General features: G+C 45.9%; 1 protein-coding gene across 1 annotated transcript; it reads right to left on the reverse strand.

The window, feature by feature from the left end:
• Window positions 1-203: 203 nt before the first annotated feature.
• Window positions 204-29,186, reverse strand: HMGXB4 (HMG-box containing 4; the record flags this gene model as incomplete). Its single annotated transcript, XM_080705298.1, has 10 exons — window positions 204-248; window positions 743-865; window positions 10,588-10,757; window positions 11,188-11,293; window positions 12,653-12,717; window positions 13,829-13,910; window positions 26,088-27,085; window positions 28,055-28,133; window positions 28,374-28,522; window positions 29,156-29,186. The coding sequence occupies 10 exons, from the start codon at window positions 29,184-29,186 to the stop codon at window positions 204-206; spliced, it is 1,848 nt and encodes a 615-aa protein (XP_080561424.1).
• Between the last annotated feature and the right edge of the window lie 42,903 nt (window positions 29,187-72,089).

The raw sequence follows: 72,089 nt of genomic DNA on the forward strand, positions 1-72,089 counted from the left end.
AACCTTTGCCATTTCATAAAATTATTAAAAGCAAAGTAGTTACAGTCCTATGTATATATTATACATCACATATACACATATATATTTATAGATATAAAAAATTCAAAACCTACACCCAGAGGCCAGCGAAGAGATCTGGAACAGTCATATATACACAACCAGCGAAGGGGCAGGAAAAGTTTCAGTCCCAGGATCCTTTGCTGTCACAGTCCAGGCATGATGTAAGCAATGTTGTCTAGTGTGTTTGACTGCAAAGGAAGGAAAAAGGGGTTTGTTGAATAGTACTCTACCGTGGTTTCTGAGATATGTTTCTTTGTCCACGGGAGAGAAATGGGAAAAGTGGTTAGAGAAAATGATGAGGAAGATGACATACTCTTTTCTCTTATGCTAGGAGTTTTCTGGATGATTCCCCATTAATCCCAACAAAAAAAGAGGAGGAAAATTCCTGCACATTCTCTGCATTAGAAGAGCACATGGGAAACGCAGGAGTTACAGTGCTGCAAGGACTACATATTGCTTCTCTCCAAAGCACTATTTTGGGAAACGGTATATTTTTTAGTTTCACAGAAAGCATAGCATGCTTTTAATAATATAGTACCACATTGCGTGGGCCAAATACGAAGGGAGTACCACATGCCACCAAACCCTAGGAGCCTGTACCTGACGGTGCTCATTAAGGAAGGGCCTCTGTGATTTCCAAGGGGGTGGTCCTAAGAACTCAAGAGAAATAAGGAAAACTCACCAACACCTGTTTGGGACAGCCGTTCAATTCAGGCAGTTGTGTGGTGAGACATGCCAAAGGGCCGAGAGCACAGATAATGGAATCCAGAAGCACCGACAGACTGCCAGACACTGCCACCATGCCCTGAAAGGAAGCGACTGTGAGCAAGTCACGGTCCCGATGCGCTCTCCGTTTTCTGGTGAACTTCCTCTAATGATCTTTTAAAATTCTCGACACTTCCCATCAAACAGTATGATACTTACAGCAGAAATGGAAGGTAATTCCTTTTATTACTTTGTAAGTTGCTTAAAAGGGAAACTCTTCCTATACATACCCAGGATTCCTGCCTATTCCTAATCCATTTCATTTTCTATGTCTTTGGAAAGTCACTGGACTCCTTTCTCCTTAACAGCAATACTGGAAAATGCCTTACCTAACTCCAGAGAGCAGCTGGGGAGATTTGTAAGATCATACATGCAAAAGCATATCTTTGATCAACTCTACAAATACAGCTAAAATAGAATGACCGAAAATCCTACCACCCCACGGGACGCTACCATTTCAATCAACATATCCGTGTTTCGCCAGGCACTGCCTTTCACTTTCTAGCTGGGCACCGCCACTGTGCGGACAGCGGGACCACGGAGCACGGCACAGACTGCGCAGAACAGTCGGGCCCACCCCTGCGCTCCCCCACTCCACGGTCTCCTATTGTCACGAGGATTTTTTTTCTTTCCTTTTCTCTAGCTGCCACATGAAAGAAAACATACACCCTTAACTCTGCATGTGTCTTCTCTCACTTTCTTTTCGTTTTTGGTGTTAGGGATTAAACCCAGGGGCATTCTACCTCTGTGCTACACTCCCAGCTTTATTTCTTATTTTGAAACAGGATCTTACTCAGCTGAGACCTTCACTAAGTTGCTGAGACTGACTGCGTTTGTGATCCTCCTGACTCAGTCTCTCCAAAGTGCTGGGATTACAGGCGTGCACCACCATGCCTGGCTTCTCTCTCACTTATTCTGATGTTCTCCATTTCCATCCATTTTCCTGCAAATGACATATTTTGTTCTTTATGGCTTAGTAACACAGGTAGCTTTCTTTTCTTTTCTTTTTTGTGGGTCTGGGGATGGAACCCAGAGGCATTTGAATTTGACTTCTGACCTACAACCCCTACCCAATGTTTTATTCTTTCTTTCTTTCTTTCTTTTTCTTTCTTTCTTTTTTGGTGGTACTGGGGTTCCTGGAAGCCCTTCTACCTCTGGGATATACTCCCATGGGCTACACACCCAGACCTATTTTTTAACTTTTTTTTTTTTTTAATGTGGAAACAGGGTCTCTTAAACCAGCAAGGCTGGCTCCGAACCAGCGCAATCCTCCTGGTCTCCGCCTCCTAAGTGCAGGGATTACAAGCATGCGCCACCACGCCTGGCTTAAACATGGAGCTTTTGATAGCAGATATAATTTTTCTAGGGTGAGTGTTCACTTTCAAAAATTATTTGGTTTGTTTCAAAACTTAATCTTGTATAATTCATATTGTCTATGTATCTGTGATCAGAAGACATAAGAAATAAGACTGCTGGTTGCAAATGCCACCCCCAGCTCTTGCACAACCTGATTCCCTCGAGAGGCAGCACAGCAGAGGCCGTAGGGAATAGTGCAGGCCTTGGGCTGCCTGCTCCATCCTGCCCCACCACCCCCGGCTCCTGAGCCTGGCCCAGTTGCTCACTATGCTGCACCGAAAGAATACAGCGCTACACCAGATGGGGTTGAGATAATGGACATAAGGTACTTGGGATAGTGCCTGGTGGCCAGTAAGTACTCAACAACTATTAGCAGTTATTATTATTACTATCAAGAGCCGGGCGTGGTGGCGCACGCTTGTAATCCCAGAGCTTGGGAGGCTGAGACAGGAGGATCACGCAGGTTCGAAGCCAGCCTCAGCTACTTAGTGAGGCTCTCAGCAACTTAGCGAGACCCTGTTTCCAAATAAAATATAAAATAGGTCTGGGAGTAGAGCCCCGAGGTAGAAAAAAAGCCCCTGGGTTCCACCCCCAGTACCACCAAAAAAAAAAAAAAAAACCCACCCCAAAACTATTATTACTATCAATACCTTCACCTCCAGAATTATACTTCTTGATGTCTGCTGAGTCTCTTCTCTTAGCTATTTATTAATTTCTTTCTTTTATTTGGTACTGGGGATTGAACCCAGAAGCATTCCACCTCTGAGCTACATCCATAATCCTATTTTTATTTGAAAACAGGGGCATTGGGCATGGTGGTGCACGCTTGTAATCCCTGTGCCTTGGAGGCAGAGACAGGAGGATTGCGCAGGTTTGAAGCCGGCCTCACTGGCTTAAGAGACCCTGTTTCCAAATAAAAAAAATATAAAAATAGGTCTGGGAGTGTAGCCCTGTGGTAGAAGGTTTTCCAGGAACCCCAGTACCACCAAAAAAAAAAAAAAAAAAAAAAAAAGAAAACAGGGTCTTTGCTGAGACTAGCTCTGAACCTACCGATCCTCCTGTCTCGGCCTCCCAAGTACTGGGATTACAGGCGTGTACAACCACACCAACCCTTTCTTGATTTCGACACAGCATAAAGAGGAATAACCTTCTCACTGGAATTCACCCTCCTCTCGCTCCCACTTCTCTGTCAAAGCCACCAGCACTCCCAAGGCCTCACCATGGCCAACTCCTCCTTTCCTTGGCCCCTTCCCTGGCTTTCCTCTTCACTCTCTGTGGGGGTGGGGGGTTACCAGCCCAGCAGGAGGTTAAGAGCTTGCACCTGAGGCCACACCTCTAATGGCTCAGCACTTCAGGGCTGAACTCCAGAGCAAGTGACTCAACCAAAGTTTCTGCCTTTTCTTTAATAAAACTGGAGGAACAAAAGTGCTACCTTCTAAAGCTGCAGTGAGTGAAGTGGACTGATTTTCATAAGCACTTTGAATGAACACTGGTGAGTGAGCATTCAGTAAATGTTAGCAGCTAGTCACCCTACAGTTAATAATCGTTCCTATTTTGTGTCTGAATCTCCAAGTGGATTTAAGTCTCTCAAGAGCAGGAACCCCCGATCCTTTTCTATGTCCTCTCAACAATTCCTGGTATCCCAGAGAGTAACCCTGGGAGTGACAGGGATGGGGACGCTGTGAAATAGTGGTCTCCCCATGAGCAACTGGGTTAGTTCCTGAGAAGCATTTGTTGAATTAAATTCAAATCTTTGTCATGTATAGACTACTGTTATTCATTTTTTTCTTTTTTGCAGGGTGTGGGGAAGGAACCCAGGGGCATTTGACCTCCGAGCTATACCCCCAGCCCTATTTTTTATTCTTTATTTTGAAACAGGGTCTCACTAAGTTACCGAGGGCCTAAGTAGCTGAGGCTGGCCGTGAACCCAGATCCTCCTGTCTCAGCCTCCCAAATGCTGGGATTACAAGCGTGCGCCACCACACTCAGCTCAACAACTGTTATTAAAGTAAAAACAACAGTTTCTTTTTTGTGGTACTGGGGATTGAACTCAAGGGCATTTTACCTCTCAGCTACATCCCCAGCCCTATTTTATTTTACTTTTTCTTGGGGAACAGGCCTAAGTTGTGGAGGGCCTCACTAAATTGCGGAGGCTGGTCTCCAGCCTGTGATTCTCCCGTTGTCTCTGGCTCCCAAGTACTGGCATAAGTGTAAGCCGCCACCCTTGCTAGACTAATGTCCCTCCAGTTCTTCTTCTTCTTTTTTTTTTTTTTTGTGATAATGGGGGTTGAACCCAGGGGCATTCTACCTCTGAGCTACACCCCCATCCCTATTTTATTCTTTATTTTGAAACAGGGTTTCACTAAGTTGTAGAGGGCCTCACAAAGTGCTGAGGCGGGTCACGAACTTGTGATCCTCCTGTCTCAGACTCCCAAGTACTGGGATTACAAGTGTGTGCCACTCACACACAATTTAAAATAGAAAATATTCTCAGAGAAAGCCCAATGGGAGTTCTGATCATACCCTCCCAAATAATAAATATTTTCTCATTTTTGGTACTGGGGACAGACCCAGGGGCATTCTAATTCTGAGCTGTACCTCCAGCCCTTTTTTATTTTGAAAGAGGGTCCCAGCCAGGCATGGTGGCACAAGCTTGTAATCCCAGCATTTGGGAGGCTGAGACAGGAGGATTGCAGTTTGTGGACAGCCTCAGCTACTTAGTGAGACCCTTTGCAATTCAGTGAAACCCTGTTTAAAAATAAAGAATAAAAAATAGGACTGTGGGTATAGCTTGGAGGTAGAATGCCCCTGGGTTCCATCCCCAGCACCATCAAAAAAAAGAAGGTCTCAATATCTCAATATGGCGCTCAAAGTCTTGCTAAGTTGTTACTGGCCTTAAATCTGTTGATCCTCCTGTTTCAGTCTCCCAAGTACTAGGATCACAGCCCTGCACCACCATGCTTGGCTGAAATAAAAATTTGCATGGAACTCCAATATATAAATCAGCTAAAAAATGTGGAGAAAGTGGGGGTGGGAATCTAGAGCCTCAATCGGCCTTCTTTTATTCGTCTCTGCAAAAGATGGCGTGCCTGAGAAGTGGACGGAGGCTGCTTTCTTAGACTGGGATATCTCTCCTCAACATCTCTGTAGGGCACAATCCTGCTTACTCATTAGTCTAGTGTGAATATCACCTCCCCTTCCTTCGCAAGGCCTCCCTTGACTCTCAGAGTCTGATCACCAGCAGTCTCCTGAATGCTCCAGCTCCATCCACAGGATGGCAGGATGAGAAGGGGCTGGAAGTGAGGCCAGCTGTGCTCTAGCTCTCTGGGAGTTTCAACTTGAGATACTCACTAATCTCATCAAACTCTAAACTAACACACTGTATAAGTCAATGTTCCTTAAGGAGTGGTATATAATTTCTGGTGACATGTAGATGAGTATTAATTATTATAATTATTATTTAGGTGGTACTGGGGATTGAACCTTAGGGTATCCTACATTTCCAGCCCTTTTTATTTTTATTGTGGTGGTGGGGATGGAACCCAGGGGCATTCTTCTTCCAAGCTACACCCCCAGCCCTATTTTGTATTATTTATTTGGGAACAGGGTCTCACTGAGTTGCAAAGGACCCCACTAAGTAGTGGCTGAGGCTGTCCGCGAACCGCAATCCTCCTGTCTCAGCTTCCCAAATGCTAGGATTACAAGCATGAGCCACCACACCTGGCTAGACCTTTTTATTTTTTATTTTGAGGCAGGTCTGGCTAACCTACCTACGCTGGCCTCAAACTTAAAATCCTGTCTCAGCCTCTCAAGTCCCTAGGTTTAAAGGCATGTGCCACTGTGCCCAGAGAACATTAATAATTTTGATAGCTACATATCCATTATGTGCATTAGGAAAAAATTGGAATATCACTCTTTGTATGTCAAAATATATCAATGTAAAAACACAGATATATTTGATTAAATAAAACTATAAAGCCGGGAACCGGGCGTGGTGGCACATGCTTGTAATCTCAGCATTTGGGAGGCTGAGACCAGAGGATTGAGGTTCGCAGACAGCCTCAGCTACTTAGTGAGGCCCTCTGCAATGTAGTGAAACCCTGTTTCAAAATAAAGAATAAAAAATAGGGCAAGGGATGTAGCTCGGAGGTCAAATGCCCCTGAGTTCCATCCCCAACCCCCACCCCCCAAAAAAAGTTCAGAGGTAGAATGCTCCTGGGTTCAATCCCCAGTACTACCACCACAACAAAAAAATAATAAAGAACTAGACAGTAGTGACAACCTATAATACTGAGAATATACTGAAAGCTACTAAATTGTGGACTTTAAAAGGTAAACTTTAGAGCTGGGTGTGGTGGCGCACACACTTGTAATCCCAGCATTCGGGAGGCAGAGACCAGAGGATCATGTTTCACGGACACCCTCAGCTACTTAGTGAGGCCCTTTGCAACTCAGTGGGACCCTGTTTCAAATAAAGAATAAAAAAATAGGGCTGGGGGTATAGCTTGGCGGTAGAATGCTCCTGGTTCCATCCTCAGTACTGGGAAAAAAAAAAAAAAAGGTAAAACTTTAGCTGGAGATGGTGGTACACACTTGTAATCCCAGCATTTGGGAGGCTGAGACAGGAGGATGTGGTTCACGGACAGCCTCAGCTACTTGTGAGACTCTGTTTCAAAATAAAATATAAAATAGGTTGGGGGTGTAGCCTGGAGGTAGAGGACCCTGGGTTCCATCCATAGGACCACACACACAACAAAAAGAATAAAAAATAGTGTTGGGGGTGCAGCTCGGAGACAGAATGCCCCTGGGTTCTCAAACCCAGTACCGCAAGTAAATAAATAAGTAAATAAATAAATAATACAATAAAATAGGACTAGATATAGCTCAGAGGTAGAATGCTTGCTCCTAGGTTCAGCCCCTAGTACCACAAACAAACAAAAAGCAAGACAAATAAAACAAAAACCCAAAAAAACAAAAGTAGACTGGAGAATCTGCAAAGTTTTTCCTTTTCTTGTTACAGTAGTTGCCCCATATCTGTGGTTTCCCTTTCACAGTTTCAGTTATCCATGGTCAACCTCAGTCAGAAAAAATTTTTTTTTGGGTACTGGAGATTGAACCCAGGGACAGCCTACCTCCAAATTATACCCCCAGACCTATTTTATTTTGTGGTGCTGAGGATTGAACCCAAGGACATTCTACCTCTGAGCTATACTGCCAGCCAGATTTTTTTATTCCTTCTTTCCTTCCTTTCTTTTTTGTGGTACTGGGGTGGAACCCAGGGGCTTTTCTACCTATGAGCTATACTCCCAGACCTATTTTATACTTTATTTGGAAACTGGGTCTCGCTAAGTTGCTGAGAGCCTCACTAAGCAGCTGAGGCTGGCTTCGAACTTGTGTGATAACTCCTGTCTCAGCCTCCCAAGTGAGGGGATTACAAGCGTGTGCCATCACACCCAGATCTATTCTTTATTTTGAAACAGGGTCTCACTAAGTTGCAGAGGGCTTCACCAAGTAGCTGAGGCTGGATGCAAACCTGCCATCCTCCTGTCTCGGCCTCTCAAGTACTGGGATTACAAGTGTGTGACACCATACCCTGCTCCCCAGACCTATTTTATTTTGAAACAGGGTCTCATTAAGTTACTGAGGCTGGCCTTGAACCTGCAATCCTCCTGTCTCAGAATCCCAAGTACAGGTATTACAGGTGTGCACTATCACACCTGTAGCCAAAAAGAATAAACGAAAAATTCCATCTACCTCGTATGCATGAGGCTCTGGATTCAATTCCCGTTACTGGAGAAAACCAAACCAAACACCACCCACTTAGTTTTTGTTGTTGTTGCTGGGGATTGAACCAGGAGCTTTCTAACTCTGAGCTACACTCCCAGCCATATATATGTATATGTATGTATGTATATATGTATATATATTTTAAATATGAAACAGGGTCTCACCAACTTGTGGAGAGCCTTACTAAGTTGTTGAGACTGGCCAGTGATCCTCCTGTTTTGGCATCCCAATTACTGGGACTAAAAGCATGTGCCACCACACCTGGATCCACTAAGTTTTAAATTGCATGTTGTTCTGAATAGCATGATGAAATTTCTGTCCTGCTCTGTCCTTCCCAGGAAGTGAATCACCCCTTTGTTCAGTGTATCTATCCTGTATACTCCACCCACTTATTAGTCTACTCAGTAGCGATCTTAACTATCGGGTCTAATGGTATGGTATCATCATGCTTGTGATAGGATTCAGTACCCTATGTGGTTTCAGGATCTGCTGGACACTTGAACATATCTTGCACGCACCAGGAGGGACGACTGTCCTATGTATATGTAACTTTCATAGTAACTCTTCATGGAAACTGGTTGGTTTCATTTTGTTAATTATGTAAATGTTCTATCTTACCAATTAGACTGTAAGTTTTCTGATAGTATAGAGGCATACTATGCTGTTCAGATTTTCTACTCCCCAAGGTCTTGGATTAATGCCTACGTATTCAACAAATATTTGCTAAACTAATGGAAATATATGGGGGAAATGTGAAATATGGAAGCTGCTTATAACAAACCATTATTACTTCTAAGTAATCCTAACTTCTAAGTAATCTAAGTAATATAATACTTCCAAATACTTCTAACTTTTAAGAAAAGAGAATACCTAAATATGAAAAACCAAAATAAAAATCACAGAATATTTTATTCTAGAAATACAATTATCCATTCAGATATATGAATCTACATGAGTGCTTAAATTCTCTTGACACCTGCTGAATTTTTAGAAATTAGCCAAAGCTGAGTGTGGTGGCACACACCTCTAATCCCGGGATTTAGAAAGCCGAGACAGGAGAATCTCAGGTTTGAGGTCAATCTCAACAACTTAGCAAGACCCTGTTTCAAAATTAAAATAAAAGCCAGGTGTGGTGTCCCATGCTTGCAATTCCAGTACTTGGGAGGCTGGGACATGAAGATTGCAGGCATTAAGCCAGCCTCAGTAGCTTAGTGAGACCCTGTTTCCAAATAAAATATACAATAGGTCTGGTGTAGCCGGGCGTGGTGGCGCACGCTTGTAATCCCCACACTTGGGAGGCTGAGTCAGGAGGATCACACAGGTCCGAAGCCAGCCTCAGCTACTAAGTGAGGCTCTCAGAAACTTAGTGAGACCCTGTTTCCAAATAAAATATAAAATAGGTCTGGGAGTATAGCCTGGAGGTAGAAAGCCTCTGGGTTCCACCCCCAGTACCACAAAAAAAAAAAAAAAAAAAAAAAAAAAAAAAGATCCAGGTGTGGTGGCATACCCTGTAATCTCAGTACTTGGGAAGCTGAAACAGGAGGATTGCAGGTTGGAGGACAATCTAACCAAATAGCGAGGCTCTCATTAATCTAGTGAGACCCTACAGCTGGGGATGTAGTACAGAGGTAGAATGCCTCAGGGTTCAATCATCAGTGCCACAAAAATAAAATAAAATAGGACTGAGAGCTCAAACTCAGAGGTAGAATATCCCCGGTACCAAAAAGGAAAAAAGAAAAGAAATTAGCCAAAGAACTCAGACCAGCTTCACCTCTTGTGGCCTCTGGCATTTTATTTGTTGAATGGTAATTCTATCCATGTGATTAGCTTTATATTTCTGTGCTGATTTCACAGCCTAAAAATGGCATTAGCAGCTTAGATTTCTGTCTTATTAGAATTGAAAGGTGAACTACTACGCTGAGGGGCGATATGGTTAGAAATTGAATATGGTCATAGAAGTGGAGCAAGGCAGCTCTGCAGGTTCAGTGATTTTGAAACTGAAGCCTGAAAAACAAAAACCTCCCTCAGGCACACAGCACGGGATAATCTGAGTGCACAGTACGAAAGAGCTTGAGAACTTCAACCTCCCCATTTGCTACCTATTTTCAAAGGAGAGAAACTCATCTGTCTATTCAAGAATTTACCAGAAATACACTGAAAAATTTATACTATCTTTGAAGACAAGTGATCAAAACTGCTATGGGTTTGGACACATCTGCATTATACTTTAAAGAATAAAAACCAATTACAGGGTATATTCTAACTTCTTTTTGTGTTCTGTTTCAACTGTGTGGCATTAATATAAACTTAGTCAACAGGTAGATTTCAAATCTCTAGATGTTCCTGTTACTTTTTTTTTCTATACCCCCAGCCTTTTAAAATTTTTTTTTGTTTCAAAACAGGATCTCACTAGGTTAGGAGTCTTGCTCAGTTTCTGAGACTCGTCTTGAACCTGAGAGACTTCTGTTTCAGCGCCAAGTACTGGGACTGCAGGCCCCTGCCACCACACTCAGCTGACACGGTTTTCTTCTTACTATGTCTGGAGTACCCGGCATAATTCTGCATTACATAACTGCTCAGCGAATGTGAAGTGAGTGTGTAGATCCATGCTGTACTCACTTCCGTCTCCTGCAGGCGGTGTCCAATGAGGCTGAGGGACTCTCCCAACAGCTGAAGATGAGCAGCAACGTCAATGGGCTCTGTCTCCGGGGCCTTGGCTGGCGACGCTGGCAGCATCACGGTGGTGGGTGGGGATTTCTTTTGAGGTGACAGTACTCCCGCTGAAGAAGCTGAGAAAAGAGGGATGAAGTAGAGATGAAATTTGCCCACTGCCTTGAACATCACCAAAATGTTATTCCTGATCAAAATCTTTATGAATTATACAGACATTAGCAGAACAATGGCTGAAGGATAAATCTAGTCTATGACCTCTTTTTGTATGACCTGACAGCTAAAAATAGTTGTATAAAAAAGTAGTTTAAAAGGTTGGGAAATATGTGACAGATAATGCCTATGGCACACAAGGCCTACCTTTGCTGAAAAAACTTGTTGACCTGTGATTTATATTTCCTATATCTGAGTATCTTTTTTGGTCTGCAATAATCAGTAATAACATCTGGGTCTAAAGGTCTGCTTTTAATATAAGCTGCTTTTCCGATCTGAGGAAGCAAAATATGCAGTGTCTTGGAGACAAGGACCCCGCAGAGGGGGGGCCACTACCTTTGACTTCCATGGGCCCTTCTGAGCGGGAGGCTTTTCTTTTCACAGTTGTAGCTTCTGCTTTGTTCTGTTTGTGCTGCAAATACTGAGCTTTTTGCTTCCAAATCTGCAATATATTAAAAATTAAAACAAAAAAATAAAATGGAAAGTATCCAAGGTAGAACAAAATGAAGAAAGCGAAGGGTGGAGGTGGCAGGCAGTGGGCTAATGTTCCATTTTAAACTGAGTCACTGAACTGGCTCAGACTATGGATTACATTGATATTTAAGTGGAAGATCATAAACATTCCTTAATGCCAATGGCCAAATGTAGTACTAGCCATACACAGCGGTGCACACCTATAGTCCCAGCAGTTTGGAGGCTAAAGCAGGAGGATGGCAGGTTCAAGGCCAGTCTTAGGAACTTAATAGGTCCCTATTTCAAAATAAAATAATAAAAAGGGATAGGAGGGTAGCTCAGAGACAGAATGCCCCTGGATTCAATCCCTAGTAGTGTGTGTGTGTGGGGAGGCATGGGGAAAAATCTCAATACTGGTTTTTAAATCACTATACAATTGAAATGGAAATTACAGACATCTGGCTTTGCCTAATACCCATGTGGTTGTACTTTAAAGCGAGACGGCAATTCTTGTTCCACACTTCCTACATATCATACATTGGAAAATTACTATGCATGATTCAGATATGAATTATAATTGTCTTATGGGAGCATACATTACTTGGTAATGGTTGATGAGGGTGACCTGAAACCTAGTTAAATGCGTTCCTATCTGTAGGATGACATTCCTCAGTTCTCAGATCATGGTTATTAGGTATTTATAGCAGAGGATTGTGGCTTTAGATTCTCTTTTAACACCAATCACTCCCCAAGTTAGCTCTTGTTTTGGCTCAAATATAGATTTTGGGGAAAACATAAAGTTAGAAAAGACAGCCTCCCACAAGGATGGTGGTATGCTCCTACAATCACACTATCTGGGAGGCAGAGACAGGAGGATCACAGGTTCAAGAAGAGCATCAGCAACTCAGCAGGACTCTCAGCAACTAGAGATAATGGTTCACAACAAAAAATAAAAGGACTGCCGGGTGTGGTGGCGCATGCTTGTACTCCCAGTACTTGGGAGGCTGAGATGGGAGTATCATCGCAGGTTCACAGCCAGCCCCAGCAATTTAGGGAGACTCCGTTTCCATATAAAAAATAACATAAGACCGGGGGTGTAGTTCAGAGGTAGAATGCCCCTGGGCTCAATCCCCAGTACCAAAACAAACAAAACAAAAACAGGGGTGGGGAGAAAAGACTCTCCCTATAGCTGAATCTTTGCAGTAACTCGACACCATCACCCTCTGCTAAACCATTTTCTGGTGCTTTGTAATGTTTTCCACTACTCCAGTGCTGTGTGGCTGGTCTATATACACATGTGGGAAAGCAAAAATCAATAAAGACAATGCTTGTAAGAAGGCGTGCTTACCAGCTTGTCCTTTTCTGGCAATTGCTTCCATACCTCGGCCAGTTTTTTACTAAGTTCCCCAAAATCTGGCATTTAAGAGTAAAACAAACAATATAGAAGAGAGTTAGCTTTATCAGAACAGAAGACTAATGGGAGCAAAAACTGGAACAAGGCATTGACTGTCAGGCTTAATATGGCAAGACTCCTCCAGACACCCAGCCAGAGCCTCCACTTCCCTCTGGCTCTGCAGGAGGAGGGCGCTGGGCAGCCACGGAGAGGCGCAGATCTTTGTCCATTCACTCCAGGGACTTAGTCCTGAGGCATGTTTTTGTTTTTTAATTTGACTTCACAATCCAATACAGTATGTTACATATAATTTGATAAAAGATAGAGGTTTTTACCCAATTTCTGACAAATTAGTACCAAAGAAGAATTCCTGAAACCAGCTCAGAGGCAATCCTCCAGATGTGAGATATGATCCTTCCATTTATACAGCAACTGCACGCGTACCTCATAGCAACCATGCACTGGGGTGGGCAGGGCAGCTGTTTTACACATTAGGCTAATAAACAGGTAAAGGCTAAGTGCCCCGTCCAGGGTCTGCAGTATGTTTTCCTTTTTTCTGTGGTACTGGGGATTGAACCCAGGGGCATTCTATTTCTGAACTATAACCCCCGTCTTACTTTATTTTTTATTTTGAAACAGGGTCTTACTAAGTTGTAGAGGGCCTCACTGAATTACTGAGGCTGGCCTCCTATCTCAACCTCCCAAATATAGGGATTATAGGCATGTGCCACCATACCCGGCAATATAGTGTTTTTCTCATCTCACTATCCTCTAATATAAAGACAAATATAAAAAAATAAGTCATCTCATAAATCTACACCCAAGGGCAGTTTAAATAAAAGTCTGACTACAGATATAAAGAGCTGCATAATTATGTGCATTTATACAAAAACAGTGCTTCATAACATTTCACAGTTTACCATATTATCAGTTTAAGAGATATGAATAGAAAACATCTTTTTTATGGGTGGGATGAACTAAGAAACAATCTAAAGTAATTTGTAGATCTAGGAAAGAAATGGGATTTGTGTTTTAATGTTCCGTGAAGAAGTTGCCCGTTGCAATGCTTCAGAGCTAAAGTAGAAAACAAAACAAAACCAAAAACTCCCGAAATATCAGAAATGTTCTTACCTATTCCCGGATGGTCAGCTACAATGGTTACACGATACTCTTTACAGAACACTTGGTAGGCCGACATGTTCTTCTTTTTTGGCTAGTACCACACAGAAGACAGAAGAGGGCAAGGCTTGATTAGAGCCCAGGTTTAGTAACCCGAGTCCACGTAGCAAAGTAGAAACCACACCCACTTTCTCACTCACAGAAGCGCTGATGCCATCCACTAGCTCTTCTAATCGTGGTAGTTGTTAATCCACGTTACTTCTCATCCAGGAGATGAGTATCACTTTTACTTTTAGCAGGTAAAATCCACACGCTAAATTATTTTAAGGTTTTTCAGGCTGTTGAAAGCTACATGTTAATTATTTCTAAAGCTCTTCATATAATCCCCATATAATCCCACATAGTATAATTTTTTTTAGAACTATGTTCTAAAAAACAAAAGTTTTTCCTTCTCTTGGGGTGTTAAGTTTTTTTTGTCTTTGAAAACCATAACCATAACCAGGTGTGATAGCACACGTTTGTAATCCTAGTACTTGGGAGGCTGAGACAAGACGATCACAGGTTTGAAGCCAGCCTTGAAAACTTAGTGAGGCCCTCTGCAACTTAGTGAGAATCTGTTTCCAAATAAATAAAACTGGACTAGGGCTGTAGCTCAGAGATAGAATGCCTCTGGGTTTAATCCCCGGTGTCTGTCTGTCTCTGCCCCTCCCTCCCTCCCTCTTCCCCCCCAACCTCTCTCACACACACACACACACACACACACACACACACACACACACACACACACACACGAGAAAGAAAGAAAGAAAGAAAGAAAGAAAGAAAGAAAGAAAGAAAGAAAGAAAGAAAGAAGGAAAGAAAGAAAGAAATGAATGAAAATCAGAACCATGTAATTTCATTTGAAGCTCTGGGGCCAGAAACCTAAGTGCTAACTCTACGTTATCTTTTTATTTCTCTGGTGTTGATTTCTAATCATACCATTTTTCTGATCCTGCTTTTACTGTCATTTGTAGTTTATCATTCTTTTATTATTCCCATTTTTGTGGTTGAGGCTAAGAAGTAAATAACTGAACACAGTTCTTTGGTAGTCAATGTCAAGATGAACCCCTTGTACTTCATCGAGCTATTTAAAAGGTGCTTGTTCTTCATTGGGTTATGACACATCAATATAAAAAAGCAATGGAGCCGGGCGTGGTGGCGCACGCTTGTCATCCCCGCGCTTGGGAGGCAGAGACAGGAGGATCGGGCAGGTTCGAAGCCAGCCTCAGCTACTAAGTGAGGCTCTCAGCAACTTAGTGAGACCCTGTTTCCAAATAAAATATAAAATGGGTCTGGGAGTATAGCCCGGAGGTAGAAAGCCTCTGGGTTCCATCCCCAGTACCACACACACACACAAAAAAAGCAATGGATTTTTTTTTTTTAATTGTGTTACTGGGGCTGGAACACAGGGGCATACTACCTCCGAGCAACACCCCCAGCCCTATATTTTATTCTTTATTTTTAAACAGGGTCTCACTGAATTGCAAAGGGACTCACTAAGTGGATGAGGCTGGTTTCAAACCTGTGTAATCCTCCTGTCTCAGCTTCCCACATGCTGGGATTATAAGTGTGTGCCACCACACCCAGCTGCAATAGATGCTTTTTGAAAAACAAAATCAAATCACATTTTTTGGGGTACTGGGGATTGAACCCAGCTAAAAAATTTAATGGAAATTCTGTATGTCTTAAGGGTCAGAGTTTCTGAGATAGGTGTGGTTGCACAAACCTGTAATCCCAGTATTTGAGAGGCTGAGAGGAGGATCACGGGTTTGAGGCTAGTCTCAGCAACTTGGCAAGGCCCTCATCAACTAGTAAGAGCCTGTTCCAAAATAAAATAAAAAGTGGCCGGGGGTATAGCTTAGAGGTAGAATGCTCAATGTTCAATTCCCTGTGTCTGTCTCTGATACACACACACTCTCAGATTTATGACTCCAGGACAAACAGAGTCCCACAGTTTGGTCTTATAATTTCAGAGTTGTATCTTGTTTTAAACAAAGCTGACTTAGTTTTTCTTTTTTTTTTTTTTGCAGTACTAAGGATTGAATATTGAATCCAAAGACATCCTCCTCTGAGCTACACCCATAGCCCTATTTTTTATTATTTATTTTGAAACAGGGTCTCACTAAGTTACTGAGGGCCTCACTAAGTAGCTGAGGCTGGCCTTGAAACTGAGATTCTCCTGTCTCAGCCTTCCAAGTGCTAGAATTACAAATGTGTGCCATCATGCCTGGCTCTTGACCTAGTTCTCAATATTGTGTGCATAAAGCAGAGTGTGGGGGTGCATGCCTGTAATTCCAGAACTTGGGAAACCAAGGCAGGAGGACCACAGGTCCAGAGACAGCCTCAGAAATGTCGTGAGACTCTCAGCAGCCTAGTGAGACCTTGTTCAAAACAAAAAGTAAAAAGGGCTGGGGATGTAGCTCAGAGGTAGAAGCCCCTGGGTTCAATCCCTACAATCCCTAGCACAAAAAATAAATTAATTAAAAATTAAAAAGTTCCATGAAATAACTATCCTCAACTGGGCGTGGTTCAGCAACTTAGTGAGACCCTCCACGACTTAGCAAGACCCTGTTTCAACATATAAGAATAGAATAGGGCTAGGGATAGAATGTACCTGATTCTCTGAGGTAGAATGTACCTGGATTCAATCTCCTGTACCCCACTCCCCCAAAAAACCTATCTTCAAAAAACAAGGACCGGTAACAACAGAAAGCTGTGTGATAGCTTTGATTTAATTCCAAAAGGAGCTTGAAATCATTCTGAGGTACGGATACATTTCTAGAACACGATCCAAAGTAACTGCACTGAATGTTTATTGAAAACTTAGATTTAAAATTTTGCCGGGCGTGGTGGCGCACGCTTGTAATCCCCACGCTTGGGAGGCAGAGACAGGAGGATCGTACAGGTTCGAAGCCAGCCACGCACGCTGGTTGAGGAGACCCTGTTTCCAAATAAAAATGTAAAAAATCGGTCTGGGAGTGTAGCCCGGAGGTAGAAGGGCTTCCAGGAACCCCAGTACCACCAAAAAAATAAAAATAAAAAAAATAAAAAAATAAAATTTTATGCTAACCTTTATAAAAAGGCTTATCTATATGCTCAACATTTATTGGAGTACAATATACAACAATAATGTGGAAATTTATTCATCTAAAAATCTTTCCCTAGCCAGGCGTGGGGGCACACGCTTGTAATCCCAGCATTTGGGAGACTGAGACCAGAGGATCGCAGTTTGAGGACAACCTTAGCTACTTAGTGAGGGCCCTCTGCAACTCAGCGAGACCCTGTTTCAAAATAAAAGAATAAAAAATAGAGCTGGGGTGGATGGAATTGAGAGGTAGAAGCTCCTGGGTTCCATTCCCAGTAACCACACACACACACAAATAAAGTAAAAAAAAAAACCTAACATTTATAGAATAATTATATAGGGTGGTGGTATAGTAAGTAGGTAAGAACATGAGTTTTAAGGCATAGATCTTGTCCTTTGGAAGTTAAGAACATAAACTATGGAAAACACAGGAAATCTAAAGTGTAAAGCTACCTTGTCTTAGAGACACCATCTATTAATTATTAGATCTTGAATGTGAGGCGCTTTGCTTTGTGAGAACCTGTTTGAATGGCCTTGGGTTCTAGCCCCAGTACTGAAAACAAATAAAATTAAAAAAAAAAAAAAATCCAATGGCAATGAATGAAAAAGCAGAGACCAAAAAGGTTTCAAAGGTAACAGAAAAAAGTAACTTGAGTAAAGTATATTGCCATTTATTTATTAGTAAATATTTAATGAGTATCCATTATGTGCCAGACATTGGGAATACAGCCAAGAATGAGATAATCTAATTGATAAGATGGATAAATACAGTATAATAATAAAAAGCAATGCATGGTTGCACATGCTTGTAATCTTAGCAATGAAGAGGCTGAGACCAGAGGATCGTGGTTCGTGGACAGCCTCAGCTACTTAGCAAGGCCCTTGGCAACTCAGTGAAACCCTGTTTCAAAGAATAAAAAGAGCCAGGTGTGGTGGTACACGCTTGTAATCCCAGCATTCGGGAAGCTGAGACTGGAGGATTGCGGTTCGCAGACAGCCTCAGCTACTTAGTGAGGCCCTTTGCAACTCAGTGAAACCCTGTTTCAAAATAAAGAATAAAAAATAGGGCTGGGGGTGTAACTTGTAGGTAGAATGCCCCTGGGTTCTCCCCAGTACCACACACACACAAAAAAAGACTAAAGCCGGGTGTGGTGGTGCACACTTGTAATCCCAGCATTTGGGAGGCTGAGACTGGAGGACCATGCCCATGCCTGGCACAAATGCCTTTAGGTTCTATCCCCAGACCCGCAAAAAAAAAAAAAAAGAAAAAGAAAAATAAATAAATAAATAAATAAAATAAAAATAAAAAGACTAAAAAATAGGGCTAGGGTGTAGCTTGAAGGTACAATGCCAGTAGGTTCCATACCCAGTACTGAAAAAAAAAAAAAAAAAAAAAAAAAGGCAGCAAGCCCTCTTTTCCATTTACATAGCAGTGATTTGGCAGGGTATAGTGGCATATCCTAATTTGGGAGGCTGAGACAGGAGTACCACAGGTTTGAGGCTAGCTTTAGGAACTTAGACTGTTTCAAAAACAAAAATAAATAGCTGGGCGTGGTGACGCACACTTGTAATTCCAGCATTTGGGAGGCTAAGACCAGAGGATCCCAGTTCGCGGACAGCCTCAGCTACTTAGTGAGGCCCTTTGCAACTCAGTGAGACCCTGTTTCAAAATAAAGAATAAGCCGGGAGTGGTGGCACACGCTTGTAATCCCAGTGCTTGGGAGGCTGAGACAGGAGGATCGCACAGGTTCAAAGTCAGCCTCAGCTACTGAGTGAGGCTCTCAGAAACTTAGTGAGACCCTGTTTCCAAATAAAGTATAAAATAGGTCTAGGAGTATAGACTGGAGGTAGAAAATCCCCTGGGTTCCACCCCTAGTACCATACACACACACACACACACACACACACACACACACACACAAATAAATAAAAATAAGGAATAAAAAATAGGGCAGGAAGCCGGGCATGGTGGCGCCCGCTTGTAATCCCTGTGCTTGGGAGGCGGAGACAGGAGGATTGCTCAGGTTCGAAGCCAGCCTCACTGGCTCAAGAGACCCTGTTTTCAAATAAAAATATAAAATAGGTCTAGGAGTGTAGCCTGGAGGTAGAAGGGTTTCCAGGAACCCCAGTACCACCAAAAAAAAGGGCAGCGGGTGTAGCTCAGAGGTAGAACACCCCTTGATTCCATTCCCAGACACGAAAAAAATAAAAATAAAAACAAAAACTTAAAAATAAAAATTTGTGCTAGGGATGTGGCTCAGTAGAAGAATGCTCCTGAGTTCAATCCCCAATACAAAATAAACAGGTAAATAAATAAGTAAATAGTAATGATCCTATTTCTTTAGAGTAAAGCTGTTTAGAGATGTGAGTTCTGGGTGCTGTATCTTTTTTTATTAACTTAGTAAGAGTTTTTTTTTTTTTTTTTTTGTGTGGTACTGGGGATGGATCCCAGGGGTTTTCTACCTCCAGGTTAAATTCCCAGACCTTTTTTTTAAAAATATATTTTACTTGGAAACAGGGTCTCACTAAGTTGCTGTCAGCCTCACTAAGAAGTTGAGGCTGGTTTCGAACCTGCATGATCCTCCTATCTTAGCCTCCCAAGTACTGGGGTTACAAGTATGCACCACCACGCCTGGCTCTTAGAGCTTTATATTCCAAAATGTTTTAAGTGTTCTAACTATGGGTCCTTCCTTTCAAATCTCCTTTAATTGGGCCCAAGAAAATATAATAGAGTCAAGTATGGGAGTACATGACTGTAATTCCAGTACTTGGGAGGTTGAGACAGGATTGAAAGATTCAAGGCCAACTTCAGCAACTTAGTGAGACGCAGTAAAAAAATAAAATGGGGATGGGGGTATATAGCTCGGAGGTAGAATGCCCCTGGGGTTTCAATCCCCAGTACAAAACACAAAACAAAACAAAAAAATCCCCCAGAGCAATGAAGTGGGATCACACATGCAGAGAGTTCATGTAAGTTTATTTGGCCATTTGTGTATGTGAAGAGGGGAGAAAAGGAGAGGGAGAGCGGGTAGGGTTGGGGAGGATGGACTAAGAGTCTGGGCGATTCCACTTTTGTTCATTCTACTCGAAGAACATGGATCTTGGAGTGAGATGGGATTTAAATTTATAAATCTGCTTTTCCTGGGTAGTCTCTCAGTGTGTACAACTCACTACCCAAGTGGGATTCTGATGTTTGTAGCTAAGACAGTTTTCTTTTCTTTTTCTTTTTGCGGATCTGGAGATGGAATCCAAGGGCAAACTACACCCCTGCCCTATTTTGTATTCTTTTTTTTTTTTTTTTTGGTGGTACTGGGGTTCCTGGAAGCCCTTTTACCTCCGGGCTACATTCCCAGACCTATTTTTTATATTTTTATTTTGAAACAGGGTCTCTTAAACCTGCGCAATCCTCCTGTCTCTGCCTCCCAAGTGCGGGGATTACAAGTGTGCACCACCACACCCAGCTATTTTTTATTCCTTATTTTGAAACAGGGTCTCATTGAATTGCAGAGGGCCTCACTAAGTAGGCTGAGGCTGTCCGCGAACCACGATCCTCCTGTCTCAGCCTCCCAAATGCTGGGATTACAAGAGTGCACCACCACGCCCGGCTCTTAAGACAGTTTTCTTAAAAATCAATATTGTGGCGCCTGAACATATGCCAATGACACTGCATGGTACCAAAGAGGGAAAACTCTAGTTACACTGTACTGATATTCTGTTGGACTGAGGGTCTGCCAACCTTCAACATGGAGACTCCTCAAGGGATTTTCAAAGGAAATTTACTACATAACAATAAGCACATTATGTGCTGACCTTAGCACCTGACCACAATGTAAAACACACCTTTAGTCTATGGACTTAAAGTCCAGATTTCAAGGTGAAGGGCAAAAGCTGGGTACCTGGGAGGCTGAGATAGGAGGATCACAGGTTCGTGGCCAGTCTCAGCAAAAGGCCCTCTGCAACTTAGTGAGACCCTGTTTCAAAAATAAAAAATAAAATAGGGCTGGAGGTGTAGCTCAGAGGTAGAATGCCTCTGGGTACGATCTCCAGTAACTAATACATACATACACACATACATACATACTGAAGGGTTAAAAGCTTTTCAGAGCACAGACAGAAATACACAAATAGTATATGAGATCTACACATGTAACACATTTCTAGACTCCCAAATGCAAGGCCAATGATTCCACCCTAGACTTTCTCATGAAAGAAAAAAAAAAAAAAAAGAAAAAAAAAAAAAAGGCACAGCAATCCCAGTAGGAATACATGGACTGTGTCTTAACACATGTTAACATTTTGATAACTTGGATACTCACTTATTTACACTGGGAAATTAACCAGAAGCATTCTATCTCCAAGGTATACCCCCACCCTTTTTACTTTGAAGCTGGGTGTTTTGCTAAATTGTTAAAGCCTGTAACCTGAGAGCCTCCTGTCTGCCTTCCAAGTACTAGGACTATAGTCCTGGGCACCACACCCAGCTCAGATACTTTATTATTAGTAGCAAATTATTTGCAACAAGCCTACTCACAGTTTGGTTCTTGATACAATTTTACAGACAGAATCTCTTTTTAAATGTTTGTTGAAAGCTGTTGGTAGTGGCACAGGTTTATAATCCCAGTATTTTGGGAGGCTGAGACAGGAGGATCACAGGGTCAAAGACAGCCTCAGCAAGTAGCAAGACTCTCACCAACCCAGGGTGACCATTTCAAAAATAAAAATAAAGTAAGGCTGAGGGTTTAGCTTGGATGTAAAATGCTTCTGGGTTCAATTCCCAGTACCAAAAAATATAACTGATGAGGGCTGGGCATGGTGGGAATGCTTGTTTTCCCAGTGCTTGGGAGACTGAGACAAGAGGACCACAGGCTCATGGCCAGCCTAAGCAAGAAGCCCTCTGCAACTTAGTGAAACCCTATTTCCCAAAAAAAAAAAAAAAAGGATGGGAGTAGTGTAGCTCAGCTCAGAGGTAGGATGCCTCTTGGTTCAATCCCTAATGCCATAAACAAATTTTGATGAAGCATGTTACAATATCAAGATGTTTTATTGTTGTTGTTGTTTTTTTTTTTTTTTGCAGAACTGGAGATTGAACCCAGGAACATTCATTCTACCTCCAAGATATACTCTCAGCCCTATTTTTTCTCCTTTATTGTGAAACAGGGTCTCACTAAGTTGCAGAGGGCCTAAGTAGCTGAAGCTGGCTTCGAACCTGTAATCCCAGTCTCAGTCTCCCAAGTACTGGGATTATAAACATGTGCCACCACTCTGGCTCAAGATGTATTAAAAAGTAACTTCCTAGCCAGGTGTGGTGGCATGTAATCCCAACTTTTGGGAGGCTGAGATAAGGGATCAGGGTTCCCAAACAGCCTCAGCTTAGTGAGGCCCACTGCAACTCAATGAGACCCTGTTTCAAAATATAGAATATAAAATAGGGCTGGGGGTGTAGCTTGGAGGTAGAATGCCCCTGGGTTCTGTCCCTAGTACCACACACAAAAAAGTAACTTCTTAATGCTTTATAAGTTTGTTTGTTTATTTATTTTGTGGTCTTGGGAATGGAACCCAGGAACCTCTACCTCTGGGCTATGCCACAACCTATTTTATATTTTATATTATATTATATATGTATGTCATATTTTATGTTTTATTTGGGATTACAAGTGTGCACCACCATGCTCGGCTCCTTCTTTCCTTCTACGTAGCCACTTTCAACCTTCTGCTGGCTTCCCCTCAGGCCACCTACTTCTTGGGGTTCTCTGAACATTGTATGCCCTCTCATGTCTTAGCATCTTCACATGTTATTTCCCATCTGCTGACTCAAGTGCTCGATCCTCTTTCCTACCTGATAATTCCTTTGTGGCTGTAAGATTTGCTTCTGATAACACCTCTTTCAGGAAACCTGTTGCCCCAGGTCCCTTGTCTTCCCAGCACTGTGCATGCCTCTGCTGCAGTCTGATGCCCTGAAAATACTTCCCAGCCTCTCAATGCTCCTTGACAGCAGGCACTTTCTCTTATTCCTTTCTGTACCACTCTTGGCACCTGGCAAGTGTCTGGCACCATTTAAGTGCAGAACAAATCTGTGCTGAAAGAATAATAGAGTACAGCCGGGCGTGGGGGCGCACGCTTGTAATCCCAGTATTCGGGAGGCTGAGACCAGAGGATCGCGGTTTGCAGACAGCCTCAGCTACTTAGTGAGACCCAGTTTCAAACAAAGAATAAAAATAGGGCAGGGGGTATAGCTCGGAGGTTCCATCTCCAGACCCGCAAAAAGAAAAAAAGAAAAAAAGAGAAAAAAAAAAAAGAGTCTCAGAAGTGCATGGGAAGAGGTCAGAGCGTGTACGCATGGCTATCTCAGCTGATTTTCACTACAACCTCTAAGTAGCTGAGGCTAGCTTCAAATCTGTGCGATCTTCCTGTCTCAGCCTCCCAAGCACTGGGATTAAAAGCATGCGCCACCACGCCCGGCTATCATTTTTTTTGTGTGTGTTTGGTATTGGGGGTAGAACCCAGGAGCTTTTCTACCTCCAGAGTATACTCCCAGGCCTTTTTTATACTTTATTTGGAAACAGAGTCTAAGTTGCTGAGAGCCTCACTAAGTAGCTGAGGCTGACTTTGAACCTGTGCGATCCTCCTGTCTCAGCCTCCCAAGTGCTGGGATTACAAGCGTGAACCACCATGCCTGGTCTGCTATCAGTTTATTTTAAAATTATCATTTAGAAAATATCACAACCTTGCTCACAAACCATAAAGCACCCATTGCCAAGCCCTTTACTTTGACATATAACATTCTCTACAACTTGCCTTTTTAATATTATGCTTTCATTCATACATTTATTCACTTTGCATAAACTTACAAAGTGCTTGCTGGGCGTGGTGGCACACGCTTCTAATCCCAGCATTTGGGAGGCTGAGACAGGAGGATCGTGGTTCACCGACAGCCTTGGCTACTTAGTGAGGCCCTCTGCAACTCAGTGAGACCCTGTTTCAAAATAAAGAATAAAAAATAGCCGGGCGTGGTGGCGCACGCTTGTAATCCCCGCGCTTGGGAGGTTGAGACAGGAGGATCATGTAGGTTTGAAGCCAGCCTCAGTTGGCTTAAGAGACCCTATTTCCAAATAAAATATAAAATAGGTCTGGGAGTGTAGCCCAGAGGTAGAAGGCCCCTGGGTTCCATCCCCAGTACCACACACACACACACACACACACACACACACACACACACACACACACAAATAATAATAATAATAATAATAATAAATAAATTAAAAATAGGGGCTGGGAGTATAGCTCGGAGGTAGAATGCCCCTGGGTTCCATCCCCAGGACTGCAAAAACAAAAACAAAAACCAACAACAAAAAAACCTTATAAAGCACTTATCATGGACACTGATGAATTCAAGCAATACAAAGCTGCCTAAAACAGACCTATCATTCAGGAGCTCAGCGTCTTAACAGGAGAGAAGAATACATAGAAACTCAACTCGAATATAAGGAAGAAAGCAAGTGCGAGACGACAGTTGGTGAGGTGCTGTGGAGCATAGGAGCCGATTCTGACATGGGTTTGGGTAGAGGGGGAGCATGTGGGAAGACTTAAGGAAAGGCAGAGCTTGGGTATGTGAGGAATCACTGCAAAAATGAGCAGAAGAAAGGGAGTGAGAATGTAGGAGAAACCAGCGTAGTAAAGTAAACTGATAAGAGGTAAAGCTGAAAAGGCAGGTTTAGGGCTAAGTCTACACAACCAGGAATGTTGGCCAAGGTCTGGACTTTCATAATTATTCATTCAACAAGTATTTACTGTTCAAGGCCAGCCTCAGCAACTCAGGGGGAGACCCTCAAGGATTTATTGAAAGCCTGTTTTAAAGTAAAAAGGGGCAATGATGTAGCTAGGAGGTAGAATGCTCTTGGGTTCAATCCCCAGTACCCAAAACAAGTATTTACTATTTACAATAGGCCAGAAGATGGTCAAGCACTAGAGATAGGGTGCAGAGCAAAACAGACCTGTGCCTGGTCCTCTTGTAGCTGAGTCTAACATAAAGGCCCAAGGGAGGGCTGTCATCATTGTGGAGTGGTGCATACGATCATTCTGACGTCAATGTGTCAGACTGACTGCATGGGGGAATGGAAGGGAAGCCACTCATTACATTAAATATAGGGAGGGATGACGTGTGCGGGAGGAGGGACAAGGCAGAAGAGAGGGCAATGGTAATGAGGAACAAAGGCTTGAAAATTATTGAGTCAGGTATGCTGGCACACACTCATAATCCCAGTACTTGGGAGGAGGGTCGAAGGTTTGAGGACAGCCTCAGTAAGAGGTGAGACTTCCATCAATCTAGTGAGACCCTGTTTCCAAATAAATAAAATTGGGCTGGGAGTTTAGCTTGGAGACTCTGTTTCAAAAGAAAGAATAAAATAGGGTTGGGGAGGTAGCTTGGAGGTAGAATGGTCCTGGGTTTAGTCCTCACTAACACACACACACACACGTCAAAGAACACATTTGACACCAAAGAGGATATCACAGAGTGGCCCATACCAGTCAGTGGAAAGCTTTTAGCTTATTCTGTTAAGTTCACTTGTCTTTTTTCTATTAACTTTGGAACTCTATTTTTCCGAAATGAACCTGAGATCCTCTGGTCTCAGCCTTCCAAGACTGAGATTATAGACGTGCACCATCACGCCTGGCCTGGAGAGTAACTAAGAAGAAACACAGCTGGGCATGGTGGTGCACGCTTGTAATCCCAGCATTCAGGAGGCTGAGACAGGAGGATCACAGTTCTCGGCCAGCCTCAGCTACTTAGTGAGGTCCTTTGCAACTCAGTGAGACCCTGTTTCAAAATAAAAGAATTAAAAAAATTAGGGCTGGGCTATAGCTTGGAGGCAGAATGCCCCTAGGTTCCATTCCCAATACTGCAAAAAAAAAAAAAAAAAAAAAAAAAAAAAAAAAAAAAAAAGAAAAGAATATGAATAATTAAGATTGCTTTTCTTTTTGTACCAGAGTTGGCCCCTGTTAATATTTTACATTTTAAAAATCATTCCACAAGATCTGGTCCTCTAACTTCCCAACTACACTGGCTTAACTCCAAGTCCACCTATTAATCAGGAAGATTCTGTTTCCTGTACTCCGCGCCCCCCACCCCTACCTTGAAAAACATTTTACCTTGTCTCCTCTTTCTCTCTCTCTCTCTCTGTCCTTCTCTTCCTTTTTCTTCTTTTTCTCCCCATGCCCATCTGTGTGGATGCCAGGCAGCGGTGGGGTAGGGGCAGCGGCTCCAGCATACGGGACGCTGGGTGGAGGCCCAGGTGACATGGTGACCTCTCCCACTGCAGAAGCAGCAGCAGCAGTAGTGGCAGCAGCAGCAGCAGCAACAGCAAGGCCAGAACTTCTCCTGGACTTGGAGTGCCTCTTCTCCTTGTGCTTCTCCTTGTCCTTCTTCTTTTTGCTCTTCTTTGACTTCTTTTTCTTCTTGACTTCCCGGTAAGAGTCATCGATCACTAACTCGCCTGCCTCCAGCTCCCCACCAGAGGATGAGTCCGATTCCCCCAGAATAGGGTCTAGCCCTGAAAGATCAAGGTTAGCACTGTGGGGTTCTGGGAACTGGGAGGCGTCGGAGCCACAGCCTTCAGGGCCAGGAGACGAGTGAGGGTCTGAGGACGACCTGTGCTTCTTCCTGGCTGTTTTCAGAAAGCTCTGTAACTCGTGTCCTAGGAGTAAAGCACCTTGCTCATCCCGAGCTGATTTCTTAGAGGACTTTTTCACAGTCGCTTGTTGAGAGGGGTACTGAAAAGATTCCTCATCTACAGAGCTACTTCCCTTCTCCTTTGGTGAGAGAATAAGTTTCATCTTTAGGCCATCAGGCTCACGCAGGGTCAGTGTCTCTGTGTTCACGTAGAGCGGCTTCATCTTTTTGGACTTGTGGGCGCTGCTGTCCTCCAGGGTGGGCTCCCCGCCGCTGCCACCTCCTTTCTTCTTGTGGTGCTCCTTCTTACTCTCCGAGTGGCTCGAGGAGCTAGAGGACTTCTCCCCTGCCTTTCTGGAGGGTTTGGAGCCTGGTGCCAGCGGGGAAGTGATGGCTTTCAGCAGGTCCATAGCTGTATCAGCAGACGTAGGGCTGAGCCTTTTCTTTTTCTTTTGTGGCGATTCCAAAGACGAAATGTCTAGAAATAATCAAGAGAAGGACTGTCAAGAGGACAGAGAGAACTTCTAGCAAGTTTCCTCTCACCCCAAACACCCAACTAACAGAAGGAAGCTGCTAAGGGGCGTGATTTGGGGACCCTCTGGTTTCTAATTCTCAGAGGTGATGCTCTGTGCTTCCTGCTCTGTAGAGCCTGCCTCTGACCCTCCAGACCATTCCTACCACTGTTGTTTCTCTTCACTGAGTCTTCACAAGCAACCCAAGAGCACATACCCCGAGAACAGACTACAGCTGTGGGACTGAGGGAGGTTGTCGTTAGACTGCAGATGCAGCTCCTTTGTTTTTAGTGGTGTTCTTGGGGATGGAACCCAGGGGCATTCTACCACTGAGCTACATCCCCCAGGGCATGAGCTACATACCCTTATTTTGAGGCAGGGTCTTGGTAAATTGCTGAGGCTAGCCTCAAGCTTGCAAACCACCTGTCTCAGCCTCCCAAGTACTGGACTTACAGGCATGCGCCATTACACCCGGCTTTGGAGTATCATTTGTTTCTGTATTCAGGACAAACTCACTCTGGTAAAAGGTTAGTCTTGTCAGCGAATGTGAATAACATAGCTAAGAAAACTGGTTTTGTGAGTGGATATATACACTGGTTGAGAACTGACCCACGGACGCAGGCCAGAGGGCCCAAGGACTACATTTGGCAAAAGGGATTCTAGAGAACAATGGCATAAGATAAGTGGATGATTGGGGGGAGAAGGAACCTGGTACCTGGTGTATCACAAATGAAGACTGTTCTTCTATGCTGAATCCTCCAAAATACCAGCCCTCCACCTCTCTCCTCCTTCACACTGGTTTATCGGCACTCAGAACAAGAACCACTGTCCTGTTAAATAGGCCACTGAGTCAGCAACATCTGGATCCTCTCCCCCTACCCCGATTCCAAGACCAGTGATGCGCTTACCCACCTGCTGCCCTTTCCCACCCTCACCTCCATAGTAGTAATCGTCAGAGGAGTGCTTCCTCTTCTTCTTGTGCGTGTCCGTTCCCAAGAAGTAAAGCTCACTCTCCTGCAATTAAACAGGAAGAACGGGCCAATGATAAGACGACGAGGTAAAGGAGTTTGGAACCACTCTTGTTCTTTGACGGCTTTTGACTTTGGAAAACAAAGTAAAGCACAGAAAATAATAAGAATGAATGTGAACAATGTTCATTTTTCTTTTCTAAAGTTTTAAAAAGACATTTCATCTTTAAATAGTAGGGAATATGGTAAGTTTAAGACTTCCTGAATTCAAATGTTTAGAACTCACCTTAAACTTCTTCTTGGAAGAATTTCTGACCTGAGCAGCGATTTCTTCCTCTTCCCTTAAGAAATCTTTGTAAGAACGTTTCTTTTCTCGTTGGCTTCGACCAGCTGCAAGTCCTATATCCTCAAAGCTGTGATCACCATCAAAGCAATCTGAGAAGCAAGTTTCATTTGGCAAAGGAATGAGAAAGTCAAGTTAAGTAGCAAACAAATGTTAACAGTCCCTCTATTTCCAAACTGAAATTATGTCTCAGTAAGTCCACTGAAAGACAGGCCTAGGCCCAGAGGGACAGGAATATTTCTTCAAGACCTGGCTGCAAATACAAGAATCAAACCTGAAGACAATGTTTCCACACTATGCAAAGGCCCAAAGTGCATCCTCAGGCATGGTTTCTTAGCTGTGGTCTGGCAGGTAGACATAGACTTGCAGAGGTAAGCTGGACAGAGTAAGGATTCAGGTGCTGCTGCTCTGTGGGAGTCCAACATGTGATTCCTATCCCCAGACTCCTGCACACTGGAGCTGGCAAGGACCAAGAGTGCCGCTTGGGATCGCCCCAATACTCTGAGACTCCTATTTCAGATTCTCATGTTGGAACCCCTGTCCTGGTTTTCATTTCCATGGGCCCAGTGTGGGGATGACGTGGAGGCTGAATGTCATGTAACAGTGCTCTGGACCGTCACTGGGAGTCCAGGCTGTGGTGCCCAGTCCTGGTCTCTATATCCATGGGCTGCAAGGATTGAAGAGGACACCCCCTTTGGAATGCTTCTCAGATTAAGGGGCCATACCTTCTTTCTTCATGGAGTCATCATAAGCCATGGTGGTCCTGCAGGGCCTTTGAAAATGTGTCACTGTGTCCAGGCTCCTTCCCGTCTACAGGACCAGGTCTGAGAAACAAAGAAGGAAAACCCTCCTGTAACGCGAAATCACTGGAGAAGCAACCTTCCGGGTAGCGATTCGTAGGATCCCAGGGTCGGCTGGAAGGCGCCAGAAACAGTGTCTTGTCACCTCCTCATTCTTTTGTAAATATAGCGGGCTTGGAATTGCAGCCAGTATGCTAGGCTTAATTGGATTAGTTGTCATTTGGGGAAGTATATAAATACTTCCTGGATAAAAAGAGAAACTTCCAAAATTAATGAGAATTTCTGAAATGCCAACAGGACTGACAACATGGAGACAAGATAAAAACTGACATGAAGTCAGAGGGGTAGGTTCAATCATAGCTACAAGATGCACAGATAAAGCAAGATGCAGAGGAAGACAGATTACACCAGATACTCAAAGACCACAAAATCCCACCAATCAGATTGGATTAGTGAGCCAGTAAAACTTAGTGTATGCAACTTAAATAGAATTGGTTAACAGTAGAGGTATAGTAAAGATTTAAAAACATTTTTTTGCACTCTGTTGGGCAGTATGAATTTGCTCATGTTGATAGAAGTGTAAAAAAAGTAGGTACACTTGCTATGGTAGTTGGCCATGTAATAGCCTTCAATACTAACAAGAGCCTTTCTTAAAGGCTAGGTGAAAAACACGCAGAATGGTTATCCTCTTGTGATGAAATCTGTACAATTTTTAATTTTTTCACTAATTGGAAGGATGACTGTAATTTAAATGTTCTCTATACGATGCTGCATTTTAAAAACTCTTTGCAATGAAGTTTAGATGGTGCATTTTGACTTTGAAAAGTCAAAGTATTATAAAGTGAAGCTCTTCAAAGACAAGCTCTTCAGGAAAAGTCTTGCAGGAAATTTAAAATTATATATATTAAATAAATTTAAAACATTTTCATCTACTTAGTCAAATGCATAAAACTTCATCTGATAATTTATTTTAAATTTTACTTCAATCATTATGAATGGGATTTAAAAAATACTGAAGGATATTTCAATTACATGACTAACCCCTTTGGGTAGGCGTGGATAATACTGAAGAATATAACTTTGTGACTGAAAAGTAAATTTGATTAACAAGGGAAAGTTTCATAAGTAAGCATAAAAATAAGAAAAACAAAAAGGACTATTTGCACAGTCAGATAAAATACAATGCACAGGTCGGTCCAAGTTGGAAACAGAAGAAATAAGTATTGTCATGAATGCTTTTCTCCCTTCCTTGAGAAGTGAAATGAAGCACGCGCTTGCTCAAGTAAGAGAAGTTAGAGTGAAGAAACAAAACTGGACTTGTTTGGTGGTGCTGGGGACTGAACCCAGAGGCATTCTACCTTTGACCTACACCCCTAGCCCTGTTTTTATTCATTTTGAAACTGCGGAGGCCTCACTCAGTAGCTGAGCCTGGCTGCGAACCTGCGACCCTCCTGTCTCGGCCTCCTAAGTACTGGGATTACAAGCGTGCACACCATGCCTGGCTGAAACTGGATTGTCTTTAAGACAAACTGAAAAACTGATCGCTTAAAGGGACTTTTCATAGAACATCAGGCCTGATGTAAAAATGTGAGATGAGATACACAATGTTGCTAGTGCTTTGTGTTCTAGAATTAAAATACTAAACTTAAATGGGAATTACTATCCTCATTTTCTCACTCAAGTGGTGCTGTCCCCAAAAGGGGTGAAGGTAGGGGACAGGAAATTATATCTACTCCTTTGAAAATGGAGCACTCTCTCACTGGCACTAAAGTATTGAGTTTATTCGAAAAGTATACGGATCATACTGGTCTTTGCCTGCTGATAATGCCAAGATCTCCAGTTAGATGCTTTCTCTGCCAAATAAATTTTGGCAAAGACTGCTTGAGAAATAACACCCCCACCCCCCCCCCCCCCCCCCGCCGTCATAAGTGTACTCCTCAATCTGCGGTCAACAAATACACCTTTGGAACTGGGAATGGAACCCAGGGCATTCTACCTCTGAGATACACCCAGACTTTTTTGTTTTTTAATTCTGAAACAGGGATTCAGTAAGTTTCCAAGTCTGGCTTCAAACCTGTCATCTTCCTGTTTCAGCTTTTCAAGTACTGGGATTATAGGCAGGTACCACCACATCTGGCTAAAAAACACTTTTAAACATAAGCAAAGGAGCCGGGTGTGGTGGCGCATGCTTGTAATCCCAGCATTTGGGAGGCTGAGACAGGAGGATCACGGTTCTTGGACAGTCTCAGCTACTTAGTGAGGCCCTCTGCAACTCAGTGAGACCTTGTTTCAAAATAAAGAATAATAAAAAAAATTAGGGCTGGGGTATCGCTCAGGGGTAGAATGTCCCTGGGTTCCATTCCCAGTACTGCAACATAAATAATAAACAAATAAATAAATAAATGTAAGCAAAGGTAGGTCAAAAGACTTAGGAGCAGGTCTTCGCTTTGAGAAGATCAAAACTTAAAAAAAATAAGGATCTAGTCAGAATAGGACTAAGGACCTCTATAGACAATATGAGAAAGAACACAACCAAGTCTTGTGAGTATGAAAATGTGCTCCTTATCTCATAACTGACTGCTTTGCAAAAGCTGTGAAAAGGAACAGAAAATTAAGAATTAGGAATTATTCCTCAGAGCCAAATCAACACAAAAAACATGTGCTGGCATTATGTATTAGAATTAGGCTTGCTACTGTTTTAATGTGTGTGTGTGTGTGTGTGTGTGTGTGTGTGTGTGTGTGTGTGTGTGTGGTACTGGGGATTGAACCCAGTGGCATTCTGGCATTCTATTTCCAAGCTACACCCTCCGTCCTATCTTATTCTTTATTTTGAAAGAGTCTCACTAAGTTGCAGAGGGCCTAAGTAGCTGAGGCTGGCCATGAACCTATGATTCCCCTGTCTTGTCTCTTGTCTCGGCATCCCAAGTACTGGAATTACAAGCATGTACCACCACGCCTGGCTTTGTCTTAAAAACCCTGAGGAGCATTTTATAAATTACAGGATTAAATACCTGTACAAAAAGAACGAATGGGACCTGAACACAAGTTCAATTCACGAAAGAGCAGGTGCAGCCAAGAGACTGAAAAATGCCATGGACTCTATTATTCATAGCTTGGGCAGACTGACAGGCTTGGAATTTCTAGGTTCTTTAAAATCAGAGCATTACTGCAGCTCAGGGGTTAGTTGTGGTTGCTGACTCATAAAAGAAAGATGATACTAGATAAAGAAATTTCAAGCAATAGGGTGAGAGAAGCAGAGTTCAAGCAACATTCATACAAAATTAGATGAACCCTTTTATTTCTTCCAGATCTTGAATATTATCCATGATAAATTCAGAGGAGGAAGCAGATTGTAAGGATTGATGAAATGAAAAAATTAGGTTTGCTTTCCACATTAGAAAACATAATTACATTAAATGTTGGCAAAAGTAAGACAGGTGCTAAAAGCCATTCTCCTGAATTCCATAATTTTGGAGCTTACAAAATTTAATGTTGTCAATTTCAAGAGGCAGGGACAGTTTTACAAGTATGTTGGTTAAGAAATGACAACATAAGAAAAAGTTCAGCATTTAATTTTGTGCTAAGAAATGACAACATAAGAAAAAGTTTATTATTTAATTTTGCTTGTGAAAGAGACATGCCATCGTAAAAAATGTGCATACTGAGGAAATGTGCAAATTGCTAACTGGCTCTTCTGGGACTTTTCTTCTGGGTATACAAAAGGGAAGGCAGAGCTGTTCTTCCTCTTGGAGATAAACATACAAGTTACATTCAGGCATAGGCTTCCCGGATGGCCAAGGTATTTATGGAAAAAATAAATAAGCAGATGGGGCATTATGTTGTTTTGAAAATTCAAGTTGTAAATACTGAGAAAGTTTCAGAAAGTGATTTTTTTTTTTTTTTTTTGGTAATCCGAGTCCCAAGAATCACTAAGAAGCGTCATCATCCCGGAATTGAAATGAGAATGGAAAAAGAATAAATAAGCCCCATAAACTAGGCAGTAAGTGAAACCCTAAGATCCAGGTCTAGTCCAGGATGAGCGGTTTGTCCGAGACTGCTTTGGTTTTTCCTTTCCCAACACTCCTTTCAGGAACTCAAATGGCCAGTCAGTGCAGGTAAAAGAGGACAAGATGCATTTCCAGCTGTTGCCAGTTTCTGAAATTTGGTTGATGTTGCTTCTGGGGTGCGAACAGCGTTGTCTTCGTAAGGTTTCGTCCAATCTCTGGACAGCGGCTCTGAATTCTTGCCACTCCCTTCTCCAAGACCTACCAATACGCAGCACTCACAGCCCCTGCCAGCTCTGGAAGCTGCAGATCCCGACAGCCTGGGACGGAGATTGAATCCTCTCATTGGAGTGCAATCAAGCGGAACCACGACCACCGCACAGATTGGCTGACAACACATTTCCATGAGACCAGCAATAATGCATTTTGACAAGCCTTGCACGACCAACAGGCTTTATTTTGGATTTCTTTTTTTTTATATAAATTTATTCTGCTCCCAGGCAGTATGATCAACCATCAGCTTATCCGGCAGAGAGAAGAGAGGCAGACGTTTCTTCTTTTCTGCATGATTTAAAATGAAGTCAACCTACAAGTAGTCGTTGTAGAGGGAAAAATGGGCCTGTATGGAGAAAACTCCCACTAGGAAGGCGCGTCCAAACCGGGTCGCACGCAACCGATACACAATAACACCGGGCTAATTTCTACAAACAGCCCCCAAGGCCACCGTTTTTGGGGGTCCCCACGCTAAACCAATGGGATTCTCCCGGCAGCTTGGAGCAACAGCTAGTTCAACAAAGCTCCGTAAAGAAGCGAGCTCCAGCTCCCCGCACCCTGCCCGCCGCCCGCCGCCCGCCGCCCGCCGCCCGCCGCCCTTTCCCGACACCGCGGGGACCCCGCGCTCCGCCCGGCCCGGCCCGGCCGGCCACCCGGCTCCGCGGCCCGCGCCCCCGAGGGCGGAGACGCCGGGCAGGGGGAGGGGCGGCGGCCCGAGGGCCCCGGGCGCCGCACGCCCCCTCCCGGCCCCGCGCTTTCCCGCCTTCCTCGTTTGAACAGCGCCCGCCCGCCTCCCTCTCCTGCCCGCTCCTGCCCCTTCCCCGGGCGGCTGCGGCCGCTACTCCAGTCCCCGGCTCCGCGCCCCGGCTAGGCCGCGGCGGGCCTGGGGCGCCCCCAAGGCGGTGTCGCGGGCCCCGGGGGGCCTGTGGCGGCGGGTCGGGACCGCTGCCGCCTCGGGGTGGGGGTCCGGCTCGGCCTCGCGGGGGCTCCGCTCGCCGTTACCTTCACTCGGCTCGCCCGGATCCCGCCTCGGCGCCGCCGACCGCCGCCATCTTGGAGGAGAGAAAAGCGCGAGCGGCCAAGGAGCCTCAGTCGAGCCCAGAGCGCAGACTCCGACGGAGCAGCGGGGAATCCCGCTGGAGAAGGAGCGCCGAGCGTATCGAAGGCAACCAGCCCGCCAGCCCAGGTGCGGGGGGTTTTATAGAGAATTTGCTCTGTGACTGGTTTACGCTAGAAACTTTCTGAACCTTTTTGTCATTTAAAACTCACTGCTTAGCCGGGCGTGGTTTCGCACCCTTGTAATCGCAGTATTTGGGAGGCTGAGACTGGAGGATGCCAGGTTTGCCACTAGCCTTAGCAATTTAAGAGAGGTCGTCCGCAACTTAAGGAGACTCTGTTTCCAAATAAAAAAATAAAATAGGGCTTGGGTGACCTCAGAGGTAGAATGCCCCTGGGTTCAATCCGTAGTACTACAAACAACAACCACACAACCCTGCCTCCCCGTGAGGTCGGTTTTGTCGCTTTTTGCAGAATGGGCTCAGGTGAAATGACTTGCACAGGTCGTTGGAATGAGAGGCAGGACTGTGTGTGTGTGTGTGTGTGTGTGTGTGTGTGTGTGTGTGTGTGTGTGTGTGTGACAGATTGAACCCAGGGGCATTCTACCTCCGAGTTACACCCCCCAGCCAGGACCGTGTGTGTGTGTGTGTGTGTGTGTGTGTGTGTGTGTGTGTGTGTGTGACAGATCGAACCCAGGGGCATTCTACCTCCGAGTTACACCCCCCAGCCCAATTTGTTTTTATTTTGAAACGGTGTTGCTAGGTTGATGAGAAACTCACTATCAGCCACCCAAGTATTGGGATTACAGGTGTGTGCCACCATGCCCGGCTAGTCCTAGTCTTCTTAATGTTTCAAAAGACTGTGCTATTTCAAAATATTTGATGTAGTAATTTCCCTCTTTGCAAAACTCTGAACCATAAAGATCAATCACAGTGGTGTTTATTTGTAACTTAGTATCTGTATTTGATAAACTTCTCCATGAGGTGGGAGAAAAATATCTACTGTAAAATACTGTAACACTGTAAAACAATGTGCATGTCTATGCATCTATATTTTCCCTCCACTGTACCAGTATATTGGGAATGGCCTAGGAAAATTTGAGAAAGCTATGTTTATTAATATATTTCAAAAAATTGGGTGAGGAGCAAATCTGTGCAAGGACTTGGTTTCTGCCTAAAACCAGGCAACTATTCCAATGTAAATTAACCTAGCTAAAGGTGATTAACAAGTCTGTAGGAAAGGAGAACTAGGCCTTTATCTAAAGACAGATCTACCTGATGATCTAGAGAGGATGGACCAGGGTTTGACCTTGCCCTTCATGAAAGGAGACACCTCACCACACCTTGCTAGGGGAGGTACCTTACAGGGTTAAGGGGAGGTACCTTACAGGGACGTTCACTACGTCAGAGTCACGCAAACAAGATGGAGGTCATGGGTATAAAAGGCTGAGTCCACGTGTAATTCCTTTGGTGTATTCATTTTGGGTCACCCCCCTATGCCATTTTGGCGTGGGGCTGTATTTCTATTTTCTGTATTTCTATCTTTCTAATAAACTTCTTTAAATCTTCGGCAACTGTCCAAGCTATGCATATTTATTCTTAGCTTAGGACAAGAACCCGCGGGTTTTTTTTTTTTTTTTTTTTTTTTTTTTTTTTTTTTTTGCTTTTTAGGTCGTTTTTGGTTTTTGTTATGGGTTGGGGGAAAGTGTGTCCGGGACCCTCGCAGGGGTTCCTGGGGAACAGTGTCCTCAAACCATATTCTCCCAATCCGTAACATCCACAATTATTATTATTATTAGTTTGCGTTTCTGGGGATGGAACCCAGGGGCATTCTACCTCTGAGCTACACCCCCAGCCCTATTTTTTATTCTTTATTTTGAAACAGCGTCTCACTTAGTTGCAAAGGGCCTCACTAAGTAGCTGAGGCTGTCCAGGAACTGGGATTCTCCTGTTTCAGCTTCCTGAATGCTGGGATTACAAGCATGTGCCACCACGCCCGGTCCACAAATTATTTTATTTATTTATTTATTTATTTATTTATTTATTTATTTATTTTGGTGGTACTGGGGTTCCTGGAAGCCCTTCTACCTCCGGGCTACACTCCCAGACCTATTTTTACATTTTTATTTGGAAACAGGGTCTCCTAAGCTAGCACCCGTGGCTGGCTTCGAACCTGCGCGATCCTCCTGTCTCTGCCTCCCAAGCGCAGGGATTGCAAGCGTGCGCCACCATGCGCGGCTCACAAATTATTTTAATTTAAAAGTTAGAAGCAAGCCAGGCGTGGTGGCGCACGCTTGTAATCCCAGCATTTGGGAGGCTGAGACCTGAGGATCACGGTTCGCAGACAAGCTCAGCTAATTAGTGAGGCCCTCTGCAGCTCAGTGAGACCCAGTTTCAAAAGAAAGAATAAAAAATAGGGCAGGGGCTGTAGCTCGGAGGTAAAAGGCCCTCGGTTCCATCCCCAGACCTGCCCCCCCAAAAAAAAGTTAGAAGCAAGTCAGGTGTGGTGGTGCAGGCTTGTAATCCCAGTACTTGGGAGGCTGAGGAGGATTGCAGGTTCGTGGCCAACCTTCACTACTTAGGCCCTCCGCAATTTAGTCAGACTCTGTTTCAAAATAAAGAATAAGGCTGGGCGTGGTGGCGCACACTTGTAATCTCCGTGCTTGGGAGGCTGAGACAGGAGGATCACACAGGTTCAAAGCCAGCCTCAGCTACTTAGTGAGGCTCTCAGCAACTTAGTGAGACCCTGTTTCCAAATAAAATATAAAATAGGTCTGGGAGTGTAGCCCGGATGTAGGTACCCCGGGTACCACCAAAAAAATAAAAATAATAAAAATTAGGGCTAGGGGTTTAGCTTGGAGGTAGAACACCCCTGGGTTCAATCCCCAGTACCACAAGAAGAAAAAGGAAAAAAGAAAGAAAAAAAAGAAACAAGGAAAGAAAGATCGATGGAGGATAGGTAGGCAAAACGGTAGTTTTCCACTCAGAGTATACCAGCTTGGGCCTGAAGGCCTCCAGAGTGCCAGCTGGCCCACTTCTCCTTTAATCCCACCTGACGAAGGAGCATATGAAATTCTTATTCATCTTAAACTCCTGCAGACCTGAAGTCAGGTAGCTCCACAGCCCCCTCTCTTGATCACAAGTTCTATGAACTTGTTCCTGGTCTTGGATCAAGATTCAGATCCCTGCACATATGTTTAACCACTTTTTTTTTTTGTACTAGAGCATAAACCCAGGAGTATTCTATACAGAGCTACAATCCACACCCCCCCCCTCCACACACACTTTTTGGTACTGAGGATTGAACCCAGAGGCATATTATTACCTCCCAGCTATACCGCCTGCCTGCCTTTCTTTTCTTTTTTTCTTCCTTTCTGTGGTGAATTCTACCTCCGAGATATATCCCCTGCCCTATTTTTTATTCTTTATTTTGAAATAGGGTTTCACCGAGTTGCTCAGGGCCTCACTAAGTAGTAGCTGAGGCTGTCTGTGAACCACCATCGCCTGTCTCAGCCTCAGCGTCCCAAATGCTGGGATTACAAGCATGCGCCACCACGCCCGGCTTCATCTTTATTTCTCATTTGGAAATAGGGTCTCACTAGGTTGCTGAGAGCTTTGTATCCTTCTGTCTCAGCCTCTTAAGTACAGGAATTACAAGCTTGTGCCACCACACACAGCTCACCACAGCAAATAAAAAGAGACAGGGTCTAGCTAAGTTGCCCAGGCTGGCCTTGGACTTGGGATCCTCTGCTTCAGCCTCCCAAGTACCTGGGATCCCGGAATGCACCATCTTGTCAGGCTTTATTTATTTGTTGATGGAACACATTCTTATTGAAATCACAGTGTGCAAGGCGCCTACCTAGGCGCAGAGTGTAGAACTGTGTACAAAGTGAAGAGTCCTTGACTCTCCAGAGCTTATATTCTAGTTGTGTTGGGGGCAGAAGAAAAGTAATAATAATATAAAGACACTTTAAAGCCAGGCGTGGTGCTGCACACTTTTAATCCCAGTACTTGGGAGGCTGAGACAGGAGGATCACAGAGTCTAGCCAGCCTCATCTACTTAGTGAGGCCCTCTGCAACTTAGTGAGACTCTGTTTCAAAATAAAGAAAAAATAAATAGGACCAGGAGTTTAGCTTGGAGGTAGAATGCCCTTGGCTTAATCCCCAGTTCAGCTATCAAAACAAAACAAAAACAAAACTAAAAACAACACCAAAAAAGACATTCCATTGGGTGATAATCAAAGGTGGAGAAAAAGAATGCTGGGCAGGGTTAGGAAGTCTTCCGGAGGTGAGCGACTGGCATTTCCTGCCTTCTGCCCTAGAGAACCACCTATGACCTGGCCATCTCTCTGCTGGGTGTGCACCCAGAGAGATAGAAGACACTAATAGGAAGGTAACATACACTGTAAACACACTGGACAGAGGGAAGATTCACGTCCTAAGACAAGTAGTATAAACTTTTATTATATTAGATCAACATGGGATTTGAAATTTATTCCAAGCCGGGCGTGGTGGCACACACTTGTAATCCCAGCATTTGGGAGGCTGAGACCTGAGGATCGCGGTTTGCAGACAGCCTCAGCTACTTAGTGAGGCCCTCTGCAACTCAGTGAGACCCGGTTTCAAAAGAAAGAATAAAAAATAGGGCAGGGGGTGTAGCTCAGAGGTCTAATGCCCCTGGGTTCCATCCCCAGACCCACAAAAAAAAATTATTTCAGTACTTGGAAGGCTGAAACAGGATTACAGAGTTGAGGCTAGTGTGATAACCTAGACCTTGTTTCAAGATAAAAAATACAATAGGGCTGGGGGTATAGCTCAGAAGTAGACCACCCATGGGTTCAATCCCTGGTAAAACAAAGGCAAACATGAGCACAGTGACCCACCCTTGTAATCCCAGTCAGTACTTGGGAAGCTCAGGCAGAAGGATCTCTGGTTCACAGCCAGCCTCAGCTACTTAGTGGAGCCCTCCACAACTTAGTGAGATGCTGTTTGAAATTGAAAAATAAAAAATAGGGATGCGAGTGTAGCTGGGAGGTAGAATGCCCATGGGCCGAATCCCTAGTAGGAAAAAAAAAGATAAAGAAAAACAAAAACACTATGAATTTATTATTTCTGGAATTTCCCATTTATTTATTTATTTATTTATTTATTTATTTATTTATTTATTTATTTGGTATGTGGTACTGGGGATGGAACCCAGGGGCATTCTACCTCCGAGCTATACCCCCAGCCCTATTTTTTATTCTTTTATTTTGAAACAGGGTCTCACTAAGTAGCTGAGGCTGTCTTCAAACTGCAATCCTCCTATCTCGGCCTCCCAAATTCTGGGATTACAAGTGTGTGCCTGCCTCTCCAATTTAATATTTTCAGAGCAAGATTGATCTTGGGTAACTGAAAGTACAAGGTGGATCAGGAGGGACTAGTGTACAAACACTGAATAAAGTGGGCATTATTGAGCCGTTGACACCAGTAAATAAGGAATACGTTGTGGGCTAGAAGGAAAAGTGCTTCCTTGTAGAGGAAAGCCAACTACTCAGCCTTGAAGAACATGGCACAATTAGACCATAGCCATTTGACAATCGTAATCATAACAGTGCATTCAGATGGAGTGGGTGAAGGACCCAAGACTAGTAGGTGGCACTGATCCTTCTTTTACTTTCTGTGCCTTTGGGGTCTTGTTGAGAAAGATTTTACCTGTGCCCATGTGTTGAAGTGTTGGACCTATGCCCTCTTCAAGGAGGTGCAAGGTCTCGGGTCTGATTTCCAAGTCTTTGATCCATCTTGAATTGACTCTTGTGCGGGGTGAGAAAGTAGGGTTTATTTCCATTTTCCTGCATATGGTTTTGCCAACACCATTTGTTGAACAGGCTATCTTTTTTGCCAGTGTATGTTTTTGGCCCCTTTGTCAAAAATCAATTGGCTATAAATTTGCAGATTGTTTCTGAGCCTTCTACTCTGCTCTATTGGTCTATGTGTCTGTTTTAATGTCAATACATTGTGCTGTTTTTATTACTCTGGCTTGTATTATAGTTTGAAGTCAGGTACTGTGATGCTTCCTGCATGGTTCCTGTTGCTGAGAACTACTTTGGCTATTCTGTTGTTGTTGTTGTTGTTGTTGTTGCTCCAAATGAATTTAAGGACTGATTTTTCTATGTGTGTGAGGAACACCAGGATAGTTATGTAGTCCCACGTTGGCTCTCCACAAGATACATATTAATTACAAGAGCAAAAAGTAAACGGAAGATGCCAGTAGTATAAGAGGTGGATGTTAAGGCCCCAGGTAAAGGGATGCACAGATCAGATACCCTGAGATTACGATATCACTCCTGTGGCATTTTACCAAAAGCACACAATCTGAATCTAATTATAAGGAAATATCAGGCGAATCCCAAACATAGGACATCCTACAATATAACTGGCCTCCACGCTTAGAAAAATGTCAGTGTTGTGAAGTGTGTTTACACCCACAACACGTCTGAGGCTCTGTGGCCGGTCTACCAAGACTGAAAAGACAGGGCAGTTGAATGCTAGACACAATGGTGGGTTCTCTCTCTCTCTCTCTCTCTCTCTCTCTCTCTCTATCTCTATCTCTATCTCTATCTCTATCTCTTGCAGTACTGGGGATGGAAATCAAGGGCATTCTACCTCCTAGCCACATACCCAGCCCTATTTTTTTTATTCTTTATTTTGAAACAGGATCTCATTGATTTGCAAAGGGCCTCACTAAATAGCTGATCCTCCTGTCTCAGCCTCCCAAATGCTGGGATTACAAGCGTGAGCCTCTGCCACCCACCGGGCTCAGGTGGATAGGCGCCTTTTTCATAGGTGGTGACATTGGAACAATTGATGAAAACTATTTGAGCTTTGTAGAGTAGATGGGAGTATTGTATATATGTTTATTTCCTGATTTTAATAATCAGGATGTGCTTACATAAGACAATGTCTTTAAGGAAATGTACCAAAGATTTAGGGACAAAGGAAGAAAAGCTTCTGAACTGGGAAGGGCTTAGAAGACACGAGTCCACCTTCACATAGAGTGGGAAGGAAGGCTTTTATGGTAAGTGTGCACATGTGGGAAAGCTGGGTGAAGGGTCTTTGTGTTATTCTTGAAACTTTTCTGTAAATATAAAAACTTTATATTTATTTATAAAAATTTATTTATATTTATTTATATTTATTTATAAAAAATATAAAAACTTGAAACTTTTCTGTAAATGTAAACAAAAAAAAAAAGTAGCAGGGTGTGGTGGCGCTGCTTGTAATCCCAGCATTTGGGAGGCTAAGACGGGAGGATTGAGGTTCGCGGACAGCCTCAGCTACTTAGTGAGGCCCTTTGCAACTTAATGAGACCCTGTTTCGAAATAGAGAATAAAAAATCAGGCTGGGGGTGTCGTTCAGAGGTAGAATGCCCCTGGGTTCCAAACCCAGTACCAAAAAAATTGCCTCACTCTTTGGGGTTTCTGAGGAGGGGACAGATACCTGCCTCTAAGTGTACAGGTGAACAGTGTCACATGACCGACACTTCATGAATGGGTTCCTTCAGATGAATTGATTTAGAAGCAGAAAAAGATGACAATATCCTTTAAAAAATGTAATTTTTTAAAAAAAGTAAATGTTCCTTTAAAAATAACATGTCAAAGTGCCCCCCCCCCGCCCTTTTGGTGGTACTAGAGTTTCTGGAAGCCCTTCTCCCTTTGGGCTACACTCCCAGACCTCTTTTTTTAATTTTTGGAAACAGGGTCTCTTAAGCCAGCACAGCTGGCTTCGAACCTGCACAATCCTCCTGTCTCCGCCTCCCAAGCAGGGGATTACTAGCATGCCACCACGCCCTCCTCCCCCCTTTTTAATGGAAATGGAACCTAGGGGTTCCTACCTAACTCAGAGCTACACCCCCACTCTTTTTATTTATATTTATTTATGTATGTATTTATTTGTGGGTTGGGTTGGAACCCAGGAGCATTTGATCTCCAAGCTACACCCCCTGTCCTATTTTTTATTCTTTATTTTGAAGCAGGGTCTCACTAAGTTGCAGAGGGCCTCACTAAGTAGCTGAGGCTGTTTGCAAACCACAATCCTCTGACCTCAGCCTCTCGAATGTTGGGATTACAAGTGTGCGCCACCACGCCTGGCTATTTTTATTTTTTATTTTGTATTGGGGATGGAACCCAGGGGCATTCTACCTCTGAGCTACACCCCCTGCCCTAGTTTTTATTCTTTATTTTGAAACAGCATCTCACTAAGTTGCAGAGGGCCTCATTAAGTAGTAGTTGAGGCTGTCCTCGAACTGTGATCCTCCTGTCTCAGCCTCCCAAATGCTGGGTTTACAAGTGTGCGCCACCATGTCTGGCTACTTTTTAAAAATTTTTGAAACAAGAACTTGCTAAATTGCAGAGGCTGGTCTCAAAACTGGATCCTTCTTGTACCAGTATTGGGAATGGCCTAGGAAAATTTGAGAAAGCTATGATTATATTTCAAAAATTGGGTGAGGGGCAAATCTGTGCCAGGACTTGGTTTCTGCCTAAAAGCAGGCAACTATTCCAATGTAAATTAACCTAGCTCAAAGCAATTAACCAGTCAATAGGAGAGGAGGACTAGGCCTGTCTCTAAAGACCATCTTAGTTGTGGAGAACTAGGCCTTTATCTAAAGACAGATCTACATGATTGGATAAGCTAGCTAAGGTGGTAGGAGGGGTCGACCTTCATAAAAGGAGACACCTCCCCACACCTTATTGGGGGAGGTACCTTACAGGGATGTTCACTAACAACAGAGTCACGCAAACAAGATGGTGGTCATGGGTATAAAAGGCTGAGTCCACATGTAATTCCTTTGGTGTATTCATTTCGGGTCACCCCCCCACCATGCCATCTTGGCATGGGGCTGTATTTCTATTTTCTGTATCTCTATCTTTCTAATAAACTTCTTTAAATATTCAGCAACTGTCCAAGCTATGCATATTTATTCTTAGTTTAGGACAAGAATCCACGGTTTTTTCTTCAGTTTGGGGTCGTTTGGGGTTTTGTTATGGTTTGGGGGTAAGTGTGTCCGGGACCCTAGCAGGGGTTCCCGGGGAATGGCTTCCCCAAACCATAGTCTCCCAATCCGTAACACTTCTGTCTCAGCCTCCCAAGAAGTGGGATCACAGATGTGTGCCACTGCACACAGATCAAAGTGCCCTTTTGTGGTGTGTGTGTGTGTGTGTGTGTGTGTGTGTTACTGGGAATGGAACCCAGGGGCTTTCTACCTCCAGGCTACACTCCCAGACCTATTTTATATTTTATTTGGAAACAGGGTCTTGCTAAGTTGCTGAGAGCCTCACTCAGTAGCTGAGGCTGGCTTCACACCTGTGTGATCTTCCTGTCTCAGCCTCCCAAGTACTGAGATTACAAGTGTGCGCCACCGCGCCCGGCTACTCAAAGTGCCCTTTGAATAAAGCACTTACAGCTGAGTCATCCTAGTTGATCCTTACACCCATTCTGGCGTAGGCATTCATTGAAAGTATAACTTCTTTGCATGTAGGGAAACAGGCCCAGAAAGGTACAGCAGTTACCTGCCCCAAATCAAACTACAAGTAAGCCTGGCATGATGGTGCACGCTTTTTTTTTTTTTTTTTTTTTTTTTGGCTCTCTGCCCCAGGAGCCTGGGGCAGAGAGCCTCTACCTCCGGGCTACACTCCCAGACCTATTTTATATTTTTTTATCTGGAAACGGTCTCTTAAACTCTCTTAAGCCAGTGCGGCTGGCTTCGAACCTGGCTTTGAACCTGCGGGATCCTCCTGGCTCCGCCTCCTAAGTGCCGGGATTACAAGCGTGGGCCACCAAGCCCGGCAGTGCATGCATGCTTTTAATTCCAGTACTTGGGAGGCTGAGACAGCAGGATCACAGGTTCACAGCCAGCCTCAGCTACCAGCAACTTAGTGAGACCCTGGTTCAAAATAAAGAATATAATATAGGGCTGGAGGCTTAGCTTGGAAGTAGAATGCCCCTGAGTTCAATCCCTATTACTACAAACAGAATCAAATCAAATAAAATTACAAGTAACCACATCTGGACGCAGATCTCTGCACCTCTTATAATAATCACACATCTCTGAAGTGGGAGGGTTGGGTAGAGGCAGCTGAGAGTTTCTAGGACTGGGTGCAGTGCCCAAAGCTCCGAGCTCCCCAGGCCTTGCTCCTCGCAGCCACTAGAGGGTGCTGCTGTTCCAGTTCAGAAGCACTTCTCGCTCTTGAAGGCGAGAAATAGCTTTTAGAGCGAAGGAACCTGAGCTTGGGGCTTCTCACCTGAGCAGACCCCTTCCACATTTGCATTTATAATATCATTATTTTTCCACAAGAGTGCTTCCGGAATAAGCCTCAGGCTCCCCGAATCTGCGTTCATTCCCTGCTGATGCAAATGTCTTGGCAAGCCCAGCTTGGGCGCCTGGGATCCTGGTGTCCTGAGTGGCCAGCGTGGGGCACGGATTTCCCCTCCTTTGGGCTGCGGGCTCCTGGACACCCTCCTCTACCGCCGCCGGTCACTACTTTGATTTCCTCTTTGGGCGTCAGTTTCCTGGCTGTAAAGGTGGAGCTCCTTGGGCTCACTGAAGCTCGAACTCTGCTCCAGCGATCCCTCCAGGCCCCTCTCTACTCCCCCACACCTGGCATTTCATTTCATTTGGTTTCCTTTCTCCACCTGAGCGCTCCCCTCCACCGGGGCCTGGGGCAGAGAGCCTCCAGGGTTCTGCTAACACCCCTGGGGGAAGGACTGGGTCCTGGGTGGGGCTCTGGTCTCTGGCTTTCTTTTTATTTTATTTTATTTTTTGGTGGTACTGGGGGTGGAACCCAGAGGCTTTCTACCTCTGGGCTATACTCCCAGACCTTTTTTTATACTTTATTTGGAAACAGGGTCTCACTAAGTTGCTGAAAGCCTCACTAAGTAGCTGAGGCTGGCTTTGAACCTGTGAGATCCTCCTGTCTCAGCCTCCCAAGTGCAGGGATTACAAGCATGAGCCACCACGCCCAGCGCTCTCTGGCTTTCTGAGTCTAAGGAACCAGGTGGGGGATGGGACCTGCTAGATTCTCCCTGAAGCTCTAAGCCCGCCTACCCGGCCCTCTCACCTGCTCCTGGGGGCTCTTCTCGCTGTTGCCCTCCTGGCCACTCGGCCTGGGAGGAGCCAGGGCCTTACACCCACTGGCCTCTTTTCCCAGTGGTTTCTGATTGTTCTTCCATTCCTCTCTTGGTTCTTTGGCATTTTCCTTTGCGAGCTCGCCACGCACATTTCCAGGCTCCGCGGGGCCAAACGCACAGCCTCTGCAGGGTCTGTCAGGACCTCTGGATGACTCCATGCCAATCTGGAGACTACATGGCCCCTTTGAGCCCCAGACCCCGCTCTAACATCACAGCCCACTGGGCCGACAACTCAGGGCGCCCAACAATTGTTAGCTTTATTTATTTTTTTTTTTTGAGGAACGGGATTGAACTCGGGGCATTTTGCCTCCAAGCTACAGCTCCAGCCCCATTTTTAAAATTCTTTTATTTGAAACAGGTCTCACTAAGTTGCAGAGGGCCTCAAAAGTAGCTGAGGCTGGCTGTGAACCTGTGATCCTCTTGTCTCAGCCTCCCAAATACTGGGATTACAAGTGTGCACCACCACACCCAGCTAATTTTTAGCTTATCGAGGTGTACTTTATATGCAAGATGACTGGCCACTTTAAGTGAGCAATTATTGGTACATTATAATTATACATATGAGTGGGAGTCATTGTTATGTATTTATACATACACATAATTTGGTCAGTTTCATTTCCTGGTAAAATTTTAAGTTTTGACAGATGCATAAGTAGGGTAACCACCACCGTGATGGGTTAGAATATTTTTATCAACCTAAAAAGTTTCTCCATGCCTCTCCACCTCCCCAGGCTCTGGCCCCTGGCAGCTGCCAATCTGCGTTCCCTCACTGTGATTTGCCTTTTCTAGAATTTTCATGCAGATGGACCCCTTCAGAATGATGTCTTTTGCACAGGGGACCGGATGCTGCCCACGCCTGGGTTCTAGCTGCATGCCCGCTGCTCCTGCAGGAAACCCTTGCCTCTTTTTGGTGCAGCAGTGTGAGTGGCCGCTGCCCCTGCTTGGTGTCTCCAGTTATTTTCTCTGCTCAACCTGGAGAGCGGGTCGGCCAGTCTCCGGCCAGAGCCCAGAGCCCGGGCTCTCCTGAGTGACCTTGGCTCCCTTCCCTGCACTCTTCCCCCCAGGCCCTCCCATGATGGCGGGGAGCGGCTGCCCTTGGCAAAGGCTGGTGAGTGTTGGCTTAGGGCAGGGGACAGGCGTTTTCTCCCTTTCACTCAGAGCTGCTCTGTCTGATGCCTTCAAGGGTTGTGGAGCTGTGAGTAGGGGCTATAAAGGGAAGAAGGAATGGGGGCTGGAAGGTTTTTGTTTTTTTACTTTTCATTAAGTTTTTTTTTCCATCAGTTTCCAAATAGCTTCTTCCTTTTTAGCCCCCCCCCCTCTGTATGTGTAATTTTCGGTACTAGGGATGGAACCCCAGAGACATTCTACCTCTGCCCAGCCCTATTTTTTTATTTTTTATTGTGAAACAGGGTCTCACTGAGTTGCAGAGGGCCTCACTAAGTAGCTGAGGCTGTCCGCGAACCGCGATCCTCCTGTCTCAGCCTCCTGAATGCTGGGATTACAAGTGTGTGTCACCACGCCCGGCCCAGCTTCTTGCTAATACTGGAGATTGAACCCAGGGGTATTGTATCTCTGCACTCCACCCCAGACCTTTTTATTTGGAAACAGGGTCTCAGTAACTGACTTTGAACCCATGATCTTTCTATCTCAGCCTCCCAAGTACTGAGATTACAGGCATACACTATCATGCCAGGCAATTTGACTCTTCTTTATGAGTAAAACTCCATTGTGTGTCTCTACCACAGTTTTGCAATCCTTTCATCTGTTGATGGACACCGAGGCTGGTTCCATAATTTGACTACTGTGTTTTCCTATGTCTGATAATGTCATCATTCAGCTTTGTGGTCTTACCCTGGGATAAGACTGGGGCTGTCTCTCTCTGCCAGGTGAATTTTCTGGAGCTCTCCCTGCTGCCTGAACCCCCATCTGACTTTGCCCACGGCTGCTGCCCCATCTGCTCCTGAGTCCCCACAATCCACTTGCAAAGACCCTCTGGGCTGGTGGAAGTCTTTTGACTGGAGACCCATGTCCCTTCCCGGGGTCAGGCCCTGAGTGCACACGGCTTCCGTTACATGTGGATCTGGAGCATCCTGCCCCCAAAACTCACATGTTGGCAATGCAGTAACGTTCAGAGGTGAAATGATTAAAACATGAGGGCTGTGGCATCATTAGTGCATAAATCAATGGATTGGTAATTTGAGTGGATTTATTGGCTGGTGACTGTAGGCAGGTGGGCAGGCTAAAGGAGGCAGGTCCTGGGGGCCATGGCCTTGGGAACGTATCTGTCCTTGGTCCCTTCCTCTCCCTCTCTCTGCCTCCAGGCTGTCATGAGTTGAGCAGCTATCCTCATTCTCTCCCTGCTGCCATGATGTTTCTGTCTTAGAGCTGGCCAACTGTGGACTAAATCTCTGAAACCCTGAGACAAATAAACCTTCCTTCCTGTCTTGTTGAGTACTTTGGTCACAGTGGCGCAGAGCTGATCCACAGGGCTTCTTAGGGAGGTGCTCCCAGGAGGTAGCTGTGAGCGAGCTGGGAAGGGGGGGCAGGGAGGAGGGGGAAGGAGAGGGGAGTCACACACCATCAGAGCCTCAGGTGGACCCCAGCATTGGGGTGATTCTATGGGCAGCTCTGCAGTATCTGTTATACCTCAGGGTTCCTCCCAACTTAGAGAGCTCACGCAGGTGGGGGAGCTCCCACATTCCCAGGGCACACAGCCATTGACCAAGGGCTGCCCCGTGGAACTGTGGAACTGCCAAGCCACCCACGGGCAAGCTGCCAAGGAGACTTTGCAGATACAGCTTTTAGAAGCAAAACTTGTGGCAGCTGGGGGACAGGCACAGGAGCACCAGCGTGTCCCCATCCCTACCGAGCTATTTATCATCTTTTCCAACTTGTCTTTCCTGGTGATCAGCATCTCCTGACCTCCTATTAGGGACTGAACCCAGAGTTTTTAAAATTTATTTATTTATTTTACCTCTGAGATACACTGACAGCCCTTTTTAATTTATTTTATTTTATTTTTGCTTTAAAATGGGATCTTTCTAGGTTACTGAGAGTCTTTCTAAATTGCAGTCTGGACTTGAACCTGCAATTCTCAGTCTTCCAAGGACTCGGATTACAGGGTTGTGCCACCATGCCCATCTAGCACCTCCGTTTATCCTGACCCCAGTGCCCCAGCACTAAAACCCCCTTCTGAGAGGCTGAGGCCATATGCAGTACAAGGAAGGGTGTGGAGAGAGTGTCTTTGCCCAAGGCCACAGCGGTCTCCCTCCTTCCCGCCCCATCACAACCCGTCACGCACATCGACTTTGACGGGCACTTGGTGCATTTCCATAATGCTGCCCATATAGAATGGAGAATATATTTCCCCATTTTAGAGTGCTGGTAACTCAATTTATAGCAATTTATTCCACAAAAGCAGACAGTAACTCAACTGGTGAGAGGAAGAAAAAAAAAAAGATTGTACCAACCCACCCCCATCTCTCAGTGCTGGCGATCAAAATGATAATGCACGGAGGAGATTTCTGCAAGTAATAGGGTTGGTGGGCAGATGTGTGAGCTGAGTTAAATGGCTTTTAAGTAAATCTCAGCGTGAGTCATCTTTCGCTCGGACGGGCGTGAGTGGAGGCTGCGAGGCTGTGGGGACAGACGGCGCACGCTGTGACTTTCATTATCCCACACCGAGGCTCTTTGCTGATATCCACAGTCAGCGCCACTGCCTGTGAGCTTCCTGGTGCTGGCAGCCACTGCCTAAGCGAGGATGAGTCATTCGTTCATTCATTAATGCCCCTGTAGGCTCAAGATATCCCAGGCATTGTGGGTGGCGCTGATGGTGCAGAGATGCGTGAACAAGGTCTCTCCCTCCCGGGGGAAGGCTGATGTGGGAGACAGGGCGGCTCACAGGGCAGGCAGTGAAGCTTTGGCATGCCAGGAGAGTGGGCCAGGTTATAGGCTCTGGAATCAGATGCCGATGTTTGAGTCCAGGCCTCCCCCTTCCTCAGTTTCCCTATCTGTAAAATGGGAGTAGAGATGGGGTCAACCTGACAACGGACGCGGGGATTACATGCCATAGGGAGTAGATACATGGGCAGCAGAGTGCTCAGATGATAGATCATAGTCTGCTCTTTGGAGCAGAGCGTAGTAGGTGCTCAGCAAATCCTACTGGCTGGAGCATTCTTAAACATCTGTCTGTACAGGACTCTGCATCAGGGGGCTCAGGGAGATCTGCGTGGAGGAGGTGATGCGCTTCAGAGAGTTACCTGATGCTGGTGCATTTAAGTCAAGAAAGGGACTCAAGTGACGGTGAGACAAAGTGAGCCAAGGTTTAGGGAGAGGGCGCAGCGGGAAGACTTTTATCACTCATTTATTTACCTATTTTTTTTTTTTACTGGGGATTGAATCCAGGGGCATTCTACCTCTGAGCTACATCCCCAGCCCTATTTTATTTTATTTATTTATTATTATTTTTTGCGGTATTGAAGATGGAACCCAGGGGCATTCTACCTCGGAGCTACACCCCTGGTCCTATTTTTTATTCTTTTTATTTTTTGAAACAAGGTCTCACTGAGTTGCGAAGGGCTTTGCTAAGTAGCTGAGGCTGTCTGCGAATGGCGATTTTCCCGTCTCTACCTCCTGAATGCTGGGATTACAAGCGTGTGCCACCACATCCAGCCTTGTTTTATTTTTTATCTTATTTAATTTTTTTGTGGTATTAGGGGTGGAACCCAGGGGCTTTCTACCTCTGGGTTATACTCCCAGACCTATTTTAAACTTTATTTGGAAACAGGGTCTCACTAAGTTGCTGAGAGCCTAAGTAGCTGAGGCTGGCTTCGAACCTATGCGATCCTCCTGTCTCAGCCTCCCAAGCGCTGGGATTACAAGTATGCGCTACAAGGCCCGGCTCTTATTTTTTTTTTATTTTGAAACAGGGTTTCACTAAGTTGCAGAGGGCCTCATTAAATTGCTGGGGTTGTCCTTGAACCTGAGATCCTCCTGTCTCAGCTTCCCAAGTCTTGGGATTACAGGAGTGCGCCACCGTGCCCGGCTTCACATTTCACTTTATGACCCACGTTTCGTGTGGAATTTTTGGCTTCAAGGAGACCATAGCGGAATAGTCTATTTAAGAAAATTCCAATATATTCCAGAGTTGAGATATGGTATAATAAATTCTCATACATCTATCCCTCAAATCCAATGTTTATCAGGGTTTGCCACATTTGTTCTATTCTTTTTTATTTTTCCTGAAAATATCTCACTATTTGTTTATTTACTTTTTGTGCTACCAAAGATTGAACCTAGGGGTGTTCTACCACTAAGCTACACCTCTAGCATGCTACGGCATCTTTTGCAGATCTTGAGAAAGCTCCATCAGGGGATCCGCAACGGCGTAGATCCCCCATGAAGTATGTCTGGCATTCCTTTCTTCAAAAAATTATTTTAGGATTATTTGGATTAATATGTATAATTGAAATTTTATGTATACACATTATAACTAAAACTGATGGGCAGCGGCTTGTGAGGGACTCAGGCAGCAAAGGTTTTTTCCCAAGGATGAAGTTATTGGGCCAAAGATGAAGTTCCAACTGACCTTAGTTAGAGCCACTGTGTAAGATCAGGTTTGAGTCAGCCTGGGGAAGTGAGACAAAGCACACTATGATTGTTTAAATGTCTGGCACCCTGCCCCAAACTTTATAACAAATAATAACTTCTACTGTCCTTGGCGATCCTGCTTGCATGACTATGCTCTTGCTTTTCTGCCAAAAAAAATAAAATATAAAAACTATAACAAATCCTGAATAAAATGGAGGAAGATGAAGAAAGATTGATCCCGTGTGGCATTCTTCTCTCATCGGCCTCGGTGTCCCCCTCATCGACACACGAACCCCGACTCTGCTAGGGCTGGACCCCGGCACTAGCCCTCTTTATATTTTATTTTATTTTATTTATTCATTTATTTTTTGTGATACTGAGGTGGAACCCAGGGGCTTTTCTACCTTCGGGCTATACTCCCAGACCTATTTTATAGCGAAAGCAGGGTCTCACTAAGTTGCTGAGAGCCTCACTAAGTAGCCGAGGCTGGCTTTAACCTGTGTGATCCTCCTGTCTCAGCCTCCCAAGCGCTGGGAGTACAAGCGTGCGCCGCCACACCCGGCTCTTTATATTTTTATTTTGAAACTGAGTCTCACTAAGTTACAGAGGCCAACCTTAAATCTGTCTCAGCCTCCCTAGAATTGGGATTACAGGTATATGCCACTGTGCCTGTTTTTTTTTCCTGGGATATTTGAAAGCAAACTTCAGACATAATGGCAATTTACTCCCAAATACTTTATTATACACTTCTCAATTTAAAAGAGTCATTTTAAGACAGGCATGGTGGCGCATGCTTGTATCCCATCATTTGGGAGGCTGAGATTGGAGGATCACGGTTTGCGGCCAGCCTCAGCTACTTAGGCCCTTTGCAACTCAGTGAGACCCTGTGTCAAAATAAAGAATAAAAGCCGGGCCCGGTGGCGCACACTTGTAATCCTCGTGCTTGGGAGGCTGAGACAGGAGGATCGCGCAGGTTCGAAGCCAGCCTCAGCTACTTAGGCTCTCAGCAACTTAGTGAGACCCTGTTTCCAAATAAAATATAAAATGGGTCTGGGAGTATAGCCCGGAGGTAGAAAGCCTCTGGGTTCCACCCCCAGTACCACCAAAAAAGAAAAGTAAATAATAAAAATAAAGAAAGAAAGAATAAAAAATAAGGCTGAGTGTAGCTTGGAGGAAAATGCCCCCAAGTTCCATCCCTAGTACTGCAAAAAAAAAAAAAAAAAAAAGAAATTTTATTGTGCAACAGACACTGGGCTAAGAGCATTGCCATATGTTATCAAATTCTAAGCAACTCATCATGTAGGTGGTACTAGTATATCCACTTGACAGTGTAAACTGAGACTCCATGACCTGACGTCACACGGCGAGGAGGCGGAGGCGCTGGGAGTCAAACCTTCGGAGTCTCACCAAGACACCTGGTTCTTAACACAATATATTTCATCCTTTACCCATCCTAGACACTTAGCTGTTACCCTGCTTATTCTTGTTCCCATGGCAACTTAGGGGTTTGTCAGTTGGGCTGCTATAACAAAAATGCCTTAAACATAGTGGTGGCAACTGAAGTAATCCCAGTATTTGGGAAGCTGAGACTGTCCCCAAACCTGCGAGCTGCCTATCTCCGCCTCCCAAGTACTGGGATTATAGGTGTGTGCCACCATGCCTGGCTTCTACTTATTATTATTTATTAATAATAATATTATTATTATTCTTAATAATAATTATTATTTTGGTTCTGGAGGATGAACCCAGGGGCATCCTATCTCTGAGTTAAAACTCCAGCCCTACTTTTTATATCTTATAGTGAGATAATTTCTTGCTAAGTTGTAGAGGGCCTAAGTAAATTGTTGAAGTTGTCTTTGAACCTGTGATCTTCCAGTCTTAGCCTCCTAAGTACTGACGCTGGAGTCATACACCTCCACACCTAGACTCTGTATACTTATTTTTTATTTTTGTGGTACTGGGATGGAACCCAGGGGCATTACACCACTGAGCTACACCTCTAGACCTATTTTCTAGTCTTTATTTTGAAATAGGGTCTCACTGAGTTGCAAAGGGCCTCACTAAGTAGCTGAGGCTGTCCGCGAACCGTGATCCTCCTGTCTCTGTCTCCTGAATGCTGGGATTATAAACATGCGCCACCACTCCTGGCAGACTATTTATGTGTGTGTGTGTGTGTGTGTGTGTGTGTGTGTGTGCCAACTCATTAATGTAAAAAAAGTCAAAGTTGTTAGAATCAAAATAGAGTCACTTGTGTTCACACTAATGGAAAATAATAAAGACAGGTGATTATGAAGAAAGGTTTCCCAGGCACAATTACCTGATAGTAACTCTCACAAGAGACTTGCAGCACCACAGCCTCACATGGAGGCCAGCACAACCTTACACAAAAAGTATTTCTTTTTTTTTGCAGGTCTGGGGATGGAACCCAAAGGCATTCAACCTCCAAGCTACACCCCCTGCCCTATTTTTTATTCTTTATTTTGAAACCAGGTCTCACAGAGTTGCAGAGGACCTCATTAAGTAGCTGTCTGCGATCTGCGATCCTCCGGTCTCAGCCTCCCAAATGCTGGGATTACAAGCGTGCGCCACCACGCCCGGCTCAACACAAAAAGTAGTTCTCCAAGGACCTGTGCCCAGCAGCTGTCTGTCCAACCTCAGACTAATGTCACCCTGGTTAGTAAGTGTCGTGGCCAAAGATTAGTATCTCAGAATACTTTGTGTGACTCTGTGGTTTTTTTTTTTGGTGATACTAAGGATTGAACCTCAGGGGCATTCTACCTCTGAGGTACACCCCTAGCCGTACTTTTTGTTTTTATTTTGAAACAGCGTCTCACTAGATTGATGTGTGTCACTGTTTACTGAGGCTGTCCTTGAACCTGCGATCCTCCTGTTTCAGCCTCCCAAGTACTGCGATTACAGGCGCGCCACCACGCCCGGCTCCCTCAGTTTTGACTTTTAAAATTCCCCCTGGTGTCAACCTCTCTGAACATGTCATGTTTACTGTAGCATATGTGTTCTCAACCCATGCCCTTCTCTTCCCAAATAAATATCAACGTTCTCTGGAGAATCTCTCATTGTGTTTTAGTTTTTAATTAGATTGACATTACCCTTGTTCCATGTAACTGCCAAGCTGCCTGGAAACAGTATTGTGATTATATATATATATATATATATATATATATATATATATATATTTTTTTTTTTTTTTTTTTTTTTTTTTTTAGAACTAAGACCCTCTAAGCTGGGCATGGTGGTGCCTGCCTGAACTCTTAGTACTTGGGAGGCTGAGACAAGAGGCCAGCCTCAGCAACTTAGTGAGGTCCCCCACAACTTAATGAGACCTTGCTTAAAAATGAAAAATTAAATAGGGCTGAAGAATGTAGCTCAGAGGTAGAATGCTCCTGGGTTCAATTCCTAGTCACACACACACACACACACACACACACACACACACACACACACACACACCTAGTAGTCTATGCTTTATAGGGTTTTTATTTTATTTTTTGGCAATACTGGAGTTGGAACCCAGAAGCATTCTACCTCTGAGCTACGCCCCAGCCCTATTTTTTATTCTTTATTTTGAAACAGGGTCTCACTGAGTTGCAAAGGGCCTCACTAAGTAGTAGCTGAGGCTGTTCGCAAACTGCAGTCCTCCTATCTCGGCCTCCCAATGCTGGGATTACAAGTGTGCGCCACCAGTCCTGGCTATAGGGTTTTATTTTGAAAAGCAAGTTAAATCCTTACACAAGTTTCTTACAAAAAAAAATTTTTTTTTTTTTTTTGCTACTGGAGATATGGAACCCAGAGACATCTACTTCTGTGTTATACCCACACCCCTTATTTAAAATATTTTTTGTAGCCAGATGTGGTGGCTTACGCTTGTAATCCCAGCATTTGGGAGGCTGAGACAGGAGGATCATGGTTCGAGGACAGCTTCAGCTATTTAGTGAGGCCTTCTGCAACTTAGTGAGACCTTGTTTCAAAATAAAGAATAAAAAAATAGGGCTGGGGGTGTAGTTTGGAGGTAGAATGCCCCTGGGTTTCATCCCCAGTATTGCAAAAAAAAAAAAAAAAGTGTTTTTTTAAAACAGGATCTCACTAAGTTGTCGAGGGTCTCCTTTAGGTTGCTGAGGCTGGCTGTGAAACCGTAATCCTCTGGTTTCACACTCCCAAGTACAGAGATTACAGGCATGTACCATTGTGCCCACTTTTAAATTTTTATTCTTGTACTGGGGATTGAACCTAGGGGTATTCTACCTCTAGACCTTTTTATATTTTTTAAATTTGGAAACAGGATTTTATGAAGTTGCTGAGGGCCTTGCTGAGTTGCTGAGGCTAGCCTTGAACCTGCAATTCCGCCTTGCTCAAGGGTTCTGGAACCCATCTGATGAAGACACAACCCACCGACATGTGGGAGTGAGATGGTGCAGCCTGATGATACTTTTTCCTGCTGGGTCACACAGGTCAGAATTTCTGAGATTTGCCTGCAGGAGGGCTGCCTCTAGGAATTCCTCTTGAGCAGTCGCTGAGGCTCTGAAGGTAACGTTACACTCCCCGCATTCATGCTGCCTAAAAAGCAGTCTAAAAAGCAGCTCCTCAGCCGGGGATGGTGGCGCACGCTTCTAATCCTAGTACTCAGGAGGCTGAGACTGCGGGATCGCAGGTTCTTGGCCAGCCTCAGCAGCCAGCCTCAGCAACTTAGTGAGACCCTGTTTCAAAAATAAAATAAAATAAAAAAATAAAGATGGCTGGTAGTGTATCAGGGTACATTCCCATTTCTCAGATGGGAAAATGTTAAGAATCAGAACAGCAGAGTATTTTGTCCAGGGGCAGAGCCAGAAGGAGACCTATGTGTAAATTGTCAGAACCAAAATGGAGTCACTTGCGTCAATCTCATACAAAAAAAACGGATAAAGAATAAAGCTGGGAGGCTGTGGAGGAGAGCATCTTGTGCCTGGTGTCCAATTGTGGGTGCTGCTGCAGAATCCTCTGCCAGAGCCACGGCTGTGCACAGAGGCCACGGCACTGATGCAGAAAACACTTCTGCCGGAACATCTGTCCTGCCAAGGCCTGCTTAATCCTGGACAGACGCCACCCTTGTAGCCAAAGATTAGTGTTTCAAGATGTCAGGGGTAGCTCTCATTTTGCCTGGAGCAATCTCCCTGTGCTCCACCTCCCGGGACCTCCTCCTTTACTATGGCAAGCATATCCTTTGCTCAGCTCTAGTGCTCCCACATAAATGTATGAATTCTTGCAGAGTCTCTGTCTGTCTGTCTCTCTTCCTCTCTCTCTCTCTCTCTCTCTCTGTTGAGGTTGGTGCCTAGAGCGCTGGTGGCCGGTCATTACTGCATAAGGGAAAGTCTGCCTGCGCACACAGGCATGAAGGAAATGGCTCCTCACCCCCCTCCCTTCACAGGGTTGCATGTGCCCCGAGGCAAACGCCACTTCTGAAACTGTCCCTAGAGAGCTCTCTGAATTTCCTTCTTGCTTCACTGCCCTGTCTTGCTGAGATGCCTGAACTGGTTGAAGGTGATTCCCGACAGGAATTCCAGGAACTCTTTTTGACAGTGGTGAGATTAGCCCTGGAGGCCTAGGACCAGGTCTCCCCTAGATTCCCATCCCTATATTCAAACACAAAGTACACATATGTCAAAATAGGAAAATGGTACCTCATGAATTTGTACAAGTTCAATTTTTGTTTGGTTATTTTTTGTGTGTGTGTGTGGTACTGGGGGTAGAACCCAGGGGCTTTTCTACCTCCGGGCTATATTTCTAGACCTTGGCTGATGGGCTCTGTGAGAAGACTGATGAAGGTACCGGTAGGCAGGTCACATGAGTAGAGAGACAGCCTGGCATCTAGGTGGCTTCTAGTAGCCACAGGCAAAGGGTAACTGCACAGGGAGGGAGATTCCGGGGACAAGGGAGAAAGAATTCTCTGGCTACAGTGGGCCGTGGCAGCCTTGCCCTGAGGGCCGAGTTACAACCCTTAAGCAGATAAGCCCAGGTGGCCCACCGGCATAGCCCACAGGGCGCTGCCTTCTGGAGGGGCTGCTCAGGCCAGCCTTCTGGGGAAGGCTGCGCCCCCTGCCTGGAAACCTTGTTCCCAGGTCCAGGTGACTATGGCTGAGGCCCTTGGTGTCCTGGAGGGCACAGGTGTGGGATGGAAGCGGGGTACCCTCTGTCAGCAGGGTCTTGGGGGAGACCCCAGGGAACTACCAGGCGATTCAAGCTCTGTTCCAGAACTGTTGCCCCAAGGGATTTGGGGTGAAATGAGGGCCTGGGATCTGGGTACAAAAGGGTCCAGGCCAGGTGGGGTAATAAGGTTTTAATGGATTATCCCGCCCCAATCCTAATTCAGGAACACACCTGTCATCCATCCTCTGGGACAGATGAGAAAGGATCCCCTCGGCCAACATAATGTTCTCCAGTTAAATCCATTTTCCTGCAAACGACATAACTTTGTTCTTTATTACGGAGTAAAAAAAACTTCATTGTATGTAGAAACCACATTTCTGTTATCTGTTCACCTCTGGATGGCTACCTAGGTTGTTTTCAGAACCTGGCTATTGTGAGTTGTGCTGCTGTAAACACAGGCACGTATTGCTATGGCAATGCTGACTTTAGTTCTTTTGAATAAATACGAAGGAGTGGTGTAGCTGGGTCATGCAGTGGATCCATTCCTTGTCTGTGTGTGTGTGTGTGTGTGTGTGTGTGTGTGTGTGTGTGGTACTGGGGGTGGAACCCAGGGGCTTTTCTACAGACCTATTTTATACTTTATTTAGAAGCAGGGTCTCACTAAGTTGCTGAGAGCCTCACTCAGTAGCTGAGGCTGGAGGGATTCAAACCTACACAATCCTCCTGTCTTAGCCTCCCAAGCGTGGGGATTACAGGCATGCGCCAGCACGCCTGGCCTCATTCCTTGTCTTTTTTTTTTTTTCCCGGTGGTATTGGAGATGGAATCCAGGGGCCTTCTACCTCTGGGCTACACACCCAGACCTATTTTATATTTTATTTGGAAATAGGGTCTTTTAAACCAGCTGAGGCTGGCTTCAAACCTGCGAGATCCTCCTGTCTCAGCCTCCCAAGCGCAGGGATTACAAGCGTGCGCCACCACGCCCAGCTTCTCATTCCTGGTCTTTTGAGGAACCTCCATACTGATCGCCGTAGTGGTTGTACTGGTTTACAATCCCATCAACAGTGTCTAAGTATCCCCCCCACATTCATCAGCATTTCTTATTACTTGTATTCTTTTTTTTTTTTTTTTTTGGTGGTACTGGGGTTCCTGGAAGCCCTTCTACCTCTGGGCTACACTCCCAGACCTATTTTTTATTTTTGGAAACAGGGTCTCTTAAGCCAGCGCAGCTGGCTTCGAACCTGCTCGATCCTCCTGTCTCTGCCTCCCAAGCGCGGGGATTACAAGCGTGCGCCACCACGCTCGGCTTACTTGTATTCTTGATGGCTGTCATTCTAACTCAACAAAAAATCTCAGCGTAGTTTTTTTTTTACACCTCTCTGTTTGCTGATGATAGTGAACATTTTTCATACACTTGTTGACCATTTGTATTTCTTTGTGAAATGTCCAAGTTTATTTGCCATTTACTGATTGGGTTAAGTCAAGGGCTTTATGTTTTCTCTTATATAGAGAGAAAAGGGGGGAAAGGAGATGTTTCATAAAAATAGAAGGGGGCCCAGTAGAGGATGGGGGCAGAAGGAGGGAAGTGAAATAGGGAAGGCAATTGGCCAAATAATGTTATGTGCATGTACAAATATGTAACGATGAACCCCAATATTATATATAACTATAATGCACCAATAATTAATAAAGACCCTGTCTGACAGGTGAGGAAATTGAGGCTGGAGGAGGGCGCCTGGCGCTGGGCAGGGGCCCGCAGCCTGAACTGGAAGTCCGGCTGACTCCTGGCCAAAGGCGCTCAGCTCACAACTAGTTGGCTCGTCACCCAGGCTGGCTGCGGGGCCGGCCCTCCTGGATCTCAGCATCCTCTGGGAGACCAGGACTGGTGATGAGGGTCCGCTTGCCACCCCTGCCACGGCTGGCTGCCCCCCACAGCACCCTCCAGGCCAGCCTTTATTGAATAAAACCCTTCCATGAGGAGGGGGCTCTGGGCTTGCCCCGTGGCCTTCACAGAGCTGCACCTCCTCCAAGACCTTGATCACCACTGCCACTGTGGGCCTGTGGTCAGATGACCTGGGACATCCATTCCCTGTATCTCTCAGCGTCCTGCTGGGCATGGGGTGCATGCCCCTGGGGCGCACCCCTTAATCCACAGGTCAGGCAGCAGGGTGTGAGGACTGGTGGCTCTAGGGGGTGTCATGGGGCCACATGGGCCACATGGGGCCTGAGCCTCAGCTGACTTGCTGGTACCCACCATTCAAAGCCCAGCCTCCTGCTTTGGTCACAGCTGGCCAAGAACTGGCCTAGAGGTGGGAACAGGAGAAACAGCAATGGCAGCCTTGGGGACTCAGCCTAGCAGGGCCCTCCCAGGGTGTCCTGGCTGGGGATCCCGGGGTGGGGCAGCAGTCTCCGCTCTGGGGACCCCCTGCCTGCCTGCCCCCCCACCTGGGCACTCCTTGGAGCTGTCCCAACCGGCCGCTCTCCGCGGGCTGCTCCGTGCCAAGGCTCCGAGGTGATGCCGGTTATAACGGCCACACGGAGCGCTGGGCGCAGGCGGAGGCCGAGGCGGTCAGTCGGGGGCAGCTTTGCTCTGGCCCTACCCGGCACCCTGGGGAGGAGGCGGCTCTGCAGCCCCTGAGGTCCACAGGGACCAAGGGTGCTCGGGCTGCCACCTGTGGACAACAGCGGCGCTGAGGCCCAGGGCTCAGGGAAGGCGATCCGGTGTCCTCCTTGGTCAGTATTCCTGGTTGGTCCACGCCGCTGGGCTGTGGCTGGCGAGGTAGGCGGGCGGGGACCTGGGGTACCAACAGGGAGGGGGCGGGGCTCTGTGAGGGGCGTGGCCAGTAGGGGACCGCAGGCTGTGGGTTGGGCTGGCTGGCCCAGGAGAAAAAGAAATTAGGAATAGCCTATCACAGAATTAATTTCCCCAGTTACTGATCTCTTAGGTGATTTTACACCTATATAACCTTAAAGAAAAATATCAGTGTAATGTCCTACACAATCATGTGAAAAACCTAGGACTTTAAAAATAATTTTGAAAGCAGGGTGTGGTGGTGCATGCTTGTAATCCCAGTACTTGGGAGGCTGAGACAGGAGGATCACAGCCAGCCTCATCTACTTAATGAGGCCCTCCGCAACTTCGTGAGATCCTGTTTCAAAATAAAGAATAAACAATACGGCTGGGGATGTAGCTCAGAGGTAGAAAGACCCTGGGTTCAATCCCCAGTAAGCACACACACACACACACACACACACACACACACACACACACACACAATTTGAGTAATAAAATCTATTTGTACATAAATAGAGGAAATAAACTATACTCATGTTAGATGGGTATACACATATACAACATAAAACACACATATGTATACATGTAACTAAGTCATATTTTTGGTAGAATTTTTGTACAAAGAAGTGCTGGTTAGATTGAAAAAATTCCCTAAATATAAAAGTAATTATACCCAATACATATGAACATTTAAGGATTAAATGTGAGTAGAAGTCAGAGCTAGAAATATTATTTGGAATGAATCTTGAGATCCTCATCTTTTGTGCTAAGATTTAGATTCTAAGACACATTTTGTTTTAATTATTTTTATTTATTTTTTTGGTGGTACTGGAGGTAGAACCCAGGGGCTTTCTACCTCCAGGCTACACTCCCAGACCAATTTTTAAAAATATATTTTATTTGGAAACAGGTTCTCACTAAGTTGCTGAGAGCCTCACTAAGTAGCCGAGGCTGGCTTCGAACCTGTACAAGACTCTTGTCTCAGCCTCCCAAGTCCTAGGATTACAAGCGTGTAACACCACACCTGGCTCTAAGGCACATTTTAAACTGACACAGTCTTACGAACAATTATCTTTGAATATAAAAATCTGTCTATTTTATAGCTTAAAGTTTTTGCTCTGATTAAGAACTAATGGTTGTGGAGGGCCTCACTAAGTAGCTGAGGCTGGCCGAGAACCAGGGATCCTCCTGTCTTAGCCTCCCAAGTACTGGGATTTTATGATTGCACACAACCACACCTGGCTGTATGCTTTTAAATGCTTAATATGGCTTAAAACTTTTAGGTTTTTTTTTATGTTGAAGCTTTTTCTTGCCTTTGTACAGGGGCAAAAATTTAGAATGGGAGAGAAAAGAAATCCATAATTATTTAATCTATGTGACAATATGCAGGATAAAGTCAATTCCTTTGGAAAGGTAGTTATAATAGTTTATAACATGGTGAACTCCAAGCCTTCTCTGACATCATATGAAGGTAAAGGAAATATAGTTGAGTCGTAGAATATATGCTAAAAGAGCTGGGTGTGGCGGCCACGCTTGTAATCCCAGCATTTGGGAGGCTGAGACAGGAGGATCGCGGTTCGCGGACAGCCTCAGCTACTTAGTGAGGCCCTTTGCAATGCAATGAAACCCAGTTTCAAAATAAAGAATAAAAAAAAAAAATAGGGCAGGGGGGGTGAAGCTCAGAGGTCGAATGCCCCTGAATTCCATCTCCAGTACTGTAAAAAAAAAAAAAAAGAATATACACTGAAAGACTTTTTTTTTTTTTTTTTTTTTTTTTTTTTAGGTGGTACTGGGGGTGGAACCCAGAGGCTTTCTCTCCAGGCTATACTCCCAGACCTATTTTATACTTTATTTGGAAACAGGGTCTCACTAAGTTGCTGAGAGCCTCACTAAGTAACTGAGGCTGGCTTCGAACCTGTGCGATCCTCCTGTCTCAGCCTCCCAAGCGCGGGGATTACAAGCGTGCGCCACCACGCCCGGCCTTTACACTGAAAGACTTCTACAGACATTATCTGCTGATATAGAGCAGTTGTATATATTTTATAAATACACACACATTCAAGATCAGGCACATTCAGCATGACTCCTGGCACCGCAGTGTATGTGCGTATGTTACTGAGAGTTGAACCCAGGCTCACCTACCCCTCTGTAAACCAGGTGAGCTCCGCTCTGCACCAGGTAAACTCAACCCCAATTACAGTGAAAGGAGCCAGAGGCGGGAGAAGGGCAGACCAGGCTCCAGAGTGAGCTCTTTCTGGAACAGCGCAGCAGAACACTGCGGTGCCTGAAGCCTCTGCTGCTCTGCCTGAAACACGGGTGGCTTAATTTTTCCTCTGTTGTTTTCAAAGCTACCTTCCCCAGATGCATGCTTTCTGTAAAGTTGTTAAATGTACGGAGCAAGGCCAGGCGTGGTGGCGCACGTTTGCAATCCCAGTATTTGGGAAGTTGAGACTGGAGGATCGCAGGTTCGGGGCCAGCCTCAGCTACTTAGGCCTTCCGCAACTTAGTGAGACCCTGTTTTGAAATAAAGAATAAAAAAATAGGGCCGAGTGTATAGCCTGGAGATAGAATGCCCCTGGGTTCAATCCCCAGTACTGAAGAAAGGCAGATTATCTCTCTATGTGATTACTGTTTGCCATGGTTATCATACAAAAGCAGTGGCAAAAGGTTGCTTTTGAAGATCTCTGCCTTTGTATAGGAAGGTATGATGCGTGTGTTCAGGCCACACCAGTGCTAACTTTCATGGGATGCTGTTTATCAGGATCACTAAAATGTTTTATTAACTTGTCTCCTTCGCTGTTAGATGCATTAAAAAGTAAATTATTTTAAGAAGTAAGTAAGCCAGGCAGTAGGGTGTACATCTGTAATTTCAGTATTTTGGAGACTGACACGGGAGGATTGCAGGTTTGATTCCAACCTCAGCAACTCGGTGAGAACTTCAGCAAGTTAGTGAGATTCTGTTTCAAAGTAGAAATAAGCTGGGTGTGGTGGTCCAGAGTAACCCTCAGACAGGAGAATCATTGGTTCAAGTACAGCGTCAGCAAGTAGACGCTCATCAATTTAGACCCTGTTTCAAATAAAATAAAGTAGGGCTGGAGGTGCACCTTTGGAGACAGAATGCCCCTGGGTTCAATCCCCAGTGCCGTAATAAATAAGAATTAAAAAATTAACTAAGAATTAAAAGAATCTGCGGGTACAGCTTAAAATGCGGGTATAGCTAAAATGTTCAATCCCGGCTGGGCGTGGTGGCACACGCTTGTAATCCCTGCTCTTGGGAGGCTGAAACAGGAGGATCACACAGGTTCAAAGCCGGCCTCAGCTACTTACTGAGGCTCTCAGCAACTTAGTGAGACCTTGTTTCCAAATAAAATAGAAAATAGTTCTGGGAATATAGCCCGGAGGTAGAAAGCCTCTGGGTTCCACCCCAGTACCACCAAAAATAAATAAATAAATAAATAAATAAATAAATAAATAAATAAATATAAAATGTTCAATCCCCAGTAAAAGAAAAAGGAAAAAAAAAAGAACAAAAACAAAGTTGTATTTAAACTTGTTAAAAAGTATTTGAATGGATGATGGCCTTTTCTTTTAAATAGTTTGGATTTTTTGAGACAGATTTTCACTAGGTTTATGTGAAAGTTTGTGTTTTCACTAAGTTTATCTTAAGTTTTTATTTTTATTTTTTATTTTTTGCAGTACTGGGGATTGAACTCAGGGGCATTCTACCTCCGAGCTACACCCCCAGCCTATTTTTTATTCTTTATTTTGAAACAGGCTCTCACTAAGTTGCGGAGGGCCTCACTAAGTAGCTGAGGCTGGCTGCGAACCCGGATCCTCCTCTCTCAGCCTCCCAAGTACTGGGATTACAAGCGTGCGCCACCACGCCCAGCGTTATGCTACGTTTTTAAAAACACTCTATGTGTTTTAAACTGTAATTCAATGGTTATACTTTCATCATGAAGTGAATGCAGGGTTCATTTGCGGGATTCACCCACTGAGGAGGGAGGAAGGAGCGAGTTCAGGCTCCACCAGTCAGCCCCTGTGTTCACACACTCATAATGCTGGTATGAGCAGATGGGAATGAAATTGTCTGGATATTACATTTCAGTAAAAATATCTAGCCAGGCATGGTGGCAGATGCCTGTAATCCCAGTATGTGGGAGGCTGAGATGGGAGGATAAAGGTTTGAGGCCAGCCGTAGCAACTAAGTGAGACCCCCCCAAAACCTAGCGAGATCCTGTTTCAAAACAAAAAAATAAAAAGGACTGGGGGTGTAGCTCAGAGGTAGACTGTCCCTGGGTGGTTGAGTCCCCAGTAAAACACACACACACACACACACACACACACACACACACACACACACACACACATCTAGTGTTATACTCAAAGTCTGGGACCCCAGGGTGACAGAGACCACTGCCACACACAGTAATGCAAAAACAGGAAGGGGTTTATTGGGGAACTAGCTCGAGCTAGGGTCTGAGTCCCTTCCAGTGCAATGGAGTCTTGACAAGGACCCCGAACCCCGTGTCCAAAAGTCAGTTTTATACAGTTTGTTTACAGGGGTTGTGGTTTTCGAAGGAATTATCTTATCCTAAAGGAATTTACCACAGTGGTTATCTTGAGTAACAGAGGGGTGCTTAGTGACCCTTGATTGGTTTTATGGCCCCTGGGGTAGTTCGGAATTTCCCACCTCAGCCCCAGGTTTCGAGACTGACCAGTTCTGGGAAACCGAAACTTGGCGTCTTTTCTGCAGCTGTGGAGCCTGTCATGGCTCCACCAGGGTTGTAGCTCTGTTAGGGATCTACACTAGTAGGCGATGGGTGACTTGCTCCACAGACTGACAGCTGCTCCTTCACCATCATGCCCTGCCTGCCTCGAGGAGGCCCTGGAGTGTGGATTCACAGGCCACCAGGGGAAGGAAGTGCATGAGGCGGTCTCTCTCCCCATCATACAGGAAACGAAGGAGGGGAGACATGGACCAGCAAGGTGCTGAGCAGCCCGTGAGCTGACCGCTGAGTGACAGAGTGACCAGGAGAACTGACTCATCTTCCCAAATGTTCAAATGGGAAGAGCAGGGCGTGCCCAGCAGAGAACCCCAGGCCTCCCCTCTGGAGGGATCTTGCACTCCCTACCAACTCATTAAGATCATTAAGGTGTCTTCCTCCTGGGGGCCACTGCACATTTCAGCTGGGACAGAAAAGGAGGGGTTTGGGAAGGAGAGGAAGACAGGAGCAAGAGCGAGGCAAGTGGCTGGGCTCCGTGGAACCTCCGCATCTTCCTCTCCTCCCCTCCACGGGCCTCCTTGCACTTCCCTCTCAGAGGCCTAAGCTTCACGGTCGCAAGTGGGGGAGCTTGGCACAGTGGAGATTTCTGTGGCCGTGGCAGAAGCATTTGGCAACCCACAGGAATACAGGGCCCAGAGCTTCAGCGACACAGAAACCCTAGATCCCCTGCCCTGGTGCCCTCTGCAGCCAGGGAGCAGGAAGGATCAAGACTGGGCTTGGCTGTGACTTAAGGCAGTGAGCAGCATCAGAGTCGCTGTCCATGGTGCTGAAGACCAATGCTTGTTGTCGGGCTAAGAGGGTTCTGGGAGCTTGTGTCCCCCAGTGCCTGAATCTTTGAGAAAGCAGCAGCCCAGCGGAGGAAAAAGATCCACTCAAGGCCACACAGAATCCTTTAGAGCAGGCCTGGAAGCAGCCTCCAGGAGCTCAGACACAGCTCATCTGGACAGCTCCCCGGGGGATGGCCTCTACCCTGAAGCACCATTGGATCTGAAAGCCCAGAGAGGCGTTCCCGGGGAAGTCTGGAGCCACACAGCTGGAGTATGCCCGTCTCCCCACCATCCTGCTACCCTGCCAGCTGTCTTTCCAATCATCTGCAGACAGGAGTGCACACCACAGCCTGGGGCCAGATGGGCCTGCCACCTGTTTCTGCAGCTAGGCCATCTGCTCTGATGGCCACATGGCCTGTGCCTTCCTCTTGGCCCCTTCCCAGTGTGACCTCCTCCTGGGGTCTGTCTCTGCCCACCACCCTGCTTCTCCACAGACCCGCTCAGATTCATTTATCTTAGGTAACTCTTTTGGTGTTGATTCCCCCCATCTGCTTTGTCTTCCTGATTTCTCGGTACCCTTCCTACAGTCTCAGTTCCTTGACTGGAGCATCGTCGTTTCTGATGATCCCTGGATCAGCACGTAGCTGGGGCCTGCACATAGTGGGTGCTCACTTACTTTGCTAATGGAATAAACTGATTGCAACGTCACACAATGAGCAGGCCTAGAAGCTGGGAGCAAATCCCAAATCCGACCACCGCACAGCAAGTTTTGCTACATATTTTTTGGTAACGACATGGGATGCAGGAAGGGAAGAAGTGCTGCCACAAATTCTTCTGTGAAGGAGGAGGGAAGGAGTGGGCATTCACTGGCTCCACCCTGAGCCCCCTCCTCTCAGGCATCACAGGACCTTTCCTCATCTCCAATCCCAAACAGCTCCCAATGAACCTTGGAGACAAGAGTCACATGACTACAGCCTGGCCAATCAGGAGAGACCATCCTCCTTGGCCACAGTGATTGGCTAAGGTCTGGGTGCCAGCCAATCAGGTTGCATACATCAGACCTCACAGTTGGAACCACAGAGGACAGTTGGTGTGACAGTTGGTGGCCATCTTGTCACCTCGAAGGTAGAGCTGTGGGTGAACCAGTTCAGAGGTGCAGTAAAGGTGATTGCTGCTGACGCCACCCAGCACCCAGGTACAGCCCCGCCTGATGTCACCTGCCATTCGACTTCTTAGTGTCTGAGGTCATTCTCCCTGCTTTCTTTGTTTGCATGCTTATGTGTCACACTTTGAATTTGATTTTCTGTCACTGTCCATGCAGAGAATTCTGGTGGTGGTTCTTTGCTGGATCAATGGAGAATCATAGAGCTGTAAGAGGGTGGATTTAGGTTAGCTTCCAGGATGAACTTCTGGTAACACTGTGAGACTCCTTAATGGATGTCCACAGTCTGGAAAGGCATTGGATTCAAGTGCCTATTATGGGATTGTGCCAGGCTGACCCATTCAGGCTTCCCAAGTAAATTTTTTTTGTATTGGTGATTGAACGCAGGGGCATTCTACCTCTGAGCTATACCCCCAGCCCTACTTTTTTAAAATTTTGAAATGGTCTCACTAAGTTGCTGAGGGCTTTGCAAAATTACTAAAGCTGGCTTTGAACCACCTGTGATCCTCCTTTTTCCACCTCCCAAGTACTAGATTACAGATGTACACCACCACGCCTGGTACCTGAGTGAATTTTAATTTAATTTTATTTTTTGGTGGCACTATGGGTGGAACCCAGAGGCTTTCTACCTCCGGGCTATATTCCCAGACCTTTTTTTATATTTTATTTGGAAACAGGGTCTCACTAAGTTGCTGAGAGCCTCACTAAGTAGCTGAGGCTGGCTTCGAACCCGTGCGATCCTCCTGTCTCAGCCTCCCAAGCGCGGGGATTACAAGTGTGTGCCACCACGCCCAGCTCCTGAGTGAATTTTAAAGGGACCACCTGTTTTCGTTCATTCATTCTCTCTCCTTCCATCTATTTTTGTGGTACTGGGGGTCAAAACCAGGGTATTCTACCTCTGAGCTATACACCTAGCCCTATTTTTTTAGTTTTTTTTTTTTTTTAACAGGGTCCCACTAAGTTGTAGAGAGCCTCACTAGGTAGCTGAGGCTGGCCACAACCTGCGATTCAAGTCCTGGGATGACAGCGTGCGCCCCCATGCCCCGGCTCCCTGTTCCCACCTTAGAGGATAAAACTGAGGCTCAAGCGAACAGGTGTGGGGCTGGACTGTAAAGCGGGTCTGCATTTCAGAAAGCAGCCTGCTTGGTCTGTCCCCTGTGGGCTGGCATGGTCTGAGACTTGTGCCACCACGCGGCTGTAATGAGATGCTCCAGCTGGAGCGTCCACACTGAAGGCAGCAGGAAGCGGGTTGCGTGGGCTTCTTCCTTTCTGTCCTGTCTTCACAGCTGCCCAGACCCAGCCCTCCCTGTCTCTCACTTCGCTTGACAAGAGTCATGACAAGAGTCATGTTCATGTGTCTTTAGGGACAGTTTTCCCATTCACAGAGGAGGCCAGAGCTGCTTCTCCCAGGCCTGGGGACGTCTCCTCCCTGTGGGCCTTGGGGACTCTGCTCCCCACAGGCACAGGAGGAGGCCACCCATCTCTGCATCACTGACCGAACGTGGGTGTCACTACCTCACGGTTGCCGAGTGACTGCCTCCACTCTGGCCATCACATCTGCAGAGCTGCTATTTGAGATAGAAGCCAGGAAGGCCCTTTCTTCCCTATCGCTTCCTTCCTTGCAGGAAGCACTATTACAGGAGCCCATAGGTTCCTCTGACTCACCAGAATGGGGTGACAAGATTTTTGCCCAACAATCTTTAGCAGGAAGGAGAGATGGCAATGATCACCTTGAACCAACTGCGATTCTTCTGTGGTGAGCTTCCACGGCTAGAAGGTAAAGAGAGGCAAAAGCAGCTGTGTGTGCCCCCCACCGCCCAAGGAGCCCTGGACAGCGAGGAAGCAGTGGGGGTGAAGGGGCCCTGGACAGCGAGGAAGCAGTGGGGGTGAAGGGGCAGCGGTGCAGTGAACCCCAGTGCCCGGGATTACGGCTCCTTACGGGGCCTCAGTCAGGTGGGGAGTGAAGGGTCAGTCTGTCCTGCAGCAGGACCTGGGCGCTGCTGAGGATTGCTGAGCAGTAGCCTGAGTGTGTGTGGAGGGGAAGCGAAGGCACGTGCAGGCCCCTGTCCTTTAGCAGCCAAGCAGAGCTGATCTGTGACTCCAGAGGCCTCTGCACTAACAGTTGGCTCCATGACCAGAGTGTGACCCTGACCTTTAGGGTGATCTGTCCCCGGCTGCTACTGTTTCTGGATGTGAGAAGCTGTGTGCCCGGCCAGCCCTTGAGATGGCCCCTCTGTGCCCACTGCCCATCTTCAGACCCCACACCGCTGGGGCCCACACAGCCCATCACTATGTGATTCACAGGGCACTCTGCCCAGGGGAGGGGATGAGGGTGTCGGTGCTCCTGGTGGTGGAGGGGAGACAGGTTGGAGGTGGAAAAGGGGGCATTCTGGGGGGGGGGGGTTGTGGGGTAGGATTTGAACCCAAGGCTTCTGTCTTTCCCAATTGCCCTGCCACTTGTCCAGGAGTAAGGAGGGACTGCTGAGGCTGTGGAGGTGCAGGGACCCTCGATGTGAGCCTGCCGTGCCCGGGACGCTGTGTGGAGGGACCCTGCCCAGGTGAGGAAGGGTCTGGCCTGAGGGAGGACCCGAAGCTGGGGCAGAGCAGGACGGTGTATCCTCATCAGACTCCAGGTCTTGGCTCCCACCCCAGGCGTGCAGCGCAGCAGCCTTTCAAACTGTGCGGGGCGGTGGAAAAGCTGTGCTGACCTGGTGGCTTCTGAGGGCCCCCAGCACATACCAGGCAGGATAAGTATTAATCAAGGGAGGCTCAGCCACAGAAAGGGGCTCTCCCCGGGGCAGTGCTCATCCACACAGAGGGCATGGGTGCAAGCCCACAGATACATCCCCCATTAAGACCTCGGATGCCCCCTTCACAAATGGAGCACCAGTAGCACCCTACAGCCACCAGACTCCATGGCACAGCATGTGCACATGGGCAGGGTGCTAACAGGGAGGGCCTGGCAATTCAGGACTGGCTGATAGCCAAGGACAATGACCACCAGTCAAGGTCTCCCTCCCAAGCACAGACAGTCGCCAACATCCTGGAACTGAGGGGCACCCAGGGTCAGGTTTGGCTGATTCTGGTCATAAAGGGAAAGCTGTTATCATCCCGGGTCTGACCAGCTTTTTAAATGATACATTCGCTTCCCAGCAGCCCCCTTCCTCGCGCTGCTAGCCTTCAGACTCAGCTTTTGTTTCTCTCTGGGACCAAGTCTTAGCTTCTTTATGTGACAGTTTAAAGACTGTCCTTACACATGTCTACCTCGCTACAAGAGCCCACCCTGAAGTCTCGCCCCTTCCTGTCACTGGGCCTCTGCACCAGTGAGCAGGGCTCTGACACTTCTGCAGGCTCAGGAGCCAAGGATTCCAAATAGCCAGGCTAGGAGCAGATGCCCACAGCCAGGTAGGCAGAGATGCTCACCTCAGCCACAACGCCTCAGCCGGCTGAAACGTCAGGCAGCGAGGACAGCTGTGCCACGGTGAGGCCCCTGAGCAGGACAGATGGGGATGACTCCATATGCCAGTGCACCTGCCTCTGGGATGGTGGCACCTGGAACCTTGGCTGCATAAAGGAGCCCCAAGTTCCTTTGTGCAAGCTGAGGGGCTGAGGGTCCAGACTCCAGTGAAGCAGTGTTCAGAGGAAACTCTGAGGCCAGAGCCTTGGGGTCCAAACTTGCTTCTACCATGTGGCAAATACCAAAAGCAAGACAAGCCTCAATTTTCTCATCTGTGCATGAGAGAACTGAGACCTTCTTCTGGGGGTTGGCGGGGGGGGGGGAAGTTACTTAGAATAAATGAGGCGGTAGCCAGAAAACCCAGAGGCTGGAGGCAGCCCGGGGCCAGCTGTCACTGCAGCTACAATCCCTGACTTTGAGGCTAGGGGTCCCGTGATTTTCCTGGAAAGAGCCAAAGGGAGGTCATTCCAGGCTTTGAGGAACACATCTGTGCCCCACTGCTGGACTCTGCAGTCATGGGGCAAGAGATGGCTTCGCAGGGCTGCCTCTGCTCTGCTACCCACACATCACAGCTCGAGGAGAGGAACAGTTTGTCCACGCTGACCCTGAGGGCAGGGGTTGGAGATGAACACAGGTGAGCAGGTACTCTGTTCCCTGGAGAAGGACAGAACTAGAGGTATGTGAGAGAGGGGATTCTGCCAAGTGGGGATAACTCAGTTGTGACTTCCCAGGGGCTGTGACGCTCACATCACTGTCCCTGAGGCAGGATGGCCTCTGGCCAGGGGCTGGTATGAATTGTGTGACTGCTGCCTGGCTGCTCAAGGACAGCTCTGGGGCTGTGGGGCTGGGGCTTCATTGTCCCTGTCCATGGTGCCTGCAGAGGAGCAGGTGCTGGGGGGGGGGGTTCCCTCTGCCTGAGGGCTGAGCATGCGCAGGGAACAGTGGCCCATGGGCTGATCAGGCAGACCGGGCATGGGGAGGTCAGAGGAAGCTCCAGGACAGCTGGTTTGAGGTGGGTGGACACCAAGTGATTGCCGAGAGCAGGTGGACAACACCAGCTGCCCCCCACTGGTGGAATCACGTGGTGCATGTGCGTCAGAGCCCTGGGTGGGGAGAAGCTCTCCTGGGGACTCGGGTTCCTGGGGTCCTGTGTGGCAAGCTCCCCCTCACGGAACTGTGAGTTAGAAATCATTTTTTGGTGGCCGCAGTGCCTTTCTGTGTTGACCATCCCACTCTGCATTCACACACACTCACTGACACCAGCCCTGAATGCCAAGACACCCAGGAGTGAACTAAGGAGGAACATATTAACAGCCATGCCTTTCCCAATGCCCTCAAAGCTGCAGGCTGCGTGGGATGGAGGGGATATAGAAACTCAGACGAGACACCTGGGCAGTCCCAGGTCTCCTGGAGGTGTGCACCAGACCTGGGCCTCACCTGGCCCTCGCTTCTCTATCCTTCTGCAATTGGAATGCAGTCGCTTGGCCCAGGAGTCTGCCTGGATAGGAGAGTGGGGAGAGCCGGGCTCCACTGTCACTAGCGAAGTGTGGGCTGAGCGTGTCACACAGCTGCCACCCTTCAAGCAGCCTGGCCCGAGGGAGCTGCATAGGAAAGTCCTCAGCAATCCATGGTTCTGTCATCACAGGAAATGTCCTTTTATACCCAGCCA

This window comes from Muscardinus avellanarius, assembly GCF_963383645.1.
Source record: "Muscardinus avellanarius genome assembly, chromosome: 11".
NCBI classification, from domain to species: domain Eukaryota; kingdom Metazoa; phylum Chordata; class Mammalia; order Rodentia; family Gliridae; genus Muscardinus; species Muscardinus avellanarius.